The sequence below is a fragment of the Carlito syrichta genome, unplaced genomic scaffold (assembly GCF_000164805.1).
Source record: "Carlito syrichta isolate Samal-C Ts95f unplaced genomic scaffold, Tarsius_syrichta-2.0.1 Scaffold305791, whole genome shotgun sequence".
Taxonomy (NCBI): Eukaryota; Metazoa; Chordata; class Mammalia; order Primates; family Tarsiidae; genus Carlito; species Carlito syrichta.
The window spans coordinates 38,162-110,250 of record NW_007249887.1 but is presented as its reverse complement, the minus strand read 5'-3'; the positions used below and the strand labels follow the sequence as shown (position 1 = coordinate 110,250).

The 72,089-nt window shown below is 34.9% G+C and overlaps 2 protein-coding genes across 3 annotated transcripts in view; one reads left to right on the top strand and one right to left on the bottom strand.

Annotated features, from left to right (window-relative positions):
- The window catches only part of COL5A2 (collagen type V alpha 2 chain), a 156,948-nt gene extending 152,750 nt beyond the window's left edge, over nt 1-4,198 (top strand). For both annotated transcript variants that reach the window (XM_008062664.2, XM_021714804.1), the window contains exons 53-54: nt 1,591-1,830; nt 2,525-4,198. In XM_008062664.2, coding sequence (XP_008060855.1) covers nt 1,591-1,830; nt 2,525-2,671 — 387 coding nt within the window. In that variant the 3' untranslated portion in view covers nt 2,672-4,198. The remainder of the gene's footprint in view (nt 1-1,590; nt 1,831-2,524) is intronic.
- A 15,076-nt stretch (nt 4,199-19,274) lies between these two features.
- COL3A1 (collagen type III alpha 1 chain) lies at nt 19,275-59,887 on the bottom strand. Its single transcript, XM_008062663.2, has 51 exons — nt 59,677-59,887; nt 49,892-50,094; nt 49,462-49,512; nt 48,897-49,010; nt 47,394-47,471; nt 45,572-45,625; nt 45,064-45,117; nt 44,158-44,211; nt 43,448-43,501; nt 43,122-43,175; nt 42,405-42,458; nt 41,624-41,668; nt 41,435-41,488; nt 40,930-40,974; nt 40,271-40,324; nt 39,765-39,863; nt 39,190-39,234; nt 38,950-39,048; nt 38,695-38,748; nt 38,445-38,552; nt 37,707-37,760; nt 36,715-36,813; nt 36,301-36,354; nt 36,062-36,160; nt 35,735-35,788; nt 35,564-35,617; nt 35,205-35,258; nt 34,614-34,667; nt 34,228-34,272; nt 33,560-33,658; nt 33,367-33,474; nt 33,091-33,144; nt 31,230-31,283; nt 31,082-31,135; nt 30,343-30,396; nt 29,548-29,655; nt 29,198-29,251; nt 28,855-28,908; nt 28,324-28,485; nt 28,100-28,207; nt 26,996-27,103; nt 26,216-26,269; nt 26,014-26,121; nt 25,496-25,549; nt 25,029-25,136; nt 24,691-24,744; nt 24,486-24,593; nt 23,220-23,511; nt 21,990-22,177; nt 21,074-21,316; nt 19,275-20,364 (listed from the first exon to the last, which is right to left on the bottom strand). Exons 1-51 carry the CDS (start codon nt 59,762-59,764, stop codon nt 20,218-20,220), a joined length of 4,401 nt encoding a protein of 1,466 aa, XP_008060854.1. The 5' UTR covers nt 59,765-59,887; the 3' UTR covers nt 19,275-20,217.
- Nucleotides 59,888-72,089: the final 12,202 nt, after the last annotated feature.

The window sequence follows — 72,089 nt, the reverse complement described above, 5'->3', positions numbered from 1 at the left end:
TTCCTTATAGATCCTGGATGTTAGGCCTTTGTCAGATATATAGTTGGCAAATATTTTTTCCCATTCTGTGGCCTGTCTTCCCACTCTCATGATGGTTTCTTTTGCTTTGCAGAAGCTATTCAGTTTGATGAGTTCTCACTTGTCTATTTTATCTCTTTTTTTTTTTTTTTTTTTTTTTTTTGGGAGTTGGAGTCTCACTCTGTCGCCCAGACTGGAGTGCAGTGGCCGCTCCCGGCCACCGCAACCTCGACTTGCTGGGCTCTGGCGATCCTTCCGCCTCAGCCTTCCAAGTAGCTGGAATTACAGGCGCGTGCTACCACGCCCAGCTAATTTTTTTATTTATTGTAGAGATGAGGTCTTGCTGCCCAGGCGGGTCTCGAACCCGCGGGCTCATGGAATCCACTCACCTCAGCCTCCCAAAGGCGCGGGATTACAGGCTGAGCCACCGAGCCCGGCAAATACAATAATTTTTAATACATATATATGTGTGTGTGTATGTATGTGTGTGTGTGTGTGTGTGTGTGTGTGTGTGTGTGTGTATGAGTCATTAAACCTTTGGAGCCTCAGGCCTCAGTTTTGCCAGTTTCAAGTGAAGGTGACAATATTTATTCCATAGTTTCCAAGTGAATATAAAATACTTAGTTTAGGGTCTAGCACTACATGGTAAGTGGTAAATAAACATTAGATAATTGCTGTAATGATGTTTCAAATAATTGAATCATTTTATAAACTTTGTAATATTATTTAGACTTGAGAAATTTTTGCAATTATATAGATTCTGCTAACATTTTTCTGAGTTCCAGTATACCCTGTTTCTATCATGGTTCATTGTTCAGGTCCTCATACGGCCTTGATACTTCCTGTTGCAACATGGATAGTTAATTCTAGATCTCTATGGCAGCTTCACTGAAATTTTCTCCTCACCTCTGCTCCTTCCTTACCTTAGAACTCATGTTTGGAATAAACACTATGTGAGAACATTATGGGTGTCTGCAAGATATACTGGAATCTACCATGATTTAATGAGCAGGGAATTATAAATAAACAATTGAAATGTAATTTAGCAAAGATAATATTATGTAAAATACTCAAATAGCTCAGAAAACAAAGATCAAAGTCAAAGAAGCATAGGAAAGAGCCTGTGGAAAATTATTTTTGATTATTTTTATTTCATGGAATACTTTTAATGTATATTTCCTATAAATATATAACAGTTGGGGTAAAAAATATTTTGTACCGGTAGTTAATTTCTAATTTTTATTATAATTAGCAATAAAAAATAATGTTATTTTTGATACATGATTGAGGCAGATTTTAAAATTCTTATACTTTCTCTGGTGAATTATAGTTCTTATTAGTTTCATTACCTCTTGTTTGGGACAGAAAGGACAGGGGATCTTACTTGTTGAGTATTTATAGATATTTTTTATATGTTTAGGCAAAATGTTTAGCTTATTATATGATGAGAATTCAAATAATACTCTTTAAAATTGATTTATCTGAAAACAATTTATTTATCTAGCTATACATATGTAAGGCATTATGAAATCCTTCAGCATCATGTATAACAAAGGCTCTTTGTTTTTCTAGTTTGCTTATGGAGACCACCAGTCACCAAATACAGCCATTACTCAGATGACCTTCTTGCGCCTTTTATCAAAAGAAGCTTCCCAGAACATTACTTACATCTGTAAAAACAGTGTAGGATACATGGATGATCAAACTAAGAACCTCAAGAAAGCTGTGGTTCTAAAAGGGGCAAATGACTTAGAAATCAAAGCAGAGGGAAATGTGAGATTCAGATATATAGTTCTTCAAGATACTTGTTCTGTAAGTACTTTTAGATCTACATGTATCTGGTTGAAGAAAAAAATAGTTTTTGTTAAAAACACTGTTATGCACTAGAAGCGGAGACAATTTTACCTCATGTTCCAGCACAGCAGCAGTTTGTTTATAGTCATTCTTTAGGTAAATTTGAATGTGTCAGCATGTGAAGCATGGTAGAGGTCTGAATACAATGCAATAAACAAAGAACTATATGCCTAGGATCTGATCCAATTATTTTGCAAACTCTGTTTGGTTCATCTGAAAGTTATTTAACTTACTGAATCCCAGTCCTGTACTTAAAACGTATTGTCTCAAAAATGCATAATCAATCTGAGGTACCTTATATTTTTCACTGATTCGTAAGTCTCCCCTCTTGCATATCTAGATATATGGTAAGAAAAATATTGAGTGATGAATTATAGTTCATTTGTGAAAAAAAAAAGTTATCATCATTTACATTGTTAGTGACCATTGGGAAGCTGCAAAAGAACAAGGGGAATATACTGACTTAAAAGGAAATACTGTCATATATAGTGATAGGTACATGAGCACCTCACTTTATGTTACCTGTGCTCTTTTAAGTAGTGCTCTAAAAATCATTGCTTTTATATAACAAAAGTAGACTGGAGAGGTAGCTGTCTAACATTTTTGAAAAAATCTGTATGTACTTTTAACCCATTGTACCATTTAATTCCAGAAGCGCAATGGAAATGTGGGTAAGACTGTCTTTGAATACAGAACACAGAATGTGGCACGCTTGCCCATCATAGATCTTGCCCCTGTGGATGTTGGCAGCACAGACCAGGAATTCGGCATTGAAATTGGGCCAGTCTGTTTTGTGTAAAGTAAGCCAAGATACATCGACAATGAGCACTACCATCAATGACCACCACCATTCACAAGAACTTTGAAGTTGATCCTGAGACTCTTGAAGTAATGGCTGATCCTGCATCAGCATTGTATATATGGTCTTAAGTGCCTGGCCTCCTTAGCCTTCAGAATATTTATTTTACTTACAATCCTCAAGTTTTAATTGACTTAAAATATTTTTCAATACAGCAGTTTAGGTTTAAGATGATCAATGACAATGACCACCTTTAAAAAAAAGTAAACTGATTAAATAAATAAATCTCTGTTTTCTTCAATTTATTTCAACCTAACGAAAAAGTTGCTTAGTATTTATGAGATAATTCTTCTTCCTGGCAGGTAGCTTAAGGAGTGGGGTATATAAAACCACAATACATGTTTATTTTGCTTGGCTGCAATTTGAAAACTAGAAATTAGTGCCCTTTTGTGACCTCTCATTCTCAGATTATCAATTAAAAATGGTTAAACTTGTGATTGAGACCCACATGTATATCTTGATATTGTATAACTATCATAGAGTCTCTTTAAAGAGTATCTTAAAAAATACCAATTTCTCACTGTGTTAAATTGAATCTTTAAGTAATATATATTCAGTAGTTTTTGGGAGAACAAAGTTACTTCAGCTTCTTAAATTTTTGTAATGGGTAATGAATTTAGACTTCTTTCTCATTCAAATTTAAAGATACCTTTTCCTCTTGACTCGCTCTATCAATGCTGATGTGTTACCCTAGTATGCCTTTTAATACATCAGTACTTTCTTATTTAAGAAGATCTTGAATGCAAAATAATTTACATATAGAACCTTATAAACATGTGTCCAGGACCCGAAATTGAGATTCTTCCACATGTACAATCTCATCATCCTGAAGCCTATAATGGAGAAAAAGATCTAGAGACTCAGCGTGGTGGAGCTGACTCTAATCAAATGGGATGATTGGAATTAGACCGTTTGGCCTTTGAACTTTCATAGGAAAAATGACCCAATATTTCTTAGCGTGAGCTACCTCATCTCTAGAAGCTGGGATGGACTTACTATTCTTGTTTATATTTTAGATACTGAAAGGTGCTATGCTTCTGTTATTATTCCAAGACTGGAGATAGGCAGGGTTAAAAAGTATTATTTTTTTTTTTCTTTATTGATGGTGCTAAAAATCTTTCTATAAAATTCTTTAAAAATAAAGATGGTTTCATCACTACCATTGTGAAAACATAACTGTTAGACTTCCCGTTTCGGAAAGAAAGAGCATTGCTTCAGTACCTTTCACTGTTCCTCTGTCATACTGTATATGGAATGCTTTGTAATACTTGCTTCTTAGACAAGAACATGTAGGTCCCTTTGCGCCTTAAGATTTTTTTTTTAAACTGCGTTTGTTGGCTCTATTTTATTTTATTTTTTTCTTTAAAAGTAAACAACTGGGACCATCCCAAAGGACAAGCCATGCACACAACTTTGGTCATGTATCTCTGCAAAGCATCAAATTAAATGCACGCTTTTGTCATGTCAGTGGCCTTTGTTTTGTGGAATTCCTTTGAACATATTAGATCCATTTAATTTTCAACAATGAAAAGTAGGTGTAATGGTATTCTTTGTTTGCTGTTTGTTTACAAGATACAAAAAAATAACTTCTGTCATGTATGTACTAGCTTATAAATAAAAATCTTTTTTCTAAAACATGACCCACGTAGGTAACATAACACTGATTAATACCGTATATGCCCTTAAACTGTCAGGAGAGTATTATTGATAAAAAGGGAAAGCAATCAGTTTTTCATGGCTGAATAAACTGTGATAATAAAACATATGTCTCAAAGTATATCGCATATGAATTTAGCCTAAAGATTTTCAAAGTCTTATTTTCAATACTTATTTCACAACATAATTTTCTCCCTTATTGGTTATATTTTGAGCTTTATATCTTGAATTTGAATAATTATATACAAAAACACGTGTGAGTCTTGTTGGACTTCCTTCGAGTTCAACATTTGTAGGCAGTATAAATTCTGATAGTTGAACCAGAAATTTGTGGTAATCCTGGAAAGGGAAAAATATGGATAATTTCCACCTATAGAAATACCACTTCTTATTTGGAGCTCAGGAATGCTACTAAAAGGCTGCCCAGGCCATTCCAAAGCTCTCAAATTTCTTGCCTATGTTCTAGATGTATAGATCCCATTAGATAGTAGACTTCTTTATCTTCATGTCCCTTAGGCACCTCAAACTCTACATTATCAAGAGCGAGATCATCCACATCTGGGGAGGATGGTTGGCATTTATTTCCATTGATTTCTTTAAAAACACAAATTAAAAATTCCCCAAATTAACAAAAATTGAGCAAAAGGCGATGGCCTTATCATCTATCCATTTACGTAGGTCAGACTTCTGTGTGCCATTCTTGTTACCTCTCTTTCTCTCTCTCTCTCTCTCTCACCATGCCAGAGTCTTGCTATTGCTAAGTATTTTCTGTTTTGTCCTCTAAATGTTGCCTAGAGCTACATGGTGCTTGCTACCTCCACTGCCACTATCCTAGTCTACATAATCATTATCTCTTGCCAGGGCTCTTTCAATAGCCTCTGACAGGTCTTAGGCATCTACTCTTGCTCTCTCCTGATCCATTTTTCTCACTCTAGCCAGAGCAATCAATTTGAAATACGAATCTGAGGATGTCACATCTCTCTCTCCCAACTTCTCCACCAAACCTGCCCCCTGCACCCTCCTCCCCACAACACACATCTTAAAAAATGTCATCTTCTAGGATAAAGACAAAAGTTCTCTAACTATGAGGTACTGGTATGACCTGATTCTTGCCTTCCTCACAGGCTGCATTGTACCACTTATCTGCCTTGCTCTCTGATCCACTCACATGGGTTTTTGTCCACTTTCTAAAAGCTACTTCATTTCTTATCCTGTCAAAGGCCCTTTGCGAATGTATCCTTTTCCCCAGTTTACCTATACTCATCTCTCAGACCTCTGCTCAATGCCACATTCTCACAAAATACTTCCTAGGCTCCTCACGCCTCACAAGAGGAAATCCCCTGTTACAAATGTTCTTGGCACGTTGTACTTGTTTTTTTCACAGCGTGAATTACAATGTTTTATAGAGTCATGTCATTATCTGAATAGTGTCAGTCTTTTCTAAAAATTATATTTGTTACAAAGTCAGGAAGTTTTACACAGGATTCAAAACACGTGTTAGTATTTGTTCTTGTTCAACATACACATTCACTGAATGAATGATGGGAAATTATACAAGAGGGGGAACCCAAAAAACAAAATTATTTTTTGGAATGTGGGTCCTTGTAGTACTGGGTTCCCTCACTGGATAAGTCTTCTAGGAACCCGTTGGCATCAGTGTACCAGCAGGTATGAACTTCATGAGCCATCCTCCCCCCTTCACCAGATCTTGCCCTGAGTGACTTTTCTGTTTGTTTGTTTCCCTGGATGGAAAAAGTCCTCAAAGGGAAACATTGTGCTGGTGTGGAAGAGGTAAAACAAAAATGGCAGAAGCACTAAGAGGCATCACAACTGATGAATTAAAAAACTGTTTTGAGCATTGGAAAAAGCATCTCAATAGGTGTATTGCATCAAACAGAGTATTTTGAAGGAGGCTGAAGTTTAAATATATAAAAATAAATATACAATTTTTAATAAATAAATTCTGGGTTGTATACTGTGTAACTAGAAAAGTACATTCAGAGAGCTTTACACTTGATTTAGGTACTAGACTGAAGCATATATTATTATTGCCATCATATTATTCTTACTGTTTCTATTAGTATTACTGTATAAAAAATAGAAGAAAGAATTGTTATCCAATAACAATAGTCAAATACAATCTATACCTAAGCATGACAAGAAATTTAAAGAACCTAATTAACAAAACTAACACTTGACTGAGACGTAAGATAAAATTAGAGCTAAACCTGCCTTAACATAGGGAAGCTTAATACTTGAAAATTTTATTTTTTTCTAAATAAATACATAAATTAAATACACTCCACTCAAAATCCCTATAAGATCTTAAAAGCATAAAATATGACAAAGTCATTCTAAAGTTTATTACAATGAAAAATATGCAAGAAAAGTGATAATTGGAATGCTAAATATTGAAATGCTAAAATTGAAATGCTGAATAAAGGTGAGGCACTTGTACTGCCAGATAGTAAAAAAAATAAGAAGAAGCTGGTTATGGGGAAAGAAGAATATTAGATATGAATCAATATATCTATATTAGAACTTAATATACAATGAAATTGATTCTCATTTATTCAGTAAATGCTATTAGAATAACTTGATAGACATTTATCATTTGAAAGCTTATTTTCTTCCTTAATTCTTATATCAAAAACAGGTTCCAAATGGACTATTTCAATTTTAAAAACTTCTAAATATAGTAACATAAAAATTGGGTAGTTTAATAATCTTGGAATGGAAATGAAAACAAATATATAAATAATAAAGTAAACCGCTGAAAGATCAGATACTAAAATACATTTTAAATATATACTATAGCCAGTCATCATGGTGCTGACCTGTAGTCCCAGTTACTCAGGAGACTAAGACAGGAGAATCTCCTGAGCTCAGGAGTTGCCAGGTTGGGCAACATAGTGAGGTCTCCTCTCTAAGAAAAAAAAAATCCTGTATTATAAAACTCTCAAAAGTATGCTTAAAAGCATGCTCAAACTGGAAAAATTTTGTAATAAATGTTACAGAAAATGTTTAATACAGTTTACTTGCAAAGAAAGCATGAATAAACAAAAATATGCAAAGTCCTATATGGATAATTTACATAAGCCATAACATGAAGTTGATAAACACATTAAAGATATTTAATAACTTTTGAAGTGCAAAATCCAACAGAAACAATGTTATTAAATTCAATCAAAATTTGATAAATATTACACTATTTGACAGTATTAGGTATAAAACAAGGTGCAGAAAAACACATATACTTTTTGTCAGTTTTTCTGGGTGGATTGTGGAAATTATAGTTAAAATCATCTTCTCAAATTGGTTTACTCAGAATTCCAATAAATGTGAGGAGGTAGAGTGGCCAGAAGTGAGCCAGGGGTAGGAGATAGAGCACTAGGATATACACTAGGAAATTCTCCAGAGACATCAATTTTTACCTGATGACAAGTAACTTAAAATTCTATTTGTAAAAAACAAACAAACAAACAAACAAAACAAACAGAGTGGAACTTACAATTTACATGGCAAAAACAATTTCACAATGACAGCAGATTATTTAGACTATAAACAAAGAAACTGTTGTGGTTACATGCTTTCCATATGTACTTCATGCCCGATATTGATATTTTTGCTTTGAAATGTGCAGTAATTACCCAGTTGATGATATAGGAAGTCATTTTGAGTTTTATATACTGTTTCTGCCATTTATAGTGGGTAAAACAGACCAACACACCAAGTAAACTGAATAAACACATGGTGATAACTAATGTTAATGAGGTATGTACAGGAGAAGCGAGGGACCTAATCAACTAAGCTGGGCTAGAATTTGGAGAGAAGAGGAGTCAAAGAAGACTACTTGGAACATGCTTTTTCCCAGCAAGTCTTGAGAGATAAAGACAGTGTTTTGAGCAATGAAGAAGGCATACAGGACAGAAAGAACAACATAGTTTGAGGCATGGAGTTCTTAAAAGTCATGGCTTGCTCAGGTAGCCCCTGGTAGATTGTTTCTATTATACTTGGGAAGCCTCCCTGGGCTGTATTCTACAATAGATTGCATGAAAAGTGTTGGTGGGAGATAAAGTCAGAGACGTAGGAAAAGATATCGTAAACAAACTTGTGTGCAAACATAGATTGACAATCTTTCTGAAAGTGCTGTTAAAAAACTACTTGTGGTTCTTAACTGGAAGTACAACTGTATCATCTAGAGGGCCCTCAGAAATGTGTGAGGATGGTGTTTGTGGTTGTCAAAAATTGGGAACTATTTTAAAGCATTTTGTGGATGGGCCAAGGATGTTGAAAATCTTGCATACAGGTCAATTTCTTAGAACAAAATCTGTACCCTTTAAATTCCAGTAGAACATACCCTGCAAAATATTGAAGTGTTTTTTAGCAAATAAGACATGCTGTGGTTTGCACATTAGAAAGATCACCCTGGCAGCAGTGATACTTAATAATGTTTAACATGAGACTGACAAGAGAAAGATTAGTTAAAATAATGTATGAGAACAAGAAACAAGCAATGGGCAATTAGTGCCACGGCGGATGGTGAAAGAGAGATGGATTGGAGGGATATTTAAGAAACAGAAGCAACAGAATCTGATGAAATAGCAAGGGGCGAGGGAGCAAAGATTTCAAGATTATTTGCAAGTTTCTGGCTTAGGTAGCTGGAGGAAAGGTGCTGGCATTAACTGAGATGGGCACTAGAGAAAGGGGCAGGCTAAGGTTGTGTGTGCTGTGTCCATGGAGCATCAAGCTGGAGATGGGTTGGGTTTATACGTAAGGCTATGGAAGACATCACATGGAGTAGTTGATGGAGAGTTGGATGTGAATGGAATCATTCACAAAGGGGTGAAAGAACACTGAGCTGAGGACAGATCCCTGGGAGATGCCGATGTTTAAGGGGAAAAAAGAGAAAATGGAAAGCTATATAGTTACTAGGAATATTATCTTTTAGTTACAGAATTATGAACCCTTGGTGTTCAAGGTAAGTGTTAATTCAGAAAAGAGAGTTTGAACTCATCTCTGGTGCTATAATGCATCTCTTCATTTCTATACTTTTATAAGTAAACTCAAGAGAACTAACAAGCAAAAATGGAGGAATATGAAAATTCTGGTTGAATATCTGAACTAGACAAAAACATTTACAAGACTGCTCTAAAGGGAGTCCTAGAGATAATATTGTAATTAGCAAAATCCTATATAATTAATGTTTATAATTTTCGACTGGATTTTATTTCGATGCCATCAACTAAAACCTCAAATGATGTGGAAGTCACATGAATGCCTTATCATTTGACTATCTTACAAAATTTTTTAAAGTCCTGAAGATTGCACTTATTTTTAATAAAAAATTATGATTCACCACAATTTAAAGGGTGCCTACTGAAAGCATATGCATATAAACAATTATGGTTAAATACTTTTGATATTACAGGAAATTGGTCTGTGCATATGTGATGCAAAAAAAAAAAAAAATGATTCAAGTGGTAATAAATAGAGAAAGGTAGAGTCTCATCGGTAATGGGAACAATTTTCCCAGCAGTTGAAACTGTTATGAGATAGAGTCTGTAATGAAAGGCAGCTGGAGATACAAAATGATCACAATTGTTAGCCACTTTAGTAAGAAAAATCCAACATAAATTGAAGACATCTGTGGTCAGAATGTAAGCTCTAAGGACTCAAAGAGGAAGCTGAAGTCCAAGCCCCCCCAACCCCAGAGACATCTGACATGTTTCCCTGCATAATGCTGTGCTTTGTTGCTTCTTACAGGCAGCGATTGCCTCTTTCAAATCAATGCTTTTGCTGACTCTGCTGAGGACAGTTTCCAGGTGCTTTAAATTGGAAAATCAGGCCCAAATAATTTTTATCAATAGCACTAATGATGCCCTCCTTCTCTTCAGTTTCTGCTCTGTTCTCATAGACCTTGAATTAATTGCAGCTGTAACCCTCAAAATTAGATCCTTCTTTTCTTAAACTGATTAAAGATACAGGATCCCAGATCAAACTTTTGATGATGCTTCCTTCATGTCCCTCTTCTCACCATGTACACACCATGCTGATCTTTTCCCCTTTCTTTTGGAAGTTTTATTCCCTAATGATTTCATTCTGGAGCCAGATGATTTCATCCACCATCTGTAGAAGGATCATTTCCAAATCTACTTAGCCACCTCTGACCTAGTATTCTCCAATCAGTCACACATTTTATCATGTTCATCCACCCTTCCAAATGAATCACGGTCATGTTTCACTGCCACGTCGAAAGCTGTGAAGCTTGAGTTGTGTAACTTTCCACTTATTTCCTAAATGGAAATTCTCTTGCATGACTTTTGAAGTCCTCCTTCAGCTGACCTCATTTTCCCTCTTTAACCTAGTTTTCTCAGCAAATATCTCTATACTCTGTGACTCTTTCTTTAGTCTAATCATCGAAGAAAATGTGTTCTGACCCTTTGCTAAAGTTCTTTAGTCTCACCCTCTTCTTCCCTAAAACAGATCCATTTTCCCTTCTTCCACAATAGGTATTTCTTCACGGCCTGTAAATCTGATCATGGCTGGCCATGTCTCTCTTGGCTTTGGCTCTCCTCAAGCAACAGCCTTCCAATATTAAAAACCTGTATGACTCTACATTGAGACGCATTTAAAATAAAGACTCATCACCTTGCTATTCTAAGCTCTCTGTTCTAGGCTACATTTCCAGCCCTATCTCCTCTCACCATACCACTACATGAAACCTAAGCTCCATCTGAAATGGGGCTAATTTAAATTGCCGAGAATGCCTCACAACTCTGTACTGCTTTTCTTATGGTCTTTTCTGTGGTCCTCCTTTCTTCCTCTACCTGGAAGACATCATATTACAGAAAGGCAGCCTCACAGGCCACCTACTTCACGTCCTCCTTTTTTGAGGGCCTCCAAGTGGACATGATTGTTCCTTGATCTCTTATACTCCTTGATTCTTCTTGAGCACTTGGTTCTGAGAATAATTGTTCAATAATGTTGCTGAATTAAAATGAATGGATTCAGGTAGCCTGAATTTTTCACTGTCCTGTGGATGCAGGATAATATTCCTACTTCTGTTTTTCCTCTTCTCTTCTTAGTCCACACTGACTTTCCTTTTCTCCATTGTTTAACCAAATCATACTTTTTTTTACTGTACAACTTTTTTTTTCTTTTTATAGATGACTATCCTAACAATATAATTATTCCTGGTCAATAACTTGTCTGATCTATATCTCTTATGATTAGCCCAGCACACTCTAGTACTTAATTTTTTGTCTTGAATGCCTTTGTGCCATTTCATATGAGTTCAATGATCTATCCCAGACAACACATTTCTAAAAAGGAACAATCATGGGTTGTATTCCCCTATAGTGTTTAGCAGTGTACTGAGCTTACAGTAAGAGCTTAGAGTAGATAATTTGACACTCCACACATATATCCTCTTCTAAGTCAAAGCATTGATTACTGGGAATACTTGCTATTGGGAGTTCACAGCAGTGCTCCTCATTGAGAGTTGCCCTCCATCACCAAGTCTCGATCCTTCCAGACTCCAGCCTACAGTCAATGACTGTTTGATTCAGGAGTACAAAAACCACTCATTCTGTTTGCTGTGAATTATAACAACTCTGAAAGGTCATCTCAGCCCCTAGAGTATCGTGTAAAATTCCCCGAAACCTCAGTGACAAGTACATGAGTGCTAGGTTCTCCCTCTGTCCAAATTTGTCTTTCTCATTTCTTTGCAAATGTATCTCCCAGGATGACTCCTCAAGAAAGATTTCACTCATCGACTTAGAGTCTGTTTCCATGGAACTCAACCTAAGGCAGATGTTACATCTTGTTTTTCCTTTGACTCCCATTATAGATCTTATTTTCAAGATTGCAGCAAGCATATCATTGTTTTCACATCATCATAAACCAGTGTGAAATAACATAATTCCCATTTCTAAATTGTGTGGGCCACAAAGAGCAGCCTGACTTCTGTTAATAAGCATCATATCAGATATGGTCAAAAGATGCCAAGAAATTTAATGCATTTTAGTGAAAAGCACTCAGGGATTTTTAAAGGGAAATATGTTTTTAAAGACGATTTAAAGAGATGAGAACAAAAATAAGCAGCAAAAAATAAAGAAATAAATTATTGTTAGAGATTAAGAATAAAAAAATTAACCATGGATGATAGTCTTTTTTTTTTTTTTTTTTTTTTATGGAATTGACTCAACAAGTGATTTTTCATAAGATTTCTGTAAATCTTCAATGTGCAGACTGGAGAACATGGAGAATTGAGAGCTTTCCTGTATGCTCTGTCATATAGAATTTTCACCAATATTGTATCAAGCTATCTTAGTGAGTTATAACTCAAAAAGAATTACCTCTGAAAGGAAAATATTTTTCAGAGTTTCTGACTTAAAAAAAAAAAATAGACACATTCCTTTAAGACAGAACCCAGACAAATAGGATTTTGATATAAACTAGATAAAAGAAAGTTCCTTTGATGTGATTTCTAACTTTGAATCCATTACTTTTTAAAAACAGTTTTCTCTATATTTTTCTAATTTGACAAAAATTTCAAAAATATGTTTTGTGGGCAAAATGGTATAATGTTAAATGAAATAAGCAGCATATAATATTGCATATATTTTATGTTAGAATATGCATAGAAGACTTGAAGGACATGTCCACTGATGTGGGGCATGGATAATCAACTTTTCTTCTTACTTCTCTGCATTTTGTAAATATATTATAATGACTGTGTAAATTTTTTTTTTTTTTTTTTTTTTGAGTTGGAGTCTCACTCTGTCGCCCAGACTGGAGTGCAGTGTCCACTCCCGGCCACCGCAGCCTCGACCTGCTGGGTCCCTGCGATCCTTCCGCCTCAGCCTTCCGAGTAGCCGAAATTACAGGCATGCGCTACCACGCCCGGCTGATTTTTTTTTTTATTTACTGTAGAGATGAGGCCTCGCTGCCCAGGCGGGTCGCGAACCCGCGGGCTCAGGCAATCCACTCACCTCAGCCTCCCAAAGGCACGGGATTACAGGCTGAGCCACCGAGCCCGGCAACTGTGTAAATTTTATCCTCCGTTCTTATAAAGTAATTTTATTTCCAACAAGGAAGTTAAATAGTTTTTATTAAAATGCCAGTTTAATGGTAAAGACAATTATATTCAATTCTCCATCATGGAAGAGATAATAAAGAGAAGAGCTGTCATGACTATGAATTCAAAGGTTGCATCGCATCATTCTCTGGCATTTATAAACATAGGAAAACTGGTATACTGGTATAATCTTGCTTGCTTGATCTCATTTTTTAAAATCTATAACTAGTGGTCTTGGGATTAACACTAAACTTACTTTTATTCTTAATATGCAATTCTAAATTTGAAACAACAAATTTTTTTTTTCCACTTGGCATCTAGGTCATTACACCTTTTTGGTTTCCTTTCATTACTTGTCATTTTTGCTTCTTTCTCCTCATTTCTTCAATTTGTAAATATTAAAGCACTCTAGGGTTCAGTCCTTCTATATTTTCTTCTTTCTTTCTACAATCAGTTATTAAATGATCTATCTCTTCTACTGTCATGGTTGTTAAAATCATAATGTATGCTGAAACTCTTAAATTTATTTCTCTAGCCTGGACCTCTCCTCTGACTTCCAGCAAGTTTACTTAGATGACTGAGCAACATCCACAATGTAACATAATCAGTCTCAAGTGTTGAGCTCCTCACTTTTTTTCTTTTTTTAACCTCAATAGTCTCCTCTGTCTTGGTTACTGGCAACTCTAACATTCTAGCTAGTCAGGCCAGAAAACTTAGAGTCATGCTTGACATCTCCCTTTCTCTTAGGCCACACATTCAATTTTTCAGCAGTTCCTGCTTGTTCTGTACTCAGAATATAACCAGAATAAGACTACTTTTAAAATTAATTCCTCTATTACCAACCTGGTGGAGACTACCATAATCCTTGGCTCAGATGATTACAAGCGACTCTTCAACTGTTCTCATGGATTCTGTCCCTAACACATATTCATCTTAAAAGAGCAGCCACAGAAATGCTCTAAAACTGTAAGCCAGATCATGTCATTCATTATCACAGTGACTACTTGCTTCATGGAGAGAACAGTGTGGCCGAAACCCTTACGGTGACCAAATAAAAGTAGAATGAATGATCACATAATTTCGAATACTTCCTTCCAAGGTGATCATAGCTAATTCAAGTACCGTAATTCATGTAAGCATATACTCTTTAGTAAGTCACTCAGCCATATGATGTTTATTTAGCATCTAATGTGTACTAAGCACTGACATAATATCTTATCCTAGGTGAATTTTATGAGGGTATTTGTGAGAGTTCTAAAATGCTAAATCTTATTAGACCTGAACCTGGGGGCCACCTTTCCTATAAGACTTCACATGATATGTCATCTTTTCCATGGCATTTTCTCATACTCCTTTTCTGTGTACTTAGTTCCAATCTTACTACCTTTGTTTTTCCTTGAACACACCAAGAACTCTTTTCACCTCAAGTTATTGTTTTCTGCCTAGAATTATCTCTTTTAAGAGCTCCATATTGCTTGCTTCATCAAAAATATTTGAAAATTTTGATGGGAATCTCAATTAGACCACAGAATATATGAGTCTTTGGGTCTACAAAATTAGATGTCAGTTTGTGACTTATCTTCATTTTAATTGATGACTAGAGTTATAGAAATAGATGAGGTTGTCAAGAGAGATGGTGACTGATGGTACTCTAATGACTGGGTAGAAAAAGGAAGGAAATAGAGATAGGGAAGAAATGGTCTAGCAATGGGAGAAAATTCACTTAGGAAAAGATTACATTAGTGCTTGGTATGTATTATATGCTCAATAAACATTGTGTGACTGAGGGACTTACTAAATGAATGCATGCTTACATGAATTATGGCACCTGAATTAGCTATGATCATCCTGAAAGTGAGTAATCAAAATCCCAATTCAAGTTTAGAGTGGCATTATATCCCTAGAAAATTGGCAATAACTGATAATAACTCTTTGATAATTCCCACAAAACCATGCATTTTTTCTTTCCCTAGTGTACCACTAAAATGGTAACTTAGCTTTTTTGGGGGGAAGAGTATACTGAACATTTTGGACAATTTACTGTCTTGACTTAGCATATTAGTCAAATTATTTAAAATCTAAGTTCTTCCTTTCATAGTTAGGTAACTGGGGAGATTTATCTAATCTCCTGTACCTCATGTTTTCATTACTTTTGTAAATATTAGTACCTCATTGAATTGGAGTAATATATGAATAAGTTTTAAGTGAATAATACTTGACCCATGTTAGATACTTATTAGTTGTAATGTTATTGCAGGAGACTTCCTCCAAAGTCCTGAACTCCTGCTTCATTCAAGGACACTGGGTCTGTGAACTATGTTATTGTCTGGAAATTGGCTGAAAGTATTAAGACCTGTGTGGTTGCTCATCTAAGGTCTCTTTCACTTGAACTGGATTATTTTTTGCCATTACTATTAATAAAAAATAAACGAAGTGTGACTATCCCAGGCAGCCCATCTAATAGGACCTATGCTGGAGGCTTGCTATCAATAAGCCATTCTGAATGAAACCATTTTTTAAAAAATCCTGCCAGTCCTGCTGTCTCCTGCAGTTACTGCTTTTACTTTATTTCTGGTACTATAGAGCTGCCCTCTGTCCTCTGCTAACTGGAATCCTGTCATCGCCATTGACATCAAGAAGCCTATTTCAACAAGATTTTTTCTACTACCCTCTCCAGACTACAAAAGCACTTGTGAGGATGTTTTCAAAGGGGCCAGCACACATCTCACCATGTATTTCTCACAGCCTTAGTGGTCCACCTTGAGAATGTAGTTAGAAGGTGAGCGGTTGTGTCACTTATAATAAGTCCATTTCAACATTTCTATCTTCTTCAGTTTTTGAATTACATTCTCCGTCTGCCAGAAAGTTTACAATGTCTCAAATTCATTTAGTTTGGTCAATTTATGGAATTTAGGTTCAGTTCAACCAAACCTGCCAATAATTACAATGTTCCTCGAACTCTGTTACATTCATATACTAGTTTATTTTGTCCAAATTGCACACTTGTCCTTTGTTTAGTATCTCAGAACCCTCTCCCACACATATTGCCCAGATTTTAGACAATATAAATTAATTAAATCCTTCCATTCTTTCTACATGTAAGTCTTCTCTTGAAACTGACCTTTTAATTGCTACTCCCTGAGGCATTCTGGGGTATGATTCTAGTTATAAATGTAGAAACAACAAGCAGTGGTGATAATGAGGTCTGATGAGACTGGCTTTTTTTTTGTAGGCAACTTCCATTTTAAGAATGTCAGAAATATTACCAGGTAGGGAATAGGGGTCCTATTTTAGGTGGCTAAAAAAACTCAGTGTGAAACAGGAACCGTTTAAATGTTTAAAGCAATGTTTAGCGTTAAAATGTTTAAAGGAATGTCTGATTTTAAATTTTTCCATTAAACTCATTCAAATTACCAGGGTCCCATTATTTCCCAACCATAGAGCAATCAAAAAGAAAATTGAAATCTGTTTACATTTATGCTGAAGTTTGGTGATCTGTAAAATAAAGATTTATATTTGGTTTTTGGTTATTTCAAACCTTTGGCAAAAAAGATGAGTTTTTAAATTTTTTTTTTAGAAAACTGTTATGTTTTATTTTAAAATAGTAAGAGAAAGAGCATAGTTTTTCTTCTGTGCCTTAAGCAAAGACGTTATAGGGATTTGAACATTTGCTCTCTGTGTACCACCAGGAAAAGCAGTCACATTAACATGTAGCCCCAATCTCTAATGAAATTCAAACATATTGTTGTGAATAGAGACCGCTTATTTTTTTCAGCCTTGACTTTAAAGTGCAAATCTTTCCATGCAATCATAAATGATTAATCTCTTTTCCATGAACTTCCAAATTCTCATCCCTGGATACAAGCTAGATTTCTGACTTCTACCCCGAACTGGAAGAAACATTTGATCTCAGAGTCTCTTTTTCTGCATTTTTGTTGCCTGCCAGCCCTGTCGTTATCAATTACTAGCCTAGTCAGCTTTCTTAGTTGCGAACAATCTAAACCAACTTTGGCTGATTAAGAACATATATAATTTATGAATTTTATCTGACATCCAGAGGAATTCAGAAAAATCTATAGAATTCAGATTCATAAAATGAGCAGAAATGGAGTGAATGATGACATTCAGAGACAACTTCAAAATTATACCCCAAAAGCAGCCTTGAAACTTTCACAAACACCAGATATCAAGTACCATTTCTGGCACTATTAGCCATGCTTCTTTCGAAACCTGTCTGCTTTTACCCTAGCTGCAGCAGTGACTATCACCAAAATGGGTTTAAAAATTTTCTTACTTCTTTGCCTCACTATTATGGTAGGTAGAATTATGCTCCTTCAAATATGTTTACACCCTAGTCTCTGGAACCTGTAAATATGTTATGCTGCATGGCAAGGCAAAGGGAAGTTAAGGCTTCTTATTAACTGACCTCGAAATGTGGAGATTATCTTGTATTAATCAATTAAAGGGGAAAGTAGAAGAGCCAATTTCAGAATGAGGCAATGTAAGAAAGATCGGACCAAATATTGATGGCTTAGAAAGTGAAGTAGTTCATGAGCCAAGGAAGCTGGAAAAGGAGAACATAGTTTTTCCCTGGTGTCTCTAGAAAGAAACACACCGTGCTTGACATTATGACTTGAGCCCAGTAAGACCCAATTTAGACTTGCGATACTCAGAAATTTAAGACAACAAATTTTAAGTGTGTAGTAACTTGTTACAGCAGTAATATAAAATGAACATGACTGTCTCCAGACTGAAATCTGCAGGTGTGTGTCTCTCATTTGGCAGGCTCAGGTCATACCTCAGCCTAACTCAAGGGAAGCTGGGAAACCAAGTGTCTGTGTCACCAAGATGCATTTGACTGTAAATTCCCTGCAGGAAGGTAGGGCTTTATGCCAGCAAATAAATAAGTAAACTCTAGCTTGTTCATTAAACTGAATATTAGATATCAATAACGCATAATGTTTTAGAACTATATATAGTGACATGAACTACTCGCCATAAGTTAAAAATATAGGCGACAGAATATTGTGTTTCATATGCCTCCTTGCTTAAAATAAAACTCCAAGTAATCTCATTTGTTAATTCATACTCTTGACATGCTCTCTCTCTCTATATATAAAATATGTAAAAATATATATATATATATGCAGTACCTCACATATTTATAATTTTTTTGTGGTAATGCTAAAAATTTACACTTAAATTTTTAAAAAAATATAATGCATTTTATTAAGTTGAATCATCATGTTGTGCAATAAATGTCTTGAGCTTATTTCTCCCACCTAAATGAAATTTTGTATCCTTTGACCAATGTCTCCCCGATCTTACCTCACACCTGGTCCTTGGTAGCCACCATGCTACTCTACTTCTATGAATTCAAACTTTTTAGATTCTATATATAGTCTACAAGATTCTACATATAATTCTTCTTAATATTAATGTGCTTAACCAGACCTATTTACTTCTGGATAAATTACCAACATCTTTCTCTCTGATTATTCCCACCTCGGGAACACCCTAATTTACTGCTACCATTTCCAGGGATTGACCCTTTCAAAGAGAAAGTCCTCAGTTTTCAATATGCCTTCACCTAGGTTCCACTAAATATAATCTAAAAATCTAAAATTCCTTCGTGAGAATGGTCTCTATTCTGACCATACATTATATTATTTCATGTTCTTAAAAGTCACTACAGTATTAATTCAGAGTTACAATCCAATATACCAGTCCAAGAAAACCACTAGCATTCCTTAGTATAGACATGCATTTTTAAAATCTATGAAAAGTGACAAAAAACCAGGAAAGTTTTAATATGATATTTTATTATGGGTGTCTGTAAGAAAAAAAAAAAGATCAATAACCACATACAAGCTTACAAAGTTAAATTTCAACACATTCTCTGTGCTATTGTGACAAAAGCAGCCCCATAACTTGTTTTTGTTGTTGACTTTTACAGGACAAAGGGAGAGAATCCCCTGTGGCATGCCAATTAATCTTTCTGACAGGGGACAAGTACAGCTGTTGTGCTTTTAGAAAGCAAGTCAACAATTCTGGTCTAGAGTTTTAAAAGTGAAAGTACATTAGCACCATAACATGTGTCTTTAAAGCCTTTCCAAATATTAGTAATCTTGACCAGCAATTATAAGAAAAAAGAGAAGCACCGTTAAAAGCAGTTGATATCCAAGATTAAAATAATTGTGGCTTCAAAATATTTCTTTAAATTCTTGCACTATACTCTGCTCTTTTAAACCAATATTCTAGGAATTTGATCAATGAAATTCATGTTTTGTCAACTTATACGTTTTTTGGTCTTCTGGAACTCATAGAATTCATCTGTATTTCTGACCAGTTGAGGTAGTTGAAATAGGGAGGTCTTTTCTAATTTCATGTTTGACGATTTCAGAAAGATTATCTTTTACTGGTGAGCATAGTCATTGCTCTGCAGATGGGCTAGAATTCAAAGAATGTAACACAGTGTTATTGTAAGAGTGTTGAAGTTTATTTATTATAGCACCATTGAGACATTTTGAAATTGGAATTGGTAAAAAAATAAACAAAAAGCATTTGAACTGTATTTGGTGGAACAGCAAAAAAAAGTATCCTTTTTTTGTCAAATTATACTTTTTCCAAACATTTTGGAAATAAATAACTGGAATTTAGTTAGTCACTTGTACTGGTTGACAAGATTAGAACAAGAGGAACACATACGGAGTGAAATTTTTGGCTGGGGTTTCAGACAGAGTTTGGTTTATAAAAAGCAAACAGGGCCAATGTCCACACCAAATTCTTGATCAGGACCACCAACATCATAGGGTGCAATATCTACGATAGGTAGTCTCACAGCCTTGCGTGTTCGATATTCAAAGACTGTTTTGCTCCATTCCCCAGTGTGTTTCTGTAAAAAAAAAAGTAAGCAGGTGATCATTACATTATAATTGCTTAGACAATTTCTCTGACTGATCTAGTTAAAACAATATGTTTTGCTCTAAAGGAGTGTTCAGTGTGCCCTATTATTTTTTGTATATATGAGACCTGCTCCACTTCAAAGTTGTAATCATCTTAGTTGATAAACAATAGTCTTAATTAAAAGCTGTAAGGCTTCATAGCAAACCCAACAGGGAGACTGCCATAGACCAGGCCATCCTCAGGAAGCTTGATTCTTGTCATTGCTAACAGGTATAACTGGTTTAATAAAAAAAGCATAGGTCATTCACAATAGAATTTGTTAATATTAAAAGTAAGCTCTCCTTTTATTCATAAATAATAACAAAAGATAAATTTGAAGTTAATCTTTATAATTTAAAAAAACAGAATTTAGAATGAGTTTATATGACAGATATTATGCAAAACATATAGTAATAATTATCCTAATTATCTACTAACGTTTATATATAGATCTAAATTTTATTCTTTCATTGCAACCAGTTTTCCTCTGAAATTTAGATCTATTCACTTTTTGTGGTATTTAACATTCCCTGCAACGAACCAGTAGATTCAAAGTATATAACTCATCTTTTATTTTTATCCCCATTTTCAAATAGTATGACTAAACTAGAAATGCTGAGTGCATTATGACTTATATTTGTAAAAATGTCATTCCTTACAGTGCAACCATCCTCCAGGACAGTGTAGGTGAATTTGCTATTTCCTTCAGCCTTGAATTCGCCTTCATTGGACCCCATCAGCTTCAGGGCTTTCTTTACATTCCCACTGGCCTGATCCAGGTATGCGATGCTATTCTTGCAGTGATATGTGATGTTCTGAGAGGCCCGGCTGGAGAGGAGGCGGAGGAACGCCAGTTGCACATCGAGAACATCTTCAGGAAGTTCAGGATTGCCATAGCTAAACTGTGATAAGGAACAAATAAAAAGGATCAAACACTTTAGCTGCAACTGCACATGAGATTTCTGTAGGATCCACGTGGACATTGTAATATAGGCTGTTCATATATTTTATATATGAATATTTTATATATGAATATATTTTTATTGCATGCCAGAGTAAGAAAGGTCTTAAGAAGGGAAAGACTGCATAAACATATTTAATCGAGCTTGTCTCTTCTTGAGATGAAAGTTTTTTAAATTGTTAAAGTATAGTCACTTGTATATATAAAATCGTTTGAGTGTTTTTTTTATTAATTAATTTTGCTTTGTGATGCTCAGATAGGAGGAACAAGAAATATAATGTAAGTAGGGATGACTTAAAAGGTATATCTTGTCGGGCTCGGTGGCTCAGCCTGTCATCCCGCGCCTTTGGGAGGCTGAGGTGAATGGATTGCCTGAACCCGCGGGTTCGAGACCCGCCTGGGCAGTGAGATCTTATCTCTACAATAAATCAAAAAATCAGCCGGGCATGGTAGCGCATACCTGTAATTCCGGCTACTCGGAAGGCTGAGGCGGAAGGATCGCCAGAGCCCAGCAGGTCGAGGCTGCGGTGGCCAGAAGCGGCCACTGCACTCCAGTCTGGGTGACAGAGTGAGACTCCAACTCATAAAAAAAAAAAAGATATATCTTTTCTTACCTGAAAACCACCATCCATGGACTCTCCAAACCAAATATGTTTCTTCTCAGCACCAGAATCTTTCCACCAGTTTTTCCGTGGAACACTCAAAGGACTGGCATTTATGCATGTTTCTCCAGTTTCCATATTACAGAATACCTTGATAGCATCCATCTTGCAACCTTGGTTAGGATCGACCCAATATTCTCCTGGATAGTCACAAAAAAGGGACAATGGAGACTGATTATATAACACAGTAATAAAATTGAATGAATGGTTGTGTTTGTTTACCTGGCAAGGGATTCATAATGCTGACTGCTAGCTAATGTATTTGTAGTTTATATATTTATATTTTATGGATAGCATGATAGAGAAACTTTTAGATAGAAATTGCGGATGTAAAAGAGTTAGTTATGATGGTAGAAAGCACTGAAATAAAATATATAATATCTTGGTTTTGAATAATGATGATATAGTAAGGCAAGACATTTTGATTGGTATACTATTAGCTATAATCTTATTTTTTTAAAATGACTATTTAATGTAATTTTGCTAAATAATGTAAGCTGATTGCCTAATTTAGATTTATGATAACAGATCTAAACCTGTAGTCCCTATGACTGATGCTTGGCCCCCATTTTATGTAATTTCTAGAGATGACTCCTAGCAAAAGCAGAGTCCCATGTCAAAACATTTGAAAGCTTGAAATAATTTTTCTCTTCAGGTAGAATTAATCCAATATATGCAAAATCCTAAACTATTTCAATATTCTATTTAATTTTATACTGTATTCTGAAATTTTTCATTTGTTCCCTAATCTGAAAATGTAATAAATTCATTGTAATAATTATATTACAATACATAAATATTGCAATAATCAAATTACGATTGCCTGCATTACCTCATGCATAATTAATACTTAGAAAAAATGACATGTATTAATTTATACTTAAATAACTTTGTGATGATAATGAGAAACATACCAAATCATGATTTATATTAAAACTTCTGTAAACTAAGTTTTCCTATATTTGGACTATTTTGATGCCATTTATGTTACATTTTAAGTACACCTGCAAAGTTTACTTTTAAAAAATAATATCAAGAAGTTTCAGTTCAATTAACATTCTTTGAGTACTATTTTGGCTGTAAATTATTTTTACACTAAAGATTTTCTGTTCCTCAAATTTTAATCTAAGCAGCTTTCTCTGTAATCCTGCTGTCATGAGTGTGATAGACTCCCAGACATACCACTCTTGAGTTCAGGATGACAAAATTTCAGGTCTCTGCAGTTCCGAGCAGGGTTTTTCCGAGAACCATCAGGACTAATGAGACTTTCTATCTGTCCATTGACAGACTTGAGTGAAGTCATAATCTCATCGGTGTTGATTTTGAAATCCATTGGTTCATCTCCATAATATGGGGCAAATCCACCAGCTTTTTCACCTCCAATCCCAGCAACGGCGGCTCCACCACCACAGCAGGGACCAGGGGCACCAGGGGGTCCAGGAGGGCCTGGTTGTCCTGGGTGGCCTGGGGAGCCCTAGGAAGGGTAAAACATGCACCATTGAAGTGGGCTTGTATGGTTCCCATTGAAAGACTGTGTTACTAGTCCAGGAAAATGCTTTAAGCTTGTATGGTTCCCATTGAAAGACTGTGTTACTAGTCCAAGAAAATGCTTTAACAATTTATACATGGCGACGTCATCATTATTTTAATAAATGTTTCTTCTGGTGCTTTTGAGATCACATGATAACCAATTTATAACAGGTAAGATATATTACCAAGAAATGTAGTGTTCTACTATATTCGAATCAGTAGTGTTAGAGCACAAGTTTATTCTACCATTCTTCCTTCTGTCTAAATGATGTCAGTAAACAGTCCACAACTACCATTCTAATACTGACATGACAGAGGGCATAAATTAAGGAAATCTAGATTCTGCCCCCAAATGTGCCACTAACTTTGTGTCTTCTGTCTCATCACTTGTTTCAGTTGCCACACATGTAACTAGTGGGGATAAGAGTTTTCATTTCATTTACCCCAAAGGTGTAGGATAGAAAGGTATTAGAAATGATGGCATCATTTCATTTACCCCAAAGGTGTAGGATAGAAAGGTATTAGAAATGATGGCATCAGTAGCAAAAATAGAAATTATGGAAATTGAGAAATAAAACACACTACTTAAGTGCAAGTCATTATTATTATTATAACCATGAGATCTCTAATGTGAAATCAACAATGGCATGGTTCATTTGGTTAGCAGAGCAGATGTCATTATTCTGATACAACAGTTATCTGATCAAATTATTTTTTAAAAAAGATTTTTTTCTCTTGTTCTAGTGTGGTGGAAAAAGACTTCATGTGGTGGTGATGCCTTCAAGTCATTGTTCTTTTTCTAAATTAAGTATTTGCATTATGTTTAACTTACTGTGTCAGTTTAGAAATACAGTAACGTTTCTGCAAATTTAAAGATTGCAGCAACTTAAATACACAGATGCATAAGTGATACATTACCTCAGATCCTCTGTCACCTCTGTTACCTCGAGGCCCTGGTGGTCCAATGGGACCTGGATGTCCACTCGTTCCATCTTTGCCGGGGGGACCACCAGGTCCAACAGGTCCCTAAGAAATTATCATGATATCACAATGCTAGAATATCTTTCTGAAGTGCAGACATTTTTAAAATGTGAACTTTCCAATATCTTTCTGTGGTACTTACTCTGGGGCCTGCAGGTCCTGGACTACCTACTGCACCTTGGTGACCAGCAGGACCCTGGAAGATAAGGAAGGGTGAATATGAGTGAAGACCTCACAAAGGCTTAGAAAACTGTATGTTTGCGATCAAGTCAAGAAAGTTGGAAATCATGATGAAATATGGTTGATTCTTTAATCTTGCCGTTATTTCATGCCAATTGTTATTTCAAATTAGCCCTCAAATCCATTTCTCATCTCTTCTAGCATATACTTTTAGAGATGAAACAGTTTTTACTATCAATCTTTAATTATTTTCAGTTAAAGTACATTGAAGGAATTTTCTAACAAAATGGATAAACTTACTGGAGAACCTGGGCTACCTGGAGTACCAGGCATTCCTCGATGTCCTTTGATACCATTAGCACCGCGTTCACCTGCTTCACCTTTGTCACCACGCGGGCCTTGGGCTCCCTTGAGAAACACATTTTGAATTAAGGTTATATTTAATACATACACATATTTAACACTCATATATATTAAAAAATAAAATATAATTAAATCTATTTTATGGCATTCTATAACCTAAAAATCCTCATCAACAGATGCTTCTTACATGGAACAATTAGCATTGTTGTGTGATTGTTTTAATTTTAAAATAATCAATGGAACTTTTAGTCCTTAATTGCTTTTTATATCATCAAAAGATAATTTATATTTGTTCCAGAGTTACATATTTTGTCAACCCCTTTTTCCTGAACATGCCAGAAAATAAAATACTTCCTACACTGTGGAATGAGTTAAAAAATAAAACATCATAAAACAAAACTTACAGGAGCACCTCGGGCACCAGCAGGACCAGGAGCACCAGAAGGACCAGCGGGACCCTAAGATGAAAACAAACAAATGAACAAACACCCATGAAATTGTTTTTATTTATTGGCACAATTTTGTTTTCAAAAGTTAATCATTTCATTATGATGGAATAATTGCATATATACGATTATTGAAAGTTAATACTATTTCCTTTCTTTTCTCTGTTTATCAAAGAGTTGGAACAGGGAATATCAACAACAGTCTTCTTAATTCAGTTTTGCCTTTACCCAACAAATGGTAATTGGTCTGATTAATACCACTTCAGCTTTAGTAATGAATTCTTCACTGATTACTGCCAGAAACTTCTGATGTATCTTTATTAGCACATTTGTCTAAGGAACGATTAGCATAAAAACTATAAAGCAAAGGATAGTGGATATTTTGATTGGCAGATCTGACATGCTATTTTCTACCCACAAATCTCTTTATGGAAGAAAACAGACAAGCAAGAGAGATGGTGCTTATTAGGACTTACGCTTTCTCCTCTGTCACCACTCTTTCCAGCTGGACCGACGGGGCCAGGAGGGCCTGGATGACCAGGAGCACCAGGGGCACCAGGAGAGCCATTTTCACCACGGTCACCCTGTGAACAGATTCACAAATCCAAAATCAATATGGTGATAACTTGTTGGATTTACATGAGCCCACATATTCAATTGCGCGTGTGCTTGTTATACCTTGCCACCAGGAGATCCATCTCGGCCTGGCAGTCCATCTGATCCAGGATTCCCCTGATTAAAAAATGAGAAAGGAAATCAAGTTCCTAGAAACCATCCAAAGACCATGTAAGCCATACATTCTCAACAAGGCAATATAATTCTCAAAAGGGTGAAAATTGGTTTTAAGGGGTGAGAAATCTTAGATATTACAATAGAGTATGGCCCTTTAACAGGCCACAATATCTAAACAGATATATAGTATATCAGTGATACTAAAATTTCATGGGGTGGGAGGAGGAGAGGTGATTAGTAAGAAAAATATCTAAAAAGGGTCTTTATAAGGGCACTAATAAATAAAAGTTTGAGAAATAGTGATTTTTCTGTTAATCAAAATCTACAGTTTAATTAGTTTGATTTATTTATTCCACATTGTATACATATTTTAAAACAGCACATTGTACCTTTTAAGTGAATACAATTAGGATTTTTAAGTTAAAATATTAATTTGAATGTATATAATAAAAGACTAATCATAGATAACTGCAGAACATTTTCACCCAGGAAAAATGGTGTAAATTGGGGCTTTTCCCACTAAATGTTTCCTAATTTAGTTAGAGATTATATTTTTTCCACTAATGATTATTGATTGGGTAATATTAATAAACATGAGTCTTTAAGTCTACTCTAAGTTGTAATCAAAAGAATATAAAATATGTAAAAGTCATAGACATTAAGACTCAATCTGACCTTTGCCTAAATAAATAATCAGATTCTACTTTCCTAGAAAGTGCTACTTACATCTCTTCCAGGTTCACCAGCTGTACCAGCCAGACCAGGAAGACCCTGAGGTCCAGGAGGACCACGTTCTCCACTGTGGCCATTAGCTCCTGGTTTCCCACTTTCACCCTGTGTGCAAAGGAATAAAAGACATTTTATTTTAACTTAGAAAATCAATTAATGTGGTATTATCAGAAGTCTCAATTTCTCAGGCAAAAATATTGTTTTATTCAGTTTCTATTTTTTTTTTTTTAACTTTGTCCCCATAGAGAGAAAGTTTAGGGGAAGCAAGCTTCATGCATTTTCCAACTTGTCCACTGACTAAGGTGCCAAAGGGCTGAGTAATTACACAGATTATCTTATTCAGAATATTGCACATTTTAACATGAACTTTATAAATAGACACAGGTGTTATAAGAAAAAAGTAGTTATGAGCCATCATGAAACTAGAGATTTATGATGATCATTAAAACTAGATTTTAGTGAATATTTGTCCCTATCTGAAAAATATGTACCTATTAGATAAGTTGTAGAAATTGAATACACTTAAATGTTAAATTTTAATTTTATGACAGCATTACCTGACATTTTGATAAAAAGGTGCTTTTAAAGTATCATAATGTGAGCCCTAATAAAAATGAAATTTTATTACCTTATTTACCAAATGAATATTTTAGAGGCAAAGCTAAGACTAAGTTGTTATAGTAATACTGGTGAAATAGAGTCAGGAGTGCAAAAGGTCTTGAGTGGACAGATAAGTGGCATCAATTAAAGGTCTTCATTTATTTATACGCTAACATTATTTTCCCCTTCCAGATTGACAGCCAGCAAACTCAAGAATGCTCACAATTTTCTAACAAAAGTGTTTGAGTTGCCAAAATATTTTTGGTGACATCAATTTATTTGTGTTTATGTTCAAGGCTAATCTATGATATGCCTTGCTTTTTTGTTCTGGAGTCATTTAATAAAATGCATACTTCCAACAATCTGAAAATATCAAGAAGAAGGTCTTCTCTTGGAAAATTAGCCCCTATGTCAGGAAAACTTTTTATTCTTGATATGATTAAGTGATCTCTGGAGGCTCTCACAGAAAGCTAGGGTCTAGTGAAAGATGGCTACACTCACCTTGACACCCTGAGGGCCAGGGCTTCCCCTAGGACCTGGCATGCCTGGTGGTCCTGCAAGACCCCGTGCTCCGGTAATCCCTGCAATTCCAAGTGGGCCTGGAGCTCCCTGGTGTGACAAATAAGGAAGACTTAGCTCACCTTCATGTGATTGTTTTTCTCTGTTGAATTTGTGATGAGTAACAAAATAGTATTATCAATCAATACAGCAACAAAGTCACTCACTGGAGGGCCTTGGGCACCGGGTGATCCTTTCTCTCCTGGTTGGCCAGCATCACCTTTTGGTCCAGCCACTCCAGGGTTGCCAGGAGCACCACTGTTGCCTGCGGGACCCGGGGGTCCATCCTTGCCTGGAGAACCACTGGGACCTGGGGGTCCTGGGTTACCCTACAAATAAGTGTTTGGCATTTGAATATTTATAATTAAAGTAAATTTCCTTCCTTTAAAAGAACTTACTGTTAAATATTTATACGAGACTTTATGGCAATATAAGTAACAACGTATAAGTTTCTTATCTTGTGCACGTATGAATGCTTTTTCTGAAATGCATGATGAGAAAAGACTTCTAAAAGTCTTACGTTATTGAATCCCACTTATTTATTTTTGCTTTTATTGCATTTGTTTCTGGGGTTTTAGTCATAAATTATCCTAGGCTGATGTTCAGAAAATCAATCCCTACCAATATATAATACTTCCATGTAATGACCATGCATGTGTACCCCCGAATCTAACATAAAAAAAAAAATAGGTACTTACGTTATTACCGGGAGGACCAGGAAGACCGCGACCACCAGGGAAGCCGGCAGCACCCTGTGAGATGAGAATATATGTATTTTAATTTCAAGAGTAGAATGAATAAACTGTACAATAGAAACAAAAAGTATATGGCGTATTAGAATCTGCACTCTACCTTGAAGTCATTTATAGCTTTCTTTGTCCCCTTGGAATTTACATATAGCTTGTATATGAATGAGTGATTACAATGTTTATACTTTTTTATGGCTTTAGGGTCTCTAAAACAGTGTTTCTACAGGTTGATATTGATGAATGCTCTTCAATAATAGTACAGAGAATGACAGATGAAAGGCTTAATACTTACAGGACCACCAGGACTGCCGCGTTCACCTTTGCCACCTTGGGGACCAGGGGGACCCTATATGAAAGAGAGGGAAAAGGTATATAATAACAGCACCAAAATAAAAAAATTCAGGAGAAGCATGGAGCCTTCAAAAAACAATAACTCTCTGAAAAGGTCAAAATAATTTGAATGGGGTCATATCTAGACTGCTAGTGCCATCATTCACACATAGACTATATTCCTGTGAAGATTATGCTCTTGGCACATGCTACCTCAGAATAAAATTGTCGATTACTGCGAAACGTTAAGTGTTTTCCATTAGAAAAGTGAGAGACAGAAGAGAGAGAGAGAGAGAGAGAGAGAGAACTTACAGCAGGCCCAGAACCTCCAGGGGGTCCTGCCACGCCAGGAGGGCCTCCTTCACCTTTCTCGCCTGGAGCACCCCTCTCTCCTTTCGCACCAGGTTCACCATTCTGTCCCTAAGTGCAGAAACAAAAACAACCTGTCAACTGACATACTTTACTATACACTTGGCTAATCACCAATTCTCTTCAGAATATAGACTTTTTCAAATGAAAAAACGTTGGAATTAAACAGGCAAAGAAGGCTCTCTGTAAACGTGACAAAACAATCAAAATATTTCTATGATAAAAGAATATTACCAAGAATGCATAATATACATTATTTGCCATGAGGGAGAAAGTCTTTCTAAGTGTAAAGCATTTGAAAATGAGTTATAGAAAATTATTTGAGGAAGATTAGATTTAGAGCAAAGTTTAATTAGTATCATCTTATAATGGAAGAACTTTAAAAATGTTCAAAGTGCTTTAAATCATGGTGCTGCTTTTACTTCATTTTCCAGGCAGGAAGGCAAGACAGGTGCTTTTGTTTCCATTACTTTAAGAGTAAGAATAGGTGTAAGCTTAAAAAAAAAAAAAAAAAAAAAAAGGGACAACTCCTTGGGTCCCCTCCTGTTCTGGGAGCTTTTCTGTACTCAATAAATCCTACTTTCTAAAAAAAAAAAAAAAAAATTGGAGTAGAATAATCCTACGTGGAATGAATGGTTGGAGCAGGACTAAAACCTAAACTTGACCTATTCTTCTGCAATTTCTCAGTGAGATGGTGATTCTGGACTGTGGGACATATGTTTAACTGCTCATACTTACAGGAGCGCCAGGGAAGCCAGCAGGTCCTGGAGGGCCATGTTCACCTCTCTCACCCTGAAGAGAAAAATATCCCCATTAGTCACAGTGGACATCCTCACCCAAGAATCACATGTCATTGCCTAGGTCATCTTCTCTTTCTCTTAAGCAGGAAATGTAAAAGGAAACTAGCATGGCTTAATTTCTGAAGACTTTTCCATTTCTCAATAATTAGGAGTGGACAATACCAGAACCATTGACTTCTCTTGCCTCTTATTGTGATATTATTTGCAAGAAAAAATAGTTTGAGAATTTTGAAATAGTTTACCCATTTAATTACATAACTTCTAAAAATGTAAGTTATTAAAAAATGTAGTGTTCATTGAAAAATTAATTAATTGATTTTAACTATTTACTATATATCTGTTCTGAATCTTAAACCCTGAATGTAGAGCACTCTAGATCCAGAGGCAAATATCCTAAAGGTTTAAGAAATACTCATTTACAAAGGTATGTTACTTGTACTATTTTCATATACTTTCCGAAGATATTTAGGAAAGAAGGTATGACTTACAAGTGTCTTTTGTGAATTTGGGATTTAAGAAATTTAACATATCTTTGCATGGCATATGGTTCCCAATGACAGTTCCCAACCACAGTACTGGGGCAGAATCCCTGACACCTGGGGCAGAAATGCTGAAAAATGGAGTAGCCACTGCCTGTGTGGGGTTAAAAGTATGTTGAAAGTGTCTTTGACACTTACAGGGCCACCACGAGGTCCAGCTATACCCGGAAGTCCAGGAGAACCACCTTCACCCTGAAAAAAGAGACATAAACAAATAATACAGCAACTGTCCTACATACAAAAGCCGAAGATATTTTTTTTGTTTCTAAATAGTGTTATGTGTTACCTTATCTCCAGGCTGGCCAGCTGGACCAGGAGGACCAATGGGACCAGTAGGACCCTGGAGAAAATAAACATATATTTTTAATATTGAAGATTAAAAACATCATTTTGCATAGTTATCAGAGAGTACATAGACATATCATTCAACTAATAAACTAGATAATATGATTTTTTTAGTGATTTGAATGCTATGTTCTTCACTCAGTGTGTAAATACTGCAGGGCTTAGTAAAGTCTATGGGGATGACTTTAGAAGAAATTAAGATTCAGCAGAAGTTTATTGATTCATTCATTTTTGTCTCTATTATAGAAGATAAATAGGATGTGATATAAAATATTATAGTAATATCTTTTTAAAATAAAAGTACATTTCTTTATTCAACTGAATGATATTTTAAAATATGTAACTACTCAAAGTATCATTATACATTAAAGTTTTCAACTTGAAATTTTCAAATATTAGTTTCACTTATATTACATAAATGAAGCATTAGGCATCTTTTTAAAAATAGAATGGTAGTTTATCTAGTCTAACAAAAGAGAAGTATTTATGAATTATTGTAAGGCAACTATAGTAAATATATCTATGAAATGACTTAATTGTAGTCATATTTAGAAGATGTTTGCTAATTTGAATATAAATGATGACACTGTTTTTGTTTTTAACTTTTATTTTAAAAGTGATAATTTTACAGGAGGCTGCAGAGAAATGTACACCTTTCTCTGTGTATCTTTCTTTCAGCTTTGCCCCAATGTTAACATCTTACACCACTATAATACAATATCAAACAAAAAAATTGGCATTGGTATTATCCATAGAGCGTATTCAGATTTTGTCAGTTATACATGCACTTATTTATGTGTGTGTGTGTGTATGTAGCCCTATACAATTTTATCACGTTTAGACATGTATAGACTATCAAGATACTCAAATGTGCAGTCAGTATCTCTTCATAGCCTCATTGATCTACTAAACCTCCGTTCCTATCTCCTACCAACCACTTATCTGGAGTACATATCTAAAAGTATGTATTTTACAAATATTATAGAATGGAATCATATAGTCTGTCTCCTTCTGAGATTGACTGCTTCACTCAGCATGATGTCCTTGAGGTGTGCATAATTTGTTGTGTGTACACCTTCAATTGTTCATTCTTTTTTTTTTTTTTTGAGTTGGAGTCTCACTCTGTCGCCCAGACTGGAGGGCAGTGGCCGCTGCCAGCCACCGCAGCCTCACCTGCTGGGCTCCGGCGATCCTTCCGCCTCAGCCTTCCGAGTAGCCGGAATAACAGGCACGCGCGGCTGATTTTTTGATTTATTGCAGAGATGAGGTCTCGCTGCCCAGGCGGGTCTCAAACCCGTGGGCTCAGGCAATGTTCATTCTTTTTTATTTTTAAGTAGCATTCCATGGTGTGAATGTACCATAGGACTACAATGTGTTGTTTTCTCTTAATGCACACAATCAATAGATTATATTGAATTTTTAGTGATGTTTAGCTTCTTAATGAGTGGCATTGATTATCTTGGATTTCAGTGACTCAAAAATCTAGTGAATTTTGTTTAATCAAAAAAATTTTCAATGAGTTATATTAATTATCTTGGATTTTAGTGACTTACAAATTTTAGGTTGTGAAATTTATTGTACCTGTGAGGTTATTCCATACTAAGGTCATTATAGATCTATCAGGTAGTGATAGATATAAACCAGAAATTTAAACAATCAAGCCATTTGGGGTTTTTTAATGCTCAAAAAGTGATAAAGTATCTAATTGATCATGAATAGCTTCTGGAAAATATAGAAGTTGAAGTGAGAGACTGCCCCATGTTACACAGATAAGGCCTGCTTCTCCTCAAGGCATTACTCACCCGTGGACCATCTTTCCCTGGAACTCCATCAGCTCCTGGACCACCTGGTTCACCCTGTTAAAGAAAACCCAGTGGCCTCTGATTAGAAGTATTCTCAGTGCAAATCTACCAAAAACAGGAGGAACACTCAGGCTTTATTGGGATACAAATTATGTGTTCAAATTAATAGTTTCTCTGGGAAGCCATCTCAAATTTCACTCACTATACATAACATTAGTTTTGAAAATACTATAGATTATACTCATACCGCGTAATTAAGGGAAAATGAGTTAATACCTTTTCACCCTTTGGACCAGGACTTCCAGGACCTCCTCTCTCTCCAGGCATCCCTTGGAGACCAGGACTACCAGCAGTACCAGGTGGCCCAGGGGGACCAGCAGCGCCCTGAAATTAGGAGAAATAGTCAATGACAAGGAGCAAATGCGATGTGTTTTCTGAAATCTAGGTGAACTGAATTCTGTAGAGTTACCTTTCCCCCTTCAGGACCAGGGGGACCAGCTCCACCTCGAAGTCCTGGAGATCCTGCCAATCCAGGAGGTCCACGTTCACCAGGGGCACCAGAATCACCCTGTGATAGGAAAACATAATACCCATATTAGAATGCTAAAAATGAAACACCTTAAATTGTATCATTTTCAAGCAAGCCACTAGATTCTTAACTCATATGTTGAAAAATGTGGAAATTTTTATAACTATAAAAAAAAAATTCATCTGCTCAGTAGGAACTGGAAACTTAAAAGAGTCTAAACAAGAAAGCATGGATACTTGGTCTGCCTAAGTATGAGCAGTCATGAAAGCATTTTTTATTATTATTTTATCCATAGGGCAAATCTTTAAAGTTCTTCTACCAAAATATTTTTCTTATGTGGAATCCATCCATTGGCAATATTTTCCTTTTGAAGTTTCAAGCCCATGGTTGATTCTGTAGTGCTTATTAATAACAGAGAACTGAATTTTCCAGGTGAAGCTAAGGTAACATTGGAAATGTCTTGAGCTTCTCTAATGTATTCACCAAACATTTGCAATGTTGCTCTTCTAAAGAAAGAGTATTTTGGTTTGATACATTAAAAATGTATCATATCACATGAGTTGCTCTATAATATGCTGAAGAAGTTAGAGAATAAATGAAAATATTACCTTGCCACCTGGGGCTCCAGGTGAACCGGCATCACCCTTGGGCCCCTAGGAGATTGAAGTGATATGATTAGGTATCATGTGATTAGAATACATGCTATGTAATATAAGCAAAACACCCACTTGCCTTGTGTTCAGTATTGTACAATTTTTCAAATCTTACAACTGTGTAGTATTTTTCAAGTTCCTTTATTTTGTGATAAAAATCAAACTCTATGTAATAGTTACCTTTTAAATCATTTGTTGTGTTGCTTTAGTAATGAATATTTCAAAAGTAAATATTAAAACTCAGATATCATGGCATGACAAAATGCAAACATTAATAATGGATACATAATTATTATGCATGCTTTGGGTTTCTGCATTTTGAAAAATAAAACAAAGCTTACTGGTTCACCGGGTTTTCCATTTTCTCCTGGAGGACCACCTGTACCAGGCAAGCCCTGTAAAGAATCACATTCGTATTATATAATTACCTCAAACACTGCTTATAGAAAATTTATACATACAAATAGTAATAGTAATATATGTAAATACATATAGCAATACAAGGTATTCAAAAAATAGTTTTGTTGGTCTTTTTTAGGTAGATATTTATGCCATTCAAAATCGAATGACAAAGCTGTGATAATCATATTCTACAAACCTATGTTCCTCCTCTCTCTCTATTCTTTCTGTTGCTACATATAAAAATGTATTGATGAGCATGGCAAGATAGATTTAGCAAGACAGATTATTTTATAATGAAAAATAAGAGTAAGAACATAGAATTATATGAATTTAATTTATTCTTTTGTAATAACTTAATAATATGTTCTGGAATAGACATAGAAGACATTCTTATGTATTATCATAGCCTGACATTGTTTCAAGATGAAAGACAGACCCACGAATTAAGCTTCAGATGAATTATAATCTATGAAGGACAAAAAAAGTTGCACAGTCAGGTACACAATAATATTTAAATAACACGTTCTTACTTGTAATCCCTGCGGACCAGGGGGTCCTGTGTCTCCTTTGTCACCACCTGGCCCCTATGTAGAAATAAGTAATGATACCCTCCATTATAAAAGGTTCTTTCATATTTAATCTAAACAATTTCCATTTCATCAGGCTTCCTGCTTAATTTAAAAAGTAGCAATATGAAAAGAGGGAAGGGTCTGGGCCCAAAGCAGACATACAAACTACAGACTTTATTTAATGTCAGTATTTAGTGAGCTAACTAAGCAAGTTTCATAATTGCCTTGATGGACAGCATCAGAGATGATATAAGTTCTAAAGCTTTCTCCTGCCCGACCTCCACTCTACTTTCACCTCCAATTTCTGTGAATAAACTTACAGTAGGTCCTGGGGGTCCCTGAGGCCCAGCTTCACCATTCTTTCCAGCAGGACCCTAAAAACAACAACAGTTAAGGAAGCAGAGATAATAGGGATAATAAGGAAAAGTCATAAGGATGGAGATGAATGCATCTATTAGAAGACTAAAAAGAAGTTGATGAAGGTGACATACCTGAGGGCCAGGTCCTCCAGGGCCACCTCGTTCTCCATTCTTGCCAGGAGCACCCTAAGGAAGAAGTTGCCAATATTTGCTAATTCTCAAACGGGAACCACTAATCATGTTGTCCCTTCATACTTTTGATCTGTTCCCTCCATGTGCATCCTCATACAACTATAACCAATTACATATTTGGCTCGCCTTCCTGTGTGCATTTGATTTTCATATACTCCGTCCATCCTTTGAAGAGGAGGCTTAGTTTTGACCATCCCTGCACTCCCATACAAAAAGCCAAAGGTCTTCTGTCAAATACTTATTGAAGAAATGAATGAAGGAACTCACATCATTTCCTTTAGGACCAGGGAAACCCATGACACCAGGTGGACCTCGGGGACCAGATGACCCGGGAGGACCTGGCCGACCACTTTCTCCTTGACTTCCCTACGAGAAAAAAAAAATTACATTAATGTATGTTTGGTAAAGAGATGATCAAAATATACAATATATGTTTCAAGGTTAGGCCAACATATACATTCAATTTTTACTGGGCTTATAAAATGAGATTTTAAAAATGATCATACAGGAGGTCCTGGTTTCCCGTCGCTGCCTGGTCCTCCTGGGCTTCCGGGCATACCCTGGATTAAAGAGGTCAGTTGTCAGGTGATTTTAAATAAAATTTAAAAATTACACAATTTGTACAATGTTGATATTTTCACTTACATACGTAAACTCAGATTTGTATATCTTTTTTCCTGTCTATAAAGTAATTTAGGCAAGTTTTCTATTTTATGAAACAAGTGTTCTATTTTTGGGGGCAAGAGGTCTATTTTATGTTCTTTGTTGAACTATCCTCCCTAAGTTTCCTTAAAACAAATTTTCTTGAGCCTTACAAAAGATGTAGTCTGGTTGATTAAGGTTGTATTTAATCTGTATTCATTTCTCTTGCCTTTCCTCTTACTAAATTCAAGTGTCATTCAACAAATGTTTCTCTGTACCCTCATTCCTGGACCTCCAGGGGCACCATCTCGACCAGGTTCTCCAGCCACTCCTCTGGGGCCTGCGGGGCCTGGACCACCACGCTCTCCAGAGGGACCCTAAGTAGTAAAATAAATAAAACAATATTTAAAATAGCCTTCACTGCATCAGCAATATTTAGGTCACAACTAGGGAACTTTATTTGGCCTCTTAAAGAGAGTTGGTATGTTGCTGACATTCTCTATATAAAATCACAGTTATCTTGGATTGCTATATTCAAATATTTTGAAGTAACTATGATGAATATCATATGTTTACAAAAGTGATATATAATAGGCTTAACAAGATATTTCTGTGAATCTAAAGTCAAATATCTTTGATGATATGAAATCATATTTGCATACCACTTTAGAATTTTCTAAGAGCTTTTGTGCATTTCCGTTTATCTCATTCTTGAAATGATGCTGAGGTAAATGGTTCTCAACTGGCAGATACACTGAAGGATTCTCACAGAAGGTGAGTGACTTGTTTCAGTTACAAAACCAGAAAAGTGGCTGAGCAGAGACTGGAAGTGTTGTTTTACACTATAAATTGCTTTTAACTCCAATGTGTTTTGTTTTTTGTTTTGGTTTGTTTGTTTTTCCCTCTGTGGGTTTAAAAAAAAATTATTTTAAAAATGTGGGGTGCAATTCACAATTCAGGATTAGGTATACAAGTGATCATCAAACAGGTAAAGTTTGGGCCTCCCTTTGGTCTCCACTTCCCCTGGGTTGAGATCAGGTACCCTTATTGATGTTGTGTCTCCCATCCCCCACACTGGCAATCCTTTTCTTATGGTATTATTGTAAATGTTCAGGGTCCACTTATGAGTGAGAACATGTGGTACTCTGTTCTTTGTTTCTGTGATAGATCACTGAGTATGATTCAGGTTTTTACTGATGGGAAATTGAATAGAAGAAATATTTATCTGTAGTACTAGCATTTAGGAAAGATAGAAACTAAAGTAGTCTACCTTTTCTCCTGGGATCCCATTTGGTCCAGCAGGTCCTCGGAATCCAGGGGCACCCTGGAAATAATGAAAGACAAATATTTCAGTCCAAAGGATTAAAACTTTTTCATAAGTTTGAGTGAGAAAATTGATATTCTTATGTTATAAGACACTTTAAACAATATTTGGGATTGTGTATTCAACTTAACAAAAATTGGCTACCTCGCTCTAAAGTTGAAGTTTTTTTAACTTCAAAAAAATTATTTTATTTCATTTGTTTAGAGATGAGGTCTCGTTGTATTGCCCAAGCTGGTCTTGAACTCCTGAGCTCAAGCAATCCTCCTGCCTCGGCCTTCCAAAATGCTGGTATTATAGGCGTTAGTCACTGTGCTTGCCCTGAAGGTAAAGCTTTTTTTTTTTTTTTTTAATTTTTAATTTTAAAGATATGGGATGCAATTCAGGGTTAGGTATACAAATGTTCATGATGCAGGTACCCTTGTTGATGAGGTGTGCCCCCCTCCCCTGGCAGTTTCCCACTATTGCCAATTCCTCCCCCACCCCGGACAGTTTCTCACTACTGCCGATCCCCTTCTTATACTATTACAATGGTTGTTCAAGGTCCGCTTATGATTGAGAGCATGTGATATTCAGTTTTTTGTTTCTGTAATAGATCACTCGGTATTATAGACTCTAAGTCCATCCAAGTTTTATTTGGGTGATAGTGATGTTGCTTTTCTTTTAGGTGCCCCTTGGAAAACACACCCTTTCTCCTGCAGTTCCTGGAAGTCCATTTGCACCAGGTTCTCCAGGTGACCCATCTTTACCATCTTCACCTTTGGGTCCTGGAATACCTGGAGAACCAGCTTCGCCCTAAAAAAAAGAAAAAGAAAAAAAAAAAAAAAGGTAAGACAAAGAAATTAAGATTGAATTCAATTGCAAGTTTTACTCGTCTGCTTTATAATTAAGTTACATTTATCTAAGAAATAACCAAACCTGTTGTGGTAATACTTACACGCTCACCACGTTGTCCTGGCTCTCCTTTCGCACCATTCTTACCAGGCTCACCCTAAAATGAAACAAAATTGGTTTAAAACAGGGAGAACCCAATGAACAAAATCAGCATCAGGAACACATACTTCAGTTATAAGAGCAGAGTGAAATAAATATAAAATCAATTGAAAAGGAGCAAAACAACTGCTCTTAGTATTTTTGTTGTGGGAATTAATCCTCGATTTTTAGACAATAGAGAAAAAAGAAGGCAACTTACAGCACCACCTCGAAGTCCAGGAACACCATTAGTACCAGCTGGTCCTGGAGGACCCCGGGCTCCCATCAGTCCAGGAGCTCCAGGAATGCCAGCGGGACCCTAAGAACAACCAGAGGACACTAAGATTAGTCAAACTTTGTTCTCTAAAGATCTCACTGATATATCACATATCTATTGTCATGCAAAAGGAGTCAATAATGTATGTGGATGAGATAAGGGTGAGGTGTGGGGGTAGCTTACCATTTCACCTTTGCCACCAGGACTACCATTAGTCCCAGGAGGGCCCTAGGGTACAAAAAGAAATAGCATATTAATAAAAATGCAAATAGTGCATATGTGTTTGAAGTTGTTTGTAAAGTAAATTTATTAGTGAATGCTATGCTTTGTAGAGATTAGGTGATTTCTCCAACTATAACACAACTTATGAACTGTAGCCAAAAGAATCATTATTAATCTAAATAAATTAGAGATCACAGGCACTTGATCTAATTTGTTAAACAATCAGCAAATAGAAGAGATTTTGGTTTTGTTTCTTTTCTTACATTTTCTGATTGGTAATTATTTTGGAGTACACTTTTCAAAGTATCAGAGAGCTATCTTAGTCTTTATCTTGTTTTGTAAACAAAATTCATGAGTTCTATAAGAGTGCAACCTTCAAAAATGACAATTTTTCACTATTAAGCAAATCAGTATTTATCACAGCAGGATCATTGTGGAGCAATAAGCAACATTTTTTTTTTCTTCAAAGAAGCAGAAATGAAACTATTAGAGGAAGTGTAGGAGCACTCTTTTTCCTGACTATAATTACTACTTACAGGAGGACCTTGAGCACCAGCATGTCCCTGAGGTCCAGGTTCTCCTCTTTGTCCAGGGGAACCACTTGAACCAGGAGACCCTGCAGGTCCAACTTCACCCTAATGGATAAAAATCTTAAGTAGTCAGTTTCCCTTGCCACTTCTAATCACTTAGCCAGTTCACCCTGCAGTCCCGTTTAAACTCATCTCCCAAAGGTTGGAAAAGTATGACTGTACTGCAGCTAAAGCAAGGAATCATTAATCCCTAAGGCAGAGACAAATAGTAAATATATGTATTATTGCATTATCTCTGTATCCCAGAAAGGGTCTGGGAAAAGAGAAAAGGCATCTGAAAATATATAAAAACAGTTGAATGTCAGGGAACCAAAAACAGGGCTTTGATGATATGTATAATAAACACTTTCCTTTAGCTTGGTCAAAAAATAAATCATTTGAAAGAAGCAATCCAACACTTTTCTGTTGTCTCCAAGATATTTCTATATTCTTCTATGGAAAAGCATATTTACCTTAGCACCAGGGGACCCAGGAAATCCTGCAGTTCCAGGGGGACCAGGAGGGCCCTGAAAAAATTAAATGAAATTTCAAGAGCTCTTAATCATATAAACAAAAGCTGACACTATCAGTGAAGAACAAGTGAGCTCATATAAAATAAAGAAGATATTTATGCTGATAAAAATATTATTCATCATTCATGGAAAAGCAATGCAGTCAAATAAGAAGAGAATGAAAACTAAAGTTAGAAAATCTGGACTTGTCTGCACTTAGTGCAGGTTACTTAGCTCTGAGCTTTTGTACTCTGGCTTACAAAATGGAGGTAACATCTTTATTATCTATTTTGTAGGACTTTTTAAGTTGTCATGTCTAATATTGGATAGTAGCTAACATCATAAGCACCATTCAGATGTTAGCAATTGGTCAAATGCAATAAGGATTGTCAGATCCTAGATTTTGTTTATGGGCTCAGTGTAAGTTTTAGTCAGATGTTTATGCACAACATTCGGTATTGAGTCTACAACAATTTTTTTTTTCATTTTTTACAATTATAAAAATAGTCAACAGAGATGCTAATGTAGATATTAGCTATATATAATTATATAAGTTAATTCAAAATCCATAATCTCTCATTACCCTGGGTCAAGTCAGTGTTAGATACAAAGTTACTTACTGGTTGACCGTCGCTTCCTCGGGCACCATCATTGCCTCTAGCACCCTAAAACGAGAAGTTTGTCTCAAATATCTTCTTAATTCTGAAAGACTGGTCACAAGTAATATTTTGACTAAAATTCAGGCTAAATTGACTTGAGTTTCCCTCAAGTATGTTAAAATCTGCTTATTAATTATATATTTCAAAGTGAAATTATTAAAATTCTGCCATATACAGCAGCAATCAAATGGAGAAGGATTGGATTCTGTGTTTTCTGAATGGAATGCAGATATAATGATTCTAATGACACATGCAAAATTAACATTGAAAATATTCTCTATAGAGATAATAATTATAAAACACATTAATTTCCCTATAACTATAGCCAAAATTCTATTGAGGTGATTTTGAACATAATTTTGTAGGGAGGACATTTTCCTGTAGATCTGGACATCCTGAAATCCTGCCTAAGACACTTGTCTGTCAGTCTGGTTTGTAATTGTGCAATGTTGGGAGCAACACTCACTGCAGCTCCGGGAAGTCCTGGCCGTCCTCTCTCACCAGGAGTGCCTCTTGGACCCTACAGAGTAAAATTTGAAAATATGGTTTTACCTCAAGCACGGCATGTGTAAGACCAGCAGGAAGGGAGCAAGGCCAGTTTGGGGTTATATAGGCCGTAGGAAAACTAAAAATTATACGCTAGAGACATAATTACCATAGGTCCTGGAGCTCCATTTTCACCCGGAAGACCATTTTCACCCTAGATACATGTAAAATGTGTTACTCTTTTATATAACAGGAGACACATTTTCTAGATTTGTAAATGCAACTTAATATGGAAAATATTATGGAACTTAAGAAAAATAGATACATTTTAACAATATTAATTTTCTGTTAGCATTTCATTTTATTTTCTGAGAATCTCAATTTCTGTATTTTAAAAATTCGAAGACTGCTTTAAGCAGAATAAATCGATGAGTTACCCTGGGATGCTCGATCATTTCTAATCTAGACACTTCGAGCCATCAGCTTTTGTGGAAGATTTCACATAATATCTCAATTAGTCACCATTATTCAGCTCGTCATATGTAAAATTTAGGTAAAGTTCAGAAAAAGTGAAGCCCCACAATACTAATTTTTTTTTTTTTGAGTTGGAGTCTCACTCTGTCGCCCAGACTGGAGTGCAGTGGCCGCTCCCGGCCACCGCAGCCTCGACCTGCTGGGCTCCGGCGATCCTTCCGCTCAGCCTTCCCAGCAGCCGGAATTACAGGCGCGCGCTACCGCGCCCGGCTGATTTTTTGATTTTATTGTAGAGATGAGGTCTCGCTGCCCAGGCGGGTCTCGAACCCGCGGGCTCAGGCAATCCACTCGCCTCAGCCTCCCAAAGCGCGGGATTACAGGCTGGGGCACCGAGTCCGGCTCACAATACTAATCTTAAATATAGCTTTAATATTTACATAGATTTACTTATGGAAATATAACTTTTTGTGATTTACCTTTAATCCAGGAGCACCTGTTTCTCCTCTTTCTCCATTTCGTCCATCGAAGCCCTAGAGAATGAATACAAATAGTAAAAATATTAGAATCTTAACATAATACAGAATGACTGGTAAACTTTTCATTGAATTTTTAGAATTAGCTTTTACTACAAAGCATTATTTGTAACATTAACTTAGATAATCTGAAACTCTTTTAGATAAGTTGGAGACATTTCGCATCGATTTTACAACAGAAAAACCTAAACTAATTAGAAAATATAATTTAGTATGATAAGAAAGTTGCCTGAAGTATTGAGTAGCAAACATGAATTTCACAGTTTTTGATACCATTTAGTTGATAGAAATGGGGTCAGTTGGCTGAATCTACCAAACGTTTTGCATAGGATAAAGTTGCTCAATTCAATCTACAAATCATATTGGCCAAGTTCATAAATAACACATAATTAATAATATATATATTTTTTCTGATAGTGGTGACAAGAACATTTAATTTTTTCTAAGACTTTTAATACACTTAGAATCAGTTGTTATTTTGCATAAAATAATTAGTTTGATCAACAAATACAGTTGATAGACTTTTAAAAAAAATCAAATTAACTAGTTGTCAGAGTCAACCATTCTTGACACATAACTGTCCAATAAAATCCAACCAATTTTGCCTGACTGGCATAACCAAATGGAGCAGTTTGTATGCAATTTAGAAACTCTACTTACTCTGTGTCCTTTCATGCCAGGAAATCCAGGCATCCCAGCTGGACCTTTCATACCCTAAATATAATTAATGGGAATAATATTAATGAACCTTCAAACAGAATCACAGTCTAACAGTAAAATACTATTACTATTTTTAAGTTTATTTATTTAGTTTCAATTTTTAGTTTTAAATATGTGGGGTATAATTCAGGGTTAGGTATACAAATGTTCCTTGCTGATAAGGAGTGTCTCCCCTTATAAGTTTAATTCAATTTAATTATATAATAATTTTCAAGTTAATATATTTGTGAATGCTTCAACTAATTTATTAGATTCTGATGACTTACTGGGGGTCCAGGCAATCCTCGCTCTCCGGTTCGTCCCGGTCTACCTGACTCTCCCTAGGTGGAGAATTAAAGAATACATAGGTGCTCAAGTACAAGAAAATACATTTTAGTCAATAGCAAACTGATTGCTTTGCATTTTTTTCACCAAGGACTTATTGCAATGGTTGGACTAACTGTATCATTGAGATCAGCTTTCTTAAAAGGAAGGACTAAGAAGGGCCTTTCCCACCCAGATATAAACATAAAAAGATAATACAGAGTCTTCTCATCACTGAAATACTAGGTTCTCCAACCCAGTGGGAAAAATTCACCATTGGAAATTAAATGGAAAAGAAATAATGGCATAATATTAAGGGTGTTCATAAGTCCTCAAGTTCATAACGTAATGATAACAATTTCTTCATTACAATAGGCAGACAAAAGACACTGATTTCTCCTTCAGTTAAATGATATATTCAATGAGCGAATCTTCTTGACAATCAAGAAGCACATTTAAGGTTTTATCAGTTTGAAATTCAATTATAGGCATATATAGCTATGCAAATACTGTATAGCAGCTCAAAGATTAGTAAAGCTAATAATAATAAGTGAGCTAAAGTGTTGAGACAACAACCTTTTAAATAACGTTTTATTTTTCCCTTTGGGATCCTTGGTTTAAAATATACCAAGTTAAATTGTTCTGTATCCCCATGCAGTCTTTAAAAACTTACATCTTTTCCAGCAGGACCAGATGGACCTATAGCACCAGGAGGTCCTGGAGGGCCCTGAAAATGAGAAAAAAATTATTTATATATATATTCATTTCTGCAAATTTTTCTGTTTTGATTTATTATTATATATTTTGTGTATTCCTGAAAGGAAATGTTTCTTATCCTGAAAATGGCATTTATTGTGTTCATATTACACTTCTGTTATATCTAATTTTTACTATTTATTATGCTTATTTTAATAAAAACTTAAAGCTCATGCATATATATTTTATCCTACATTTTATATGACATTGGACTTACTTCTACATTTTTGAGATATTAAATATATCTAAAATATAGGTATTTCTAAATATTTTGAAATATTGTATTAAAATAGCTTTAACTCACTTATTTACATAGCATATCCTTCTGGAAAACTCTATTACACTATGCTTATTTCTATCATATAATATACACACATATATATCAGTAGAGTAAATATAAGGATGAATTAAGTGGCTACAGAAAAATATAGTCTATATATTTTAAAATAAATTTTTAAAATTTTAATAGCTTTGGGGGGTACAAATAGTTTTTGGTCTGGACTTTGCGTGTACCCACCCTCCCTACCTGTGCACATTGTACTTGGTATTTGGTAGATAATTTGTATCAACTTTAGGAAGTGGACTATTATGATTGCTATTTTGCCAGGGATTTCCTGTATTCGTGTTTCTAAGGTATCCAAACCATTGAACGAGTCTAAAAGATCTTTGAAATCAGTTCAAGTATTATAAACTCACTATTATTTATAAATTTAAGTGTAAATTTAATCTATACTTTGTGGGGACTTATGACTGTTTTAGAAAGTACAGGTAGCTTCTATATAGAGTTGTCAGTTTGTTAAATATACATTCAATGGTTACTTACTGAAGGACCTGCTTGCCCAGGTTCACCAGGGGGACCTTGGTATCCTGGAGAACCCTAGTGAGTAGAATATGAAAATATGTTTAACAAAATTCTCATATGATTCATTTATATCTTGACAGTTAGAAATCAGAACTTGTGAATGTAGTCAGCAATTTTTATTTCAGTTTATAAAGATTGAGACAAAAGTTCTTTTTCAGATCAGGATAAAATTAATGTATTCCATTCTTGTTGATTTCAATTCATTGAAACTGAACGATTTTGAACTCAAAGTCATATTACATGCAAATTAAAAATGTGGTTTAATCTTACCAAGACTTTAATTGTTAGTAGTTGTGGAAAGGAATTAAATGTGGAATCTCAACAGCATTGAAGGATAATCAATTTCTTGGTTGTGACTTCTTTACTTAATTTTGACTATGAATGTTGGAATGCTAAATTACAGCAGGATCTATATTAATTTTATTTGAATATACGTGAAGAAGAAAGCACCACTAATGGCTGTACTTACAGGAGAGCCAGGATGACCAACTGTACCAGGGGGACCGGGAGGGCCTGGAGGACCCTGGAAGGTAAGTTTAAAAGATAAACACAAAATAAATGATAGCAAAATACACTTTATCCATGTATCAAAGAGATGAATCTGTTTAGAAATAATGTGAACATCTTTAAAAAATTTAAACCATTGTATGTCATGATTTCATAGTTTGCATGAATGAAATCAATTTTGTGAGCTCTACAATGACGATCTTAGTAAGAAAACATCACTGTAAAAGAAATTCTCACAAAATCAATCAAAATTTTTGATAATTGTTATAAATGTTGCCCTGGGCCCCTAAACAAGGAAACTCGAAATTTGGAAAAATAAGTGCAAAACGCTTGCAATATTAGAATTTTACTGTACTGGTGAAGAAGCAATTTCTTGTCTAGCAGTCAAATTCAGTGTGAAAAAACATTTATTGGCATACTATCAATCCTATGAGTCAAGTATCTAAAATAATGATGTAAATTAAGCCCAAAGCTCATAACTATGTTGATACTATTATCACAGAGTTACATTAACATAAAGATTTGAATGTGTACACAAGAAGCATCATACGTGAGACAATTGATTTACCATTATTCAGAAACATAGATTAAACTCTGATATTGTTCTTTCAATACTGAGAGTAATTTCAGTAATACAGTCTCTGAATACTACTGATAGTGAATGTATAAAACAACCGTTTGTATTTACATTTTCTCTTATAAACACTTTTCTGAATTGTCAGTAATTTGGTTTAGTTGCTTTTTTAGTAAAGAATGTACATATGACTAAAAAATAGGATTTATAATGTGAATATATCTGAATAAGTTATGAGTTATGCTTATGTAAGTTGATATAATTTTCCTTCTGGCTTTAATACAAAAATCCATAGCTCCTAAAACAGTAGATATTTTTGTAAAAAATAAAACGGTAAATTTCTCTTCTTGCAATGTACGCTATATGACCAATGCCAAGGGTCTTTCTGTAATTGTCTTTTGGATCTACTGGCAAAAATTTTGTCCTTTCTTCTTTTGGAAGTTCAGTGATATGAGGTTCAATGATCTGGGCAGCAATTCACAATTCCAGAGGCTCCAGATCCTGTTTCATTTACACATATATACCTGTTACTTTCAGTGAAATTACAACCTTTACTACCATTGCTTTCCCCGAGAGGCTGCTCTATAATAAGTGTCAAGGACATGGGATGCCATGTATCATGAACATGTGCTCAGGTTTCAATGCTTTTTTGCTGTTTTCTTCTATCAAAACTCTAGATCGTTTACATTGATGGAAACCTTTTAGGTACAAAGTGAATAGCTATGGTTATAAGTAGATGAACCTAAAGAATCAGTGAATTCTGGAAACATCTGTGCTTGATTTGAGAAGTGAGGATGAGATGGATTGTAACATTGGAATGTCATCACTTGGTTTGTCATCTGGGAATTAGCTCTCAGTGAATGAAAAGGTATAAAAGGAAGATTCTGAACAACTTAGCTGAGAACAAGGAAAAGGGGATGTGAGAAATGACAACATTTGATTAAAATTAGAGAATATATGAGTGTGAGACCTGAGCATGAAGGCAGAAGGGGTGGCAATACAGACACGACATAAGAGGCGGTGAGGAAAATGTGAGTTAGAATAGGAAGAACATGAAAACGCTACCATTTTATTTCCCAACCATAATAAGTAATAAGCACTTTATACAATTCTATAAAAATGCTGCATTCCTAGAAGAATAACCATTTCAAGATTTAACACACTAAAAGCCAAATAATGCTCTAAAATGCTGAGAAACATTTGTACATACTGCTGGTCCAGGATAGCCACCACCGACTCCTCCGACTCCAGACTTGACATCATATGAATCAAACTGGGGAGAATAGTTCTATAGCAAAAAGACCAGATAGGTATGATCATTTTGGTATTCAGATCATAGTTCTTTTTGAAAGCACTTAGAAGTGCATGCAACATTACCACTTGCTGAGTAAGATTTCTGCATGCTGGAAGATGCTGTATGTATGAATTATCTTGTTTATGCTGTCTTTCCATAGCTGTAGATATTAGATATCCTACGGAAACATTTGCTTGTGTAATGCATAAATCTTTCAACTGTGTTCAATGTTAATTCTCCCCAATTTTTTCTTATATTCTCTTAAACCATTCTTTCTAAGCAACATCTACAGCATTACAAATATAGTATTTTTAAAATTTTAAAATTTTATTTTTAAGATGCATACAATTCAGGATTAGGTATGCAAGTGGTCATCGTACAGGCAAAGTTTGGGACACAACATCAATAAGGGTACCTGATCTCAAACCAGGCAAAGTGGGGCCTAAAGGGAATTCCAAACTTTACAAACATAGTATTATAGATTGACTAAAAGAGTTTTGGAATCACATGATCCAACCTTCTCATTTTGAACAGAAAAATGGAGAAGCACAATTAACTTTGCAACAGTTAGTGATACAAGTAAAAGTCCTACTCCCTGGCTTCTGTTTAATATGACTGAAAGATTCAACCCAAAATAAGCATCCCCATAGAAAATAAACCAAAAATAGAAGAAAGGATCATATGTTTACTGGATGTCTTTGGAGCTTATTTTAAGTTTTAGGTCTGGAGATGGGTCCTGTTTAGCTACCGGGATGAGAATAAGTTAGACGATATCCTCTGGTCTTGTGGAATTGCTTTTAGAAAAGCATTCTAACCTTATAAATATTTGTGTATGTATGTTTTCTTATTTCACCTGATTTCATGCAGAAGAAATTGTGCCAATTTATTTGCTTGGTTATTTATTTTACATGCAGTTAGTTGGTTGCCAGGCTTCAGGAGAAGAAGGATGTGCTTTGAAGAATTAACAAGAGCAGTTGCACAGGCATAAATAATCTTGTTGATTTGCGTTCAATAGGGATATTCACAGCTCTTCAACTGCTTTTTGTCATACTTTTGAAGACTTTACCCTTTGTGTTAGAAGGGAAATAAGATACTGCTGTGGTACTAACTAAATTCTGTAGATTCTTTTGGAAGTTGATAGCTCATTTTTCTCAAACAGTGTGTTTGCTGTATACCTGCTGAAAAGTTGGCAAATTTTGCAAGGATATAGTAGCAATAGCATTCATATTATGAGGAAAAGTGAACACTTACAAAACATTTAGAATAGTGCCTAGCACATATAAGCACTTAATAAAGATTTGTTAAAAACATAAAATCAGGAACAGATGCAAAGAGCCCATAACGATGAGATGTAACATTGGATAAGAAAAGAAGATCAACTAGTTTTGTGGGGGGGGAGTTAGTCCTATAATTTATTACCTGAGTACCAGTAGGACATGATTCACAGATTCCAGGGGGGCCAGGAGAACCAGGGGAACCTGGTTGTCCTGGAATACCAGGGTCACCGTTTCTTCCAGGAATACCAGGAGGACCCTAAACAACAACAAAACAAAGAGATAAAAATAAATACAACAATGAAAACTCCTAGGGACTTAGAATCATTATCAGATTGTAGCTTCTCTACTTTCTAATATTAGAAATCAAGATAAGTGATATATTTTCTTGGGAATAAATACATTTTTATCCAAATCATGGGAATAATTTAAGTGTAATATATTTCTGTAATGTATATTGGCCTATATTTTAGTTATCAAACTAATGATGGGGAGGAAGACATTCTACGACATATGGAAAATTGAAATTGTACATGTGTAATTATAGATTCTCATTTTGTCATTTGGTGGATTTATTCAAATATTCAAATATGTGGTACACATAAATGATGAAAGTTCAAATCTGAAAAACATATGGAAGGAAAAGAAGTAAACTACTTCTGGTACTATCGTTAGCATGAAGTTTATTCCACTGAAAAATATTTACTTACTGGATCACCCTTGGGACCTTGAGGTCCTTGGCCATTAGGAGGGCGAGTAGCCTAATAAATGGAAAGATAATAAAAAGACACAAGTTAAACAAGACATAGAGAAACTTTTTCGTAAAGTATGTCTCAATCTTCATATCGATTCCTTATACTAGATTAAAGCTAATCCTTATCTTATTTTACTTTATTATTTTATTATAGACTCAGGGGATACATGAGCAGGTTTGATACATGAATATATTATGTAATGGTGAAGTTTCGGCCTGTAGTGCAATCCCTATCTTCAAATCAGAAAATTCATCTTTTACTTATTATACCAACATGACTATTTGTAAAATATATCTTTCATTTCCTTTCAGGCTCCTATGATATAAGAGCTATTTACGTGTTTGAATATGAATCTTGAAGATATACAATTTTTCTTTAAACTCACAGCTGTTGGAGGCTGTGGACAAACGGCACAACATTCTCCAAACGGAATTTCTGGGTTGGGACAGTCTAATTCTTGATCGTCACATATTATATCATCGCAGAGAACAGATCCTGAGTCACAGACGCATATTTGGCACGGTTCTGGCTTCCAGACATCTCTGTCAGCATAGGACTGACCAAGATGGGAGCATCCTCCTTCAATAGCTGAAAAAATAAGTTAGATGGTATGACGTATGATTATTATGTTTTGCTAAAATGTGCTTTTTTTTATGCTGTCATGACTCTTGACAATAACCAAAGTTGATAGTTTGGAACAAATAATCTCTTCCTTTCATTAGAAAACCATAGTTTTTCCTACATCATTTGCTTGGTAGTAAGGGACCCCTTAAAACACTAACTGTGTTCATCAGTATAAAACTGGTACACCATAGTCAATTTTCCCTGAGACCAATAAGTATTTTAATTTTATTTATAGTAAGAATTTAACATAAATGGATATCATACAAGCATTTAAACATTTACTTATTAATTGTGCAAGTGAAAATAAGCCTTTTTACCCCCTTGCTATTCTTTGTTTTAACAGCAGATGGGAGCATTAAACTAAAAAGATGATGTCACTAACCCTGAGGACTTTCTGGATTTTATTAACCTAGTTTAGAAATTCAGGGGAAACTGAACTAATCTTGGCAGCATAAAACTCTTCCAGATTTTTCTGGGAATGCTTTGACAACTTATTGTATGTATTGAATGTCATTGCTAGCTCTTTGGGGCTAATTAGTAGGTCAACATGATATGATATTATATATTGTATATCCCGTGTGGATGTAAAGAAGTTTCCAAATCACCCAAAAGAGAAATAAGATGTTTTAGAACAAATATTGGCAAGGAATATGTAAAAATGATAGGGAAAAATATGAATCATGACCATGTGTATTTGTGGCTTAAAATGGTAAAAAATGTGCTTCAACCAAAATTTTAGACTTGCTTCATAATTATATGCAAGGTACTGAAATTTCAGCAACTATTAACAATGAATCAGCTTAGGGAATGCCAAAACAAAAACCTGGTCTCAATTCTTAAAGCATTAACTGTGGATTGTGGTTAAATACAACTTTAGTTCTTGAGAATTACTGTGGTAGTTTGCCAGTAATTGGGTAAATAAATAATAAATTTCTAAACATCTGCAAAAATTTTTGCAAACATTAAATGATGTACTACTGTACAGTACTTTTGTATTTCTTAAAGTGGAGATCTTTAAAAGATCTTTGAAAAGGAGACCTTCTTCAGAGTGGGCAAGGATGTTCACACTACAATTTTTGGATCTGGTGATCAAGAGACATTTTGGTGGTCCTGAGATTTTTCAATCTGGTCATTCTGTGTAGCCACAAAGATTACCTTTTAAAGTTTTTGTGTCTATATCCTTTTCCCATGTGGAGTAATAATAATTTAGGTTCATAGTTAAATACTTTGAGTTGAAAGGTTGAGCTGCTTTAGTAAAAGTTCGCCAAAAAAGAGAATGGCAAATCCTATAGACTGTACAAGAGTACTGAAGTTGCTTCTATTTCTCATTTCCATTATGTGTGCAGAAACAAATGTCATGATCTTATACAACACACTTGATGTATTCAAGAAGTTTAAAAATCCATTCTTTGTGCTACAGTTTCCTAGTGTGGTCTGCGGCCAGTGAAGGAAAGTATGATTGTTTTATTGCAATTGTAAACAGGCAAGAAAGAATCTGTTTATGTAGAAAACTCATTCTAATTCCTCTTCCGTGTTTGAAACAGGTATATGAGAATGAGGGATATATTTTCTAAGCTTTTAAAGAAGCATTTCTTTATTCTCAGTGAACATAAAAGGTGAATACCAAAATGCTTACCTCAGTGCAAATGAAGTAGGCCTAAGGTTTTTATGGAAAGTATGTTACAGAGAAGAACAAACAATCTTTTTCATATTAGTATCAACATTAATAATATAAGTAGATCTATACTTAAACCCATTTGTTCTTTAAGCAGCATTGATGTATTCAGGTCAAAAGTTCACTGATTTGTAGGAAAGGTCTGAACATTTTGAGGTAAAAGATTTTGCAATAAAATCACATGAAACACATTCTTCAGTCTTTGCATTGGTTCCATTTCTTAAAATGAATCATTAAAAACTTTCTCTAAATCAACTTTATATGAAATGTTCCTGTGGATTAGTTTCTGTTCATAATAGTGGGTATTTTAAGGTCCCCATCCCCACCCTTCTTGGAAACACTGCTGGATTGTACTAATGATCCTTTTAAGTTCTTTACCTCTGGATCAGGAATATCTTTCTACATTTAATATAGCACACAGGATATAAAAAGTAGCTATTGAATACCAATGACATATTAAAGATAAATGAAAATAACACTTAAAGCTAGGTTCAAATATCTCATATTTTAAATATCTTTTTATTCTGCATTCTTAATCTGCCTTGAAATTACCATCAATTTTTTCTTCTGTGTATTCATCCTCCAATGTTGATGTCTCACTAAAGGTGTTCTCACATCACTGGAAATGAAGTATTTTTCATTTGCTCTGTAAACTATTAAGCAAATGAGCACAGTATATGCCCAATGTTATATAAAAAGGAATGTCTTGTTTTCAAGAGGAATTAAATGCTTAGTCATTTGCAACATTTAGAAATAGAATAAAGATGGGATTCAGTTAGAAGTCATCTTATATTATTCTCTTTTTTTCTTAGATATCTGAATTCAGAGTAGCATTGATAAAAATGTTAGTTCTAAATTTTTGAAAAAGTATGAGATAAAAATGCAAATAATTTCACTTTTACTACTGAACAAAGTAATTAATTTTTCTAATTATTTCTTTTATTGTTGTTATTATCCCCCATTCTAATTTGCAATTAATTTTGAACTCCATTTCCCATGTCCTTTGGTGTTTCTCTTTTTTACTACAAAGCATGGTTCTGAAATAAAATTACTTGTGGTCACACAAGCAATGCATTAGACTAAATCATCTCCTTGCTGGGATCTAAATTATCAAACATAATTAATCTAACACATGACATAATCTATTCTTAGTTTATTCTTTCCTAACTTTCTATTTTGGAACTTTAGAAAAAAAAGTAACATGACATATATTTCTTAAACCTTACTTTTCTGTTATTTTTGTTTCCATTCTTCTAATGTTAAATCATGGAGACTTGAAAGAATCTTCTTGCTATGACTTAAGGAAATGGAAATTATGCTGTCTTGATACCATTTTGGGAGTAAAAATATTCCTTAAAGCATCTAATTAGATTGTTAATTTAGCTTGAATGACAAGTGAATTTTTTTTTCTTTTCTCTTCTTATTTTATCCTTATCTGGAGAGAGGTCTTCTTTAATCTGAAAAAATCTAAAAACCACATTTGTGATATGTAAATTATCATAACAATATTTTTTCATTACTTTACAAAGTTGAATATTTTGTAAGTGTGGGTATTTGGAGTTCATATAGTTTCCAACTGAAATATATTTGGTTTGGCTTGTAAATAGCATTGTTTCTAAAACATACATTTTTATTAAATATTTTTATACTGCTTACCTATTTATTAGACTATCTTAAAATATATTAGATGAGTTAACAAAAAGGACTCTGAGGAAAATATCTGTAGACATTACAGATGGATAATTCAAATTTTAAACACTTTTTTTGTATAGATAAAGCAGATACTGTTTATTCTTTTTCCCACCAGAAAAAAAGTTATAAATCATTATCTCCAGATGTTTCCTTATCTTATTTTTATTGATATATGATTTTTCTATGTCCAATTAGAATTTTTCTTTAAGTTGATTAATATTTTCCCCAGCCCCAAATAATATTTAGAAATCTCAAAAATTAAAAGTACCATATACCTACCCATCAGCAGTTGTGTGTATGATTTTATCTAATTAGTGTCAAATTATAAGAATGCTAAAGAAAATATATTCTACTTATTCTATTTCAGTTGGCAAAAAACTTTAAATTTTACACCCTGGTAATCCAAACTTTACAGCTTATCTTCCTTATCACTGAATCACTAAGTACTTTAATTTCTTCCTTAGAGTAATTGTATTTGCCAGTGTTAGCAAAAACTAGTGAGAGGCAGAGTTTGTATATTATCTCCTATGTTGTAGGCACTGCTCTGAGTGGTTTGCATATCTATTTTGCTTAAAGCTCCCAAAGACCCTATGAGCTGAGCTGAGGGCTGCCATCATCCTTTTTTTACAGATGACAAATTTGAGACATAAAAATGTTAAGCAATTTTCCCTAGGTTGCATAGTCAGGGTAAACCTAAGATTTGAACAGAGGAAGGCTTTCTCTGAATTTGGTGTTCTTAACTGCATTCTGTTCCCTTTTTGCTATTTCAAAAACTGAGTAGGAGTAAAGAAGCCAACTTTAAAGCTCTGCTCCATATAGTTGTAAGCTCTTCGAGGTTAAAAATCAGAGTCTAAAGGGGCAAATTTTGAAGAGAACAGTCCTCTGCAAAAATACCTTTTCTCTCTGGTCTCAAAACACAAAGATTCCATCTGGAGTTTCATTCTACTGTTTATTTTCTCTTGACCCGATGAAAAAGAGATATCTCTTAAGCCCACCCTGATGACATCCAGACCACCGAAAGGATAAATGTGTAATTCAGAAACCCAGCATATATTTTGCTATATACTGAGAAGCAGGATTCTTGCAACAGCAATAATAGGACTTTGTGTCCAATGTAATAACATGTTTAGGATGTCTCACTAACACACTGGTTTTTCGAAAATGTACTTATTAAATGATTTGTATTAATGAACTTCTAACTTTATCAGAAGTTTCCTTGAATGAAACTTGGACATTATGAGCATGCTATGTAACTCCAAATAGTACTTCTAGGATTCTAATTTACTTGAGAAATGCAGTCTCTGTCATTCTCCACACTAAGTACTATAGGAGAACAGAGTTTCAGAAAAATCTATACCATTTTACTGAAGCAGTGATTTCTCAATGGTTGTTTTCAAGGCAAATATAACTTTTAATAATTTCTGTATCTTTAATCTTAGATTTTTACACCTTTTGGGGCATTTGACTTTTGTCCTCTTTGAACTTTTAATTTAGTTCATTAGGACTGCATTTTGAACAGCAGAGCTTGACCTCAGTCATGGAAAGAAAACAAAGGTTTTGTTAGTTAATCTGAAAGGAATCCACTTCTGCTGTGTTTTCATTAGGCAGAGACAGAAACTCTAGTGCTTGGTGTAATTCCCCAAACTGCAGTTCACACATGATTTATGTAAGAATAGCTATCTCATTTTTTCCATTGTCATCTTGACATGAAACAGGCAAAGTTGTCCCTTTGAAGATCCTGAACTTTTTTTTTTTAACACTATGTGACCTTTTCTAAGCATGGAAAACAATAGAATTGAGCTTTTTTTCCTTAGGGAAAACTGTTTTACAACAGTTTACTGAGATGTTTCCAGAAAGTTATTGTAGACCTGGAAACTTTACAAATGTTCCTCATGTCAGCAAAAGCACTAACATCTTTAATCTTTAAAGCTCTAACTCTTAAGCAATCTGCCTGAATCACTTCAAGGCGGTGATATTGCTAGATGTTACAAAATGAAAGAACTGATCTACATAATCTTTGGAAATCTGTGCCAAAGTCATTCACAATGGAAATCGTGAAGTTTCGGTAGATGGCACTCTTTTCTCTGAGCAAAAACCCAGGGTCCAGCATGTGACTCTGTAGATGTGGAGCAAGGAGCTTTCCTGAGGAGCTATTTTTTAGTCTCAAGTATAATCCTGGTGAACTCACATGCAATGATTCTTGATTTTGTAAAATAAGCCTGCATCAACCCAGGAACCTGAGTAGTTAAAAGGCACTTAATCACAATCTTTCCTTCCAAGAATTGTTTCAGTGACTTTGCTCTCTTCTCTTTTACTACTGAGATGTACAATTTCAGAATTTAATCAGACTATCTTTTTATAGAACTTTATATGATGTTGAATACTTTGGAAGTGGTAAAAAAATACAAGGCAACATGAAGAAAAAACCACAAAATCTTGTATTATAATACTTTATTTATAATTTATATGGCCACAGAACTGATGGTAATTTATTTTTAAATCATAAGCTTATGAAACATCTTGCTTCAAAAAGCATATTTACCAGTTTAAAGTTGAATATTAAACAAAGAAACACCTGCCATTTTTTAGCCTTTAGAAACACATTAGCTCATATATTTTCTAGGTCAAGATGCAATTTTTAGTATCTCTTTTCAATGACAAGTAATTACAAAAATAAGAAAATTCAAATATTCTTTGATTTTAATGTATGTTTTCTGTTCCTTAATTATTTAGAATTTTAGTTCCAGTCTTAACTATACCCTTTCCTAGTTCTGTAACCTCAAATAAAGCACTGGATCCATGTTAGATGACTGACTATATGAACAATTATGCATTTTTTCTTCTTAAAAGTACAAATGTTTCTAGTGACTTCATACTATACTTTTTCATTCGTTCAGAATATTTAATTACAGGGGAAACACAAACCAAAAAACTTGAATGTTACACGATCAGTTACAAAGTCTCTCTTAAAGCATAATGAAAAATGGATGCTCATAACATAAAATAAAGTTGATCCTCTGAGTCTATTTACCTTTTTAAAATTCTATAAAACAAAAGGCCTAAAGTAGATTTTAGTGGAATAATCAATGTATCAAAACATAGATGCTCAAACATTACAACACCTTTAATTAAAATTTCTGTTCCTGCCCTAATAAAGCAATATTACTTAGTAATAGTTGCCTATGCACTTATTTATCTAATAAACAATGAATAAAATACTGATGTTAAATAAAGACTACATCAGAGACATGAAAAATATGTTTAAAAAATAACCACATGAGCCAGGCTCGGTGGCTCAGCCTGTAATCCCACGCCTTTGGGAGGCTGAGGTGAGTGGATTGCCTGAGCCCGCGGGTTCAAGACCTGCCTGGGCAGCAAGACCTCATCTCTCCAATCAATCAAAAAATCAGCCGGGCGTGGTAGCGCATGCCTGTTATTCTGGCTACTTGGAAGGCTGAGGCGGAAGGATCGCCAGAGCCCAGCAGGTCGAGGCTGCGGTGGCTGGGAGTAGCCACTGCACTCCAGTCTGGGTGACAGAGTGAGACTCCAACTCAAAAAAAAAAAAATAAATAAATAAATAAAAATAGTCATATGTAGAATTTTTAAAACTAGTCATAGCATTTAAACATTTCCAAAAGGTCTTTGAAAATTGTTACCATTGTATTTGTGTGTGAATGTGTGTATTTGGCAACATTTTAAAAGTAATACACTGATTTACTTAGAAAAACACTGTTTAATATTTAAAATCCATGCTTGCAATAGCCTAAAAGTTCACTGTAATGCTGAATCCAGTTTTGTAACATTAATGTTGGCATTGGTTATGTAAATGGTAACTTGGCCTGACAGACACTAGGTGACGCAACTTTGCACTTAAAATTTGGCATGTTTATAAACTACAGGAAATATAAAACAGACCACGTTTCTCCATTGGTGGAATAAAACACATGAATTAATAAAACTTTCACAAATTTGTAAAAAGACCAATTTTTTTTCCTGAGGTCATGTTTTATGCTCCACAAAAAAATTGGTGAGTGGACTAGAAGTCAATGTTTAAAACCATGCTGTCTCTGGCGTTATTGGGACATATATAAGAACCCCCACCTCAGAGCACAAGACTATTCATAGTGTGCTGTATGTTCAGCTGTCTCCTGTAATTTCACCAAAGGTTATCCACCAGCAGAATTTTCTTGTAAAACCCATAGGGAACATAAGATGTACTGTCCTAACTTACTTAAACTTTTTTTTCCCATGGCAAACAAAAACAATAAACTGAACAAAATCTTTTAAAACTCTTTTTGAGCTTAAGAGCCCACAAATGTATCAACCATATTTCATAGCTGTTTATGTTTTTTGTTTTTGTATTTTGCAGCCAAAGAGAAAGGGATAAATAAATAGAACGTAATATGATGTCACGATAATATATGGACCAAATACTATTTTTCCCTCTAAAGTTGGATTGAGAAAAAAAGTAGCCACAGTGCTTATAAAAAGATTGTAAGTACTAGGCAACTATAAATATTTTTATCAATCTTTTGAATGAAAACTCCCAAGTTTGCAGGCTTTTCAATAAATGGGTGGTGGGGGATGATAGTCATTTGGTATTCTAAGGGAGGACGGGGAGTTGCAACATATTCTGGGAGGAAGAGGACAGGGAGAGAAAGGGGAAAGGAATAAGAAAGAAACTCGGGAGTTGAAGGAGAAGAAAGGATAAGGCGGCAAGAGGAGAGAGACAACTAAAAAAGAGATGGATGCATAAAGAGGACACATTTGAATGGGGAGAGAGTGACAGAGGACAGGTGGGCAGCGGAGGAGATAGGAGAGAGGGGCTTGCCCAGGAAGGGGAGGGTGATGAGTGACTGGGAGGGGGAGGAGGTCTAAAAGGACCAAGGTGGGTGGAGAGGTAAGAAGGAGGGGAAAGCAGGGAAGGTGAAGGAGAAGGGGGAGAGGAAACTAAGGGAACAAGGAATATGGATATTTTCTTTTGTGGTCATAGGCTGGATGTAATTGAAGAAAAGTCATTTTGCATTACTCCCCCCCCCTTTTACATGTATTACCTATGAGAAGACCAAAGATATTTTATAGTATAAACAAAAAACCAATTTTCATGCAACATGCTTGCAAGAACTGTAAGTTTACATGTAAATATGTTTAAGGCTGTGGAAAAAATTGTTATCTAATGACTTCTTTCAGGTATCTTTACATTTAGCATTTAAATATTATTCCTGTGAAAGTTTGTATTCCAATTTGTCCAGTATCTTCATGACTATGAGGAACGTATGAATTAAAATAATATTTTCACATAAATAATGAGACAAATGTGGTTTTGGGGGTGGCAATTAGAACATGAAAACCATTACATGCACAAATTAGAAAATAAAGCATATCAGTTTTTTGAAGTTAAACAATACTAGTATCTGTATCTTGTTTGTAGAACAGTCAAAACATTTCTGTTGAAAACATTTAAAAAATACTCTTTTCATTAATGTGAGTGCAGTTAAAATGTAGAACATGTGAAAAATACTGGATCCTTAACAATAAACTATTAGAAAATATGGATTTCATCAACTATGCAAGTGCTTGAAACAGAATAAGAACAGGAATGATGAAACATCTTAGCAGTTTGAGTCCTTTAAAGAATGTTGATAGTTATCTTGTTGCCATTTTATAGAAATTATGTGCAATGATTCTCATCCTGGAAGCATAGTACCTTTCTTTAGACTGCTCTTAATGCATTTTAAATGCATTATATCATCTGGAAAACAATGCTTAATACTCTATCCTTACAAAGACTCCAGCAGACAAAGGAGAACATAAAATTATTACAAGAGACCAATAACTTCCAGACTGCCCAGGGAAGCATTCCAAGATGTTAACAGTCCAAGAGGAGAACTTTTAAAAGCCATTTTAAAAAGTTTCCAGTGTCTTTAACATGGAAACAAGTTAGTACAAGAGCATCTTTATTTTAAACAACCAGAAAACTTTTAAATACACGCATGGCCTGATTTTTTTTAAAACAAATGTAAAAAGCACAATCCTGGTCAGTTCAACATTTCACGATAGGGGACTTAGAGAGGAAATTATCTTTTAGGCAGCTAAATGTCCCCCTTTACACACCTCTTTGTGAGGATAAGAGAAAAACAAAACCCCATAAAGTTTCTTGAAATCCAGTACCTACTTACCTTCCTGGGGCTGCTGTTGTGCCAAAATAACAGTGGGATGAAACAGAGCAAGAAGTAACCAGGTCCCCTTTTGCACAAAGCTCATCATGTCTAAATATCAGACATGAGACTCTTTGTGCAAAAAGGAGAAAAGAAAAGCAGTTCAGAGTAGCACCATCAGTCGTTCCCTGCCCTTCAGCACCGGGCCCGTCATAAAACTCAGCCACTGAGATTCTTTTGCTTTGGCCTTAAATAGGAAAAAGTTTGGCTTCCCTCAACTTTCCAGCCCCTTTCTGAAACATGAGAGCAGCACCCATCCCCTCAGCAGTAAAAGAAATGATTAATATTTCTTTTTCCCTTATAGGAGGCACAACCCACAGTAAGAGAAAGAACACATCTGAAGCTTGTGTGCATCTGCTTATGGATGTTTGCTACATATTTCGTCTGACATATACATCTATATAACTGAAGAACTTATGTAGAAATGCTCTGCCTTGTGTTTTAATGTATAAGAATTAAATGCATGCATTTAAAAAATGTTCCCTCCTAAAGTTAACAACCGCATAGTTTTGAAAAATTCCTTGATGCCCATTTCTCCGGCATGGCTAATTCGCAAACCTTATCTTCCTAGAAGATTTTTATGTTGGGTTTTTGCCAGAAATCACCCCAACTCAGTTTAAATAGGGAACTGTAAGAGATTAACTGAAAGAAAAGTCTCTGTCTGCCCCTTCTACTCACCACCCACCCTGGGTCCTGGGAGTTAAATTTCAGGCAAATGTCAAAAGACAAAGTATTAAAGCTATGTTTGAATAGCATCCTAAAAGCTAGATATTTATCTATAGCTGTTTCCATTGCTCACAAATTTCTTTTGCAAGCCAAAGTGCTTTCTTGTGAGACTTCCAATTTTTATGCTGCTTGGGAAAGACAGAACAGACTTATCTGCCGAAAATTTCAGCCTTTCATGTCTTAACTTTTTAGGAATCTGGGAGAGAAGGAATCTTTCACATGGAATAGCAAAAGAATACCAGAACAAATTCTCATTTTATCTGGATTGCTATGACAATTACAATAAATACTTCTAAATTTATACTCTTACACGTGTACTTTCCATCTCCCCATCAACAAAACTTTCCAATGTACTTCTGGGATCTATGTAAGGAATAGTTTATGGGTCATAATTGAAAGAGGTGCAAATACTATTGACAGGTCTTTCATCAATCTCTGAAGGAAAAATATCCTTGTCCACAGTATCAAAATATGTCTAGTAATCAAAATATTTTTGCACCCAAATAATCAGTCCACAATTTTTTCATTTACCTCTGTAATCCTCACTGGGCATTTCAATTCTGATTAAGGCCACCTGCATTATATTTTTCCCCATGTTAACTAAATCATGCCCATTTCTGTGCATGCGCACCAATTCACAGAAGTCAATTTTTATGCCCCAACTTAAAACTTTCCTCCTTGAGGAAATCATCTCCTTTAAATCTGTTTTCATTTTTCTCTTTTTTCTAATTCATATGACTCAATTTTTACTCAGTTTGTTATACATATATTCCCAGTATACATGCATTCTATAAGTTTAGACAGTAGCACACTTACCTCCATCTACCCGTAGTCATGAAGAGAACCAGCCAAGATGTCCCAGTGTAGATGACATCATCTGATGACAGGGAAGGAGAACTAGAACAAGACCAAACTCTTGTGTATCTTTCAATTTTAGATTAGAGAGTCATTGCTTGAGGGGGATAAAAACTTAACTGATGAGAATGGTTATGAATATAAGCCTTTCTACTGAATCATAGCAGAGATGTTGGGGGAAGTCTGTGAAAGCATCTTTCTGTCCTCCAAACATCTTTATTAGTTTTTCTTATGGTGCCTTTGGCACCTACATAAAAATTCATTTATCTAGATTAAATATACTTCTCTTATTGTTTTAGGTGGTCAATAAAAGTGGAAATTTATTGAATTTCTTTAGTATACTTATTTTCCACTGTGAAAAATTGGATTTTTTTTTTAAAATTAGAGTCTCACTCTGTCACCCAGGCTGGAGTGCAGTGGCATGCACATGGCCATCGCTGCCTAGACCTGCTGAACTCAGGTGGTCCTTCAGCCTCAGCCTTCCAAGTAGCTGGAACTACAGGCCACGCTATCATACTCAGCTTCTTTTTTGATGTATTGTAGAGCCAAGGTCTCACCAAGTTGCCCAGGCTGGTCTCGAACCCCTGAACTCAAGCAATCCTCTTGCCTCAGCCTCCCAAAGTGAGAATTGCATTAAAAAAAAATAATAATGCTTTATTTCAGGCATTACATGTAAAGTTACTACTGTTCTAAAATTCTTAATTCGTTTGGCCATTTAAATGAAAACTTTATACTCATAAAGAAAATTCATTATTGATGCACTCAAGAAAAGTTAGCTGATATTTTGCATATAGAGGCATTATTGTATTTTAAGATCTTTGGAAGAGACCTGGAGAATTCATTCTCCAGAATTTTTTGATGTACCATTCTTCACTACCTCAAACATATTTATTTGGAGTCCTGTGCCAGGATCTTGCATTCTGTGTCCTAGATCCTATTTCTCCTCCACTCATCAAAGTGTTTCTTAATATGGTGTCTACATGGGTGTGGATCTGAGCTGGCGTCACAACTGGGTAAAGTATGTACACTGGTGAGTCCTATTATCCTGTCCAGGAACTGATATCCTCATAGTCATCTAGACACACATTCCTTTCTTTACCTCCCTGATTTCGTTGATATTAACCAGGACATGTAAGCTTGTCATTTTGCTTTTTGGATTGCATTCAAAGTTTTAACACAAATCTAAATACCTGCACCAACTAAAGCATTGATTAATCTGGTGTTCCTTCAATACAGATGGAAGATGATGCCTGGAAAGATGAGACAAAGCAAGGGTGTGGCAGATTATCAAGAAAAAAAACTTCAATTTTTTTTCCAATTCAGTGGAAAGTGGAGCTTGGGAGAGATGCAAAGCACAGCTGTGATGAACTCAGTAGTCCAGTGAATGCCAGCAGTGCTTTCTACAGGAGGAATAACAAAATCAATTATCTCCATCATGAAAAACACATGGAACAGAAGTGTTTCAATTTCTCTCTCCTCCCCCACCACGATTGTTGTACTGCTTTATTTTTTATTTTATTTTTTTAAACCAAGGAGATGTTTTATTTTTGTGGACATTTTCTATATTTCAAATCACTGTAAGTCCTTTTACAATGTACTTGTGATAATTGTTTCTTGAAAATATACTGAATCAATAGCAGAATTGCAGCCTAAGGTAAGATAGCTATCAATACAATTATAAAATGTAAGGTAGGGCATCTTTGTTATGCCTGGAAAGGTGGAGAGCTTCCCTCAGGATGTGTAAAACTACATTTGAAGGATTGTGAATTTTAATAAACACTAGTATGTACATAGTGGAGGCAAAAATATGATTGAAAAAGCCATGTTGTAGTTGAGGGACTTGAGTTTATCTAACCATAGGTGCTTCCAAGATGGGAGCAATGACATTGACAGAACATGTAGTCAAGTATTTGAGTGATGACTATGACCCATTCTTTAAGACCCTTTGAAAAATCTTTCTTAGTCCTCATGGTAGAGTTCATTGTTATCTTATGTTTTTTCCTATGGAAATATAATTGATAACCACTTCTTGTTAACCTGGAAATTTCACTTTTGTACAAGATTTATATTTTCTTGACATTTAGCAAAATGAAGTATTCTACAATGTATTCAGTTTGGAAACACTAAATATCTCTGTTTTCTATCTATCATTTTTATATTACGTGCTGTTAAACCCAAAGCTCTGAGTTTCTGTCTCTGTATTTTGCACCTAAAAATTATCCAAAGTTTGAACAAAAGGTTCAAAGAGGTGACGTGACTTTCAAACTCACCCATTGGAATTGGGATTAAATAACATACTTTCCAAATATTTTTTACCATGTTTTCCACTAGTCATTGATTGTGGTAAACATATTTTTATGCAACTAGTCATTGATTGTGGCAAACATATTTTTAGGAATTTGATGGATACAAATTTAGCACCTAATTTCAAAATTTTTCTAACGGGGGGCATTGTGAAAATATAAAGAGAAATGAGAGTTGTAGAGTTAATGACTAACTTCAACATATTACTATTCTTCTGATTTTTCTCATATCACTAATTGGAATAATTTTCAGCATTGTTTTTAAGTAAGAAAATTCTAAATAATTTAAGAGTTCACTAATTTTTGCTTAATGATGGAGCAAAATCTTAGGACATGCAAAAAGTTTTACATACGTGTTTACATATGTATATATGTGTTTATGTACATATACACATTTATACGTAATGAAATATACATGCATATGCTTTTAAAAGCTGACAAAATAGACTACTAATCTTTTAAAGGAAAACTACTGGCTAGCCCCTGTTTGAATTGTGAAACTTTCTGAACTATTATAAGCATGTTCTCCTGCATGAAGGCTTTATATACTTGTGTTTCTATGATGGCTTTATTTGCCATCATAATTATTATTTTAATATTTGAAAATTCACAGAAAATGGTAATTCAACTCATCACCTAACTCACTGACTCATCCCTGAACAGTGTGATTGCTTGATAAACTTTGCCACAGAGTGACACAGAGTCTGGGATGCCACATTGTGGAGGGCTTCAGGAGTTCCCTGCTGAGTCTCAGTTAACTTACTCATTCTCAGGATTGAAGTTCCACTCTGCAAATCCCACTAGAATCTCTATCAAATATAATTTGTCATCTGAGTCATACTTAGGAATTTTTGGCAGTATCCAACACAGCTGCAACAGTTCTTCAAAAGGAGCCAACTCTGCCTGAAGATAAAAAGGAGACCCAAATCACGATCTTCTGATGGATGCACGAGAAAGCACAAAGCCAAACTTGGAATTTGCCTGCTTCAAATGGAGACATTTTTAATTCCTATCAATACCTTTTATATTCAGATACTTCATAACAGCCCGGATTTAGGTTCTTTTCATCCAAATAATTCTTAACGTTACAGATATTGAGAACTTTCTCAGCCTCCCCTTCCCAAAATATATGGAAGTAAATGTGATCTTTCTCTGTTTAACTTATTGTGACTGTCACTTCGCATAATTAACATCGTTTCAGGTCAAAGTAATTGCCATGCAAAAATCATTCTACTTAATTGCCTAAAAACTTAATTTTTTGTCTAAAGATTATGTCATGTTTATAGAGGCCCTATATTTAGGTATGTTATTGGTCTTTGGAATAATACCAACTTCAAATTCTTGGAGGGAGGCTAGGGCAAATGGTCGCTTGTTATTCCCCAAAATCCAAGTGTTGCCCTCTGGAGTCTTGGTTTTCATACAGCAATGCTCATTTAGTAGCACTGTTTTATATTTATTTATGTACTTATTTTTTCATTTTTATAACCTTTTTATTTGTTACTTCCACCCACTTTTTAAAATTGTGCACAGTAGTAAGCACAGTCCCTTGTATATAGTAGGTACTGATAAATGTAAAAGAAAATGACCAAATTAAAATGGCAGTATTTAAAATATTAGTGTCCAAATCATTCTACAAAAAGATACCTGCACAATAGCAAAAACATGGAACCAACTGTGCTGCCCATTGAAACTGTACTGGATTAAAAAAATGTGATACGTAATGGGATATTACGCAGCCATAAAGAAGGACAAACATATGAAATTTGCAGCAACTTGGATGGATTTAGAGTTTGTCATGCTCAGTGATCTATCACAGAAATAGAAAACTGCGTACCACATGTTCTCACTCATAAGTAGACCTTCATCAATTATCATAACATTATAAAAAAGAGATTGACAGTAGTGGGAAACTGCCAGGGAGGAGGGGGTTGGTGGGACTGGCAGTAGTGGGAAACTGTTGGCGGGGGGCATACATCTCATCAACTAGGGTAACTGCATAATGAACATTTGTATACTTAACCCTGAATTGTACCCATCTTTAAAATAAAAAAATGTTCAAAAATAAAATAAAATATTGGTGTCTAATCATATAGCCATTTCTTAAAGATTTATGGGTCCCAGGCCAAGCACAGTTGTGTCATGCCTATAATCCAAGCACTTTGGGAGGTGGAGGTGGGAGGATCGCTTGAGACCAAGAATTTGATACTAGCCTGGGCAACACAGAGAGACTTCAGACCTCTTCTGTACAAAAAAATACAAAAATTAGCCTGGTGTGGTGGTGCCTGTAGTCCCAGCTACTTGAGGTTCATGTAGGAGGATTGCTTGAGCCCAGGAGTCTAAGGCTATGGTGAGCTGTGATCACACCACAACATTCCAGCCTGGGAGCTTGGGCAACAGAATGAAAACCTGACTAAAAAAAAAAAAAAAAAAAAGAAAAAAAATCTATGGAACACAGTCTCTGTCCCTTTACATCTTTGCTTTATAGATATTAGACACATTTCATGAAGTGCTTAAGTTAAAACATATGACTAATGAAAACAAACCACTCCAAGTAGAACATCTTCACATAAAATTTCTGCCATCTTGATTATTCCAAGTGATAATCTTCAGATGATAATACGGAGTAGATTAATATTTTTCCAAGTCCAGCTACAATTTCCCACCCCGATTCAGACACTGCCTTCTTAGCAGATTGAATGGCTCTTTTTTCAATACCTAATCTATATTTGTTGGTTTCCATGCCTTTGTTTATACCTTTTTTTTGGTCTGAATTGATCTTTCCTCATGTAATTTTCAATAATTTAATTATTTCCAGTATTTCCATCACTCTCAAAAAGGACGGTCACTCTTTCCAGCATAGGAAGTCTTTGGACTTATAATGAATTTTAAAAACTTCCAGATGTTATGAATTTATTTCTAAAACAGAAAAAATAAACAAAGAACTATTTAGAAAACAAATTGAAAGCAGTCAGACTCTGTGTTCACCATAAGTATTACAAGTAAGAAACCACTAAAAAAGAAACAATTTATAAAGTGGAAAAATAAAATAAAACACAGGTAATTTACAAATAATTATAAAAGAGAATGACACAAAATTCAAAAGTTAACTTCAAATGGTTAGAAATAATTGAATTAGAAATGCATCACCTATTTTATTTGTGGAATAAAAATTTTAAGTGGCATATAAAATGAGTATCACGAGAATACAATGTTTTGCAGAGAAAAATCTCATATAATTTATTCAAATTATTTTCACATCTCCACTCAATTCCCATCCAGTTGAAATTTTTAAAAAATTCAAAATATCAAGTCAATATAGTGAAGTTTCTTTATCCTCCCACAAATACAGGAACCCTACATATAAATGTAAGACAAACGTCTAGAACTTTGTTTTGAATTGCTTGATTTATGAGTTTAAACTCCCTTGGGAATTATGGGAAGGTCAGTTTGTTTAATTGAGTATGCCAAGGATACATACAAGTCAAGTAAAAGTATTCTAGAGAGGTCTTCTGTATGTAGAAGCTGGAATTCAGTTTTTGGTTGCTAGGGGCAAGGTTAGCTGCAAAGTGGGCAGCCACTTTGACCTAGATTCAGCATCAGAGTTGTGCCACCCGAGATTGCTATTTGGTGTCCAGTTGAAACAGTCACTCTTAAAATTTCAGTTAGGGTGTGGCTGGCAGTGGTAGATCAACAACCGAGGATTAGCAGTTGGAGGTAATTTAGGATCAAACTGGGTAGAATCTCGTGATAATTCCCTGACTCCTCCCGTTTCCCAACTTGAAGTGGTGCAAGCAACACACTTTTTTATGATGGGGAGGAGCAGAAAAAAAGAAATATATTTGCCAGTTATTTGTTATGACTTATTAATTAGGAAGAAAATAATAACTAACATAAGGTTCACATTATTTAAAAATAACAAATGATTGCTATTTCCTATTCAAAATATGATCAAGAACTGATAGATCCTTTGAAAACATATAGATTTAGAGGAGAAAAAAGGTACGGGATACATTATGAAAAATTTCACTGAAATTAACATTAAGTTGAAGAAGGTAATTTTATATCTGTACTTTTTGCTATAGCAAACACCAGAGCAAAATATGGCCAGACAGTCAATTGAGACAACATGACACATCACTGGAAAAAATGATTGTCAAGTACAAAATTACAAGAAAAGTAAAATCATTGTTGAAGCCACGTTAGCATACCCTGCTCAAATTATATCTGATTCTCTAGACACTTCTTTTGGAAGATTCCCCAAAACAAAAGCAGAGAAATTACATAAATGGTTTTCCAGGCCAACCTTTCTGATTTAGTGTGCAGTAAGTTGCTTGCAGTGTTTCTCCAAGTAGGGGATCCAGGAAAATTCCTAGGGGTTGTGGATTTTGGAATTTCACCAGATCGTTAATGATTGTAGCCCACTAGTTAGCAAAATCCTTCCTAGCTGTTATTAAGGAGAAAGGGTGACAAGGGAACCAGAGGAAACAATAGTAGTCATGATAGCCAGTCAACACTGGTGCCTATGTGCACCTCTCATAGTGTCAGCTTCCTTCCTTATTATTTCCAGTGCTATGCTGGTGTATTTACTTTCTTCTCCTTGGCTAAAAAAGATAAAGATAACACTCCTCATTTCCTCTTCTCAACAGTTTAGAACTTAGGAGAAATGGACATCTAAAACTTGGGATAAGGAATTCCAAGACAGGATTTTAAAATATTGAAGAATGCCAAAATATGGACCATTTTGAATGGCCACATTCCAAAATCCTTCATTTTGCTGGTAGATATTTGTCAAAGTAATTTATTTGATTATTTATAATTATTACTTTGTATTTCCTGCAAGACTGTAAGCTCCACCAGGAGAAGGTTGTATCTGTGTTGGTGGCCACTGTTTCTCTAATACTAGCACACAGTATATGGGGGCAAGCACTCAGTAAGGACTTGTCAACTGTGAGTTGCTGAGATTCTAGTCAAAAGAGATGATTCAAAGTTTTCTAGTAATTTTATTATTTTTCCAGTCTATTTTATATAATTTAAATTTAAATCAAAAGCCTCCCAATTTTCAACCCTGAAGAATGGTTTTATAAACAAATCTTCACTTTATAATAAAAGTATCCATCTGTAAAGTCTTATGAAATTTTTCTTTGTTCCTTTTTTTAATCCCAAAGCAAAAGCCCTGCCAAGTGAAAGAAATACAAGGAAACTCAAATAATTTGCCAAAGGCAAGTTTATTAACATTTTCCCAAAGCATATCTTATTTGGACTGTTTATTTTGGATTCCTATCCAAGAGATAATTTTTTTTTTCTCAAAAGCTTGCAAGAGAAAGCTTGACTCACAAATATTAGTTAGCATAGATAAAATCAAGGAATGGGATTGAGTAAAGAAGAGGAGAGTCTCCCACAATTAGAATAGTCTTAGAAATTGTTTTTGACAAAACAACTTAAGTAGCTAGCCCTAAAAAGTGTTATGCAGATAGTATCAATCATCTCAAAATAAAATCTGAAAAATATTAAATATCTAATGCCTGATGCAGTTCTTGGCATGCAAAATGCTCAATAAATGTCTGTTTAAAGAATGAATTATGGAATGGGTTATAGTTTTGATTTCACTAGTCTAAAAATGTTATCATGGAAAAATAATTGTAAATGATTTTTAATAATTAAAACAATGAAATCTTTCTGAATAGCAATGGTTATATACATACATATACATACACACATAGTAAGTACTAATATATATTTTATTTAATCCTCACCACAATCCTATGAGCATGTACTTCTTTTATATCCATTTTATAAATGAGTAGACTGACTTGCCTGAGATCACACACTTAGTAAATGACAGAGCCAAGATGCAAACTGAGGCAGTCCGGTTCCAGCATCCACAGAATCCATTATGTGTTATGCTGACTTTAGTAACCTTATGCTTTTAAACATATCAGAAATTGTATATTCAAATGAGTGTTTGCCTCTTCGGTAGAATAATTTTGGGTAACTATATTTAGTACAACATTTTCTCAATTGCATATTTATTCAAAACATATTTTTAAAGTTCTTATTGATGAAGCCATTGACAGTAGGCTTAGTTTTTTAAATACCAAAACCAATATGTTGGAATTTGTGATAAGTAAATGGGATTAAACAAGTTGTGTAACATTCTCTTAAAAAATAAAGTAAATGTAAGATAATGAGTCTGATTTTCTTGCATGTCTCATAAAGTAATTTAAAGGTAATTCCATCAAATAGATTCAAATGTGTTTTTGAAAAACTAATATGAGAATCCAAAGATACATTCTTTCTGTTGTGATTGCAAAAATAAAATTAGATAATAAAAAACAGAAAATCTCAATAATATACAGAAATAAAAAGCCAATGGAAGAGTCCTTTAAATCTATTGTCTTGAACTGAGATGGTGTGAATACCCATTAGAATAGAGATCTAAATGAATAGAATCACATTCTGCCACTAAATTAGATTTTTAAATCCTATTTTTATTTTTATCCACATCTTAGGATAATCCAAGTATTACCATAGTCAGTATTAAGCTTAGATTAGATAAGTAAAACCAGAAAGTGAAAAAATTAAGCTTTCCCTTCCCTCAAGGCCTATCCACATTATAAACTGTACAAAATGATCCCATCCTAACAATGCAGAAATGAACACACTTTCCAAAAAACTTCCATATGTGTCAGGGAGCTGTCCCGAAATGACACACTTAGGCAAATATTTCCAAGAGAATCTTGGTTTTTCTTAACAACACCATTCCCTCAACCTTCCAACATTTCTCAACTTGGACTTCTCCTTATCAGTTTCTCTTTATCACTTTTTCAAGCTTGATAAATTTCCAGTTCCTTCAAAGAAAAATTTTTGCTTCAAATAATGTTTATATATAATGAAGTGCCAAAAAGTAGCTGAAGAACATGAAAGGCAGTTAAACCTGGGGACACTGTGGATTATTATGAGTGAAATAAATCAAGATAGCCAACCAAATTCTCACTTTTATTGAATATAAGTTTTTTCATTAATCATTTGAAAGATGTGTAATTTGTTCTCACTTGATAGATTTGGGTTTTCAAGGACATTGTCTACTTTGTACATATTGTCCAAAAATTATTTTCTAATCATGCATGTAAGTGTCCCAAGGTAGTTGGTAGTATCTGATTTATGGTTCAAAGATTTTCCATTCAATCAGTTAATTATGCTGTTCAATCACCTACTGTGTACAAGGCATCACACTGAGTTTTTCAGGGTATAAACAGAAAAGTAATGCGCAACCACTAGCCTTAAAGATATTCAAATCTATTTAATATTGAACAGATTAATTGGCATAAATTCTCTCACTTTTAAGTTAATCAAGTTAAACATAATGTGACACTTATATGTGCAGAGAAGAGTTAATGTAGTTAAAAGTGAGAGAGCTTAGAATACAAAATTATTATCTTGAAGTTGGACAATTATGTAGGTTTAAGACTAAGTAGAATTACTCTGTTGACTTCCTCGTACTGCAAAGTTCATATTAGTGAAGTTCTCCCATATTATTCTTTGCTATTTAAGTGAAGACATCTTGGTAAAATGACATTGAAACAATATGTGCAAAATCATTTTTACTAATATTATAGAATAATGATTAGTAGACATAGGAGAAATTTTTAAAATCAAGTTTGTAGGTAATACAAAGCTACATGTTGCATGATGGCATTACAATTAAAAGAACAACCCTAGACTATTGTGATGGTGGACCAGTATCAACATAATAAGGTTGTGTATGAGATTAATATAAGAGCATTTGTTAAAAAACGATTGCACAAGAATATGGTGAAGAGAAATATGGTTGCACAGCAGTAGTTGATAGAAAAAATAAAGGTGCATGGATTTTAGCTTATTCTAGCAAGGAGATACAGCTGCTGAACTGACTGCTTATGTCTTTGTTCATATATTAAGCAAGTATTTATTAAGTGCTTTTTTTCTGAGGTAGGATCTCACTTTATCACTCAGGCTGGAGTGCAGTGGAGTGATCCCAGCTCACCGCAACCTTGAATTCCTGGGCTAAAGCGATCCTCTCACCCCAGCTTCCTGAGTATCTGGGATTACAGGTGTGAGCCACCATCCCTGGCTAATTTTATTTTATTTTTTATTTATTTTAAATATGTAGGATACAATTCAGGTTTCGGTAGACAAGTAGTCATCGTACAGGTAAAGTTTGGGCCTCCCTTTGGTCCCCACTTTGCCTAGTTTGAGATCAGGTATGCTTATTGATGTAATGTTTTGATGATTTTTTTTTTTTTGTAGAGACAGAATCTCACTATGTTGCCTAGGCTGGTCTCAAACTTCTGGGTGCAAGCAATCCTCCCTCTTTGGCCTCCCAAAGTACTGAGATTATAGGTGTGAGCCACTGTGCCTGATCTCAAGTGCCCCTTATATGCTAAGCATCATGCTAGGAACAAGGCTTAGTGATGAAACAGACGTGATCCATGTCTTTAATAAGTCTACAGT

Excerpts from the sequence above, each read along its gene's own strand:
- COL3A1 (XM_008062663.2), bottom strand. The coding sequence starts at position 59,764 with ATGATGAGCTTTGTGCAAAAGGGGACCTGGTTACTTCTTGCTCTGTTT. Across the intron at positions 49,011-49,461 it reads AAGGTCCCAAGGGTGATCCA|GGTCCTCCTGGTATTCCTGG; the intron begins GTAAGTAAATAT and ends GTTGTTGTTTAG. Across the intron at positions 39,049-39,189 it reads CTGGTGGCAAAGGTGAAATG|GGTCCCGCTGGCATTCCTGG; the intron begins GTAAGCTACCCC and ends GGTTGTTCTTAG.